This window comes from Nelusetta ayraudi, unplaced genomic scaffold, assembly GCF_046127955.1.
Source record: "Nelusetta ayraudi isolate G7.1 ecotype Tasmania unplaced genomic scaffold, CSIRO-AGI_Nayr_v1 ptg000094l, whole genome shotgun sequence".
Classification (NCBI taxonomy): Eukaryota; Metazoa; Chordata; class Actinopteri; order Tetraodontiformes; family Monacanthidae; genus Nelusetta; species Nelusetta ayraudi.
Window position 1 is genome coordinate 3226887 of NW_027466144.1, and position 70972 is coordinate 3297858.

At 48.6% G+C, this 70972-nt stretch overlaps 1 protein-coding gene and 1 long non-coding RNA gene across 3 annotated transcripts in view; both read left to right on the forward strand.

The window, feature by feature from the left end:
* LOC142902410 (uncharacterized) overlaps nt 1-5323 on the forward strand; it is a 12113-nt gene extending 6790 nt beyond the window's left edge. The window contains exon 3 of the long non-coding RNA XR_012929082.1: nt 5156-5323. This is a non-coding gene — a long non-coding RNA (uncharacterized LOC142902410). The remainder of the gene's footprint in view (nt 1-5155) is intronic.
* Nucleotides 5324-11643: 6320 nt separating this feature from the next.
* Nucleotides 11644-46509, forward strand: dipk2ab (divergent protein kinase domain 2Ab). 2 transcript variants are annotated; one of them, XR_012929094.1, is made up of 6 exons: nt 11644-12167; nt 20855-21720; nt 37980-38283; nt 43907-44252; nt 45325-46008; nt 46053-46509. XR_012929094.1 is itself a non-coding variant. In XM_076047516.1 (5 exons), the coding sequence occupies exons 2-5, from the start codon at nt 21067-21069 to the stop codon at nt 45359-45361; spliced, it is 1341 nt and encodes a 446-aa protein (XP_075903631.1). In that variant the 5' UTR covers nt 11644-12167; nt 20855-21066; the 3' UTR covers nt 45362-46509. The 2 variants fall into 2 exon arrangements, 1 of the variants encoding a protein (XP_075903631.1); XM_076047516.1 differs by having other exon boundaries at nt 45325-46509.
* The last annotated feature ends 24463 nt before the right edge of the window (nt 46510-70972 follow it).

A 70972-nucleotide genomic window follows, 5' to 3' on the forward strand; every position in this document is an offset into this window, starting at 1 on the left:
TAGAGGACAAGACTAATGATGAACTCTTTAGCCCAGCACAGTTTAACAAGAATCATCGCCTGGCAGTTGTGTAAATCCGGTTCAGGACTGAGTCTGGCGATTGTGCACCCGTTGAAACATTTGAGAAATTCTGTGCAAAAAAGTCTCAAAATATGTTTTGTTTTTATTATTTTGCCCCATAAACCCGACTTCGATTGCAGTGAGTCAGCACACATTCTTGCAGGGAGGATAAGTTTCGCATCACTATCAATTATTAAACATCGTGAGCTGAATAAATGCCCGGCACTCTCGCTGTGCTTTTTTGAAGCCCTTAAGGAAATCAGACTCTGCATTAGCTCGCAGCCCGCGTCTTGCGCGCAGTTCATCAGCGCCTCTTTCCCCGCTGCTGGAAAACAAACAGGCAAACAAACTTACTTACTCGCTCGCTTGTGTACACAGCACGCGTCGCTGCTCCGCCGAGGGTGCGTTTGCTGAACGCACCGATGGTTGCTGAGCGCTGCTAGTGACGCCCCCCTCGTGATGATGATAGAGACGAGATAGCATCGCACTGAGCACAGATCAGATCCCTGGAATCGAGATTGGAGGCCATTAGGTCTTTCAATAATGGATGCGACAATTTCGTGTGACAGCAACCAGCAACCAGCACGCACGCACGCACGCACACTCAGCGGTCACTTTATCGGACAACACGCTCATTAGCCAATCACGTGGCAGCAACTCAATGTTCAAAATTCAAAGTTCAAAACGAGCATCAGAATGAAGAAGGAAGTGGATCTAATCAATGAGGTGAACGTGGTTCTTGGCACCAGACGGGCTGCTGGGAACTGCCTCGTCGAGGTCTGGGGTCAGAGGTCCGCCCGCTTTTGGAGGCCATAAAATGGCAACAGTTGCGCTAAGAACCACCATCCAATGAAACAGATAACGTTTGGAAGTAAATAAATCTCCACCACCTGCAGCAAACTTCAGGTCAGCGACTGTTTGGCGAGATCCTGCTGAGGGGCGGCGAATAGAGCGGCAGCCAGGGAAGTGAGTGCCTCAGGACTTGTTTTGACACGTCTGCCTTTTCAGCTCTTGACAAGTCCGAGGCTCCTTCTGGATGAGTTTGGAAAAAAAAGAAGAAGAAAAAGAAGAAGAAGAAAAACTCACTCTGAACCGACTGAGTGAGGCTCCATCACCACCGCTGCTTACCCATCATGCCCGGCTGATGACAGAGTGTCGTGCAGGTGTCAAAGCGCCAGAGCGGTTAAGAATGAGAAATGTAAAAAAAAATAATAATAATTTGTGCATCCGCCAGGCACACACACACACACACACAGAAGCACTCGCTCACACAAGTGCCGATCGGTCCTGTTGTCATGGCAACCCCGTCCCACAGCTGTCAAGTGCTCATCAGTTTCCACAGCAACACAAGAAGGTGGGGACAATTACTTCAGACATAATGCAGCTGAGAGGGCAGAACGGACGTCTGATGGGGTCAGACGACGGTGACGACGTGCCGCGGCGTCCGTGCTGGCGGAGCAGCAGCGAGGGCAGGCGGCGCCCGGGATTTAGCACGCTAAATTCCCCAAATTAGGCCGACATTCACGATGAAAGCGGCGAGCGCCGAGAGGGAAATTACTGCAATCTCCCCGGCCGCAAACAGAAAGTGACTTAATGCTTTTAGGCAGGGGTCAAGGCTGTGGCGGCAAAGTCCGAAAATAAGTTTTTCCTATTTTATTATTTTCGCCAACTTTGAACCTCTCGGGGTTTCGTGGTCACTTTAAAATGACAATTCTGAAAAACCAATAAAATCCGCCTAAAAAACATTTTACAGCCCTTTGAAAAAAAGTACAATTGCTGGCTGCGCATCATGATTTTAATTTTCTGATCGCTGGTGTTCGTTAATTAGTTCTTCCTTTTCCTGCTTTTTCCATTTCCGAACGCGCATCAGTCGAAAAGTCACGCCGGCCCGCTGTAAGTTTTTCATCGCGATTATCGTCATCAGACCCGAAAATAAATGAAGAACGAAATTTCAAACTGTGGCATCACTCCAGCTCCAACACACGGAGGGAAATGTGCGTGCAGGTTCAAGGAAACCTTGAAAAACTGAAAACTGAATTAATAACTACGAGCGAGGAGATGAAAGCGCTGCTGCCTCCCCTCCGCAACAACAACAAAATGTCTGTCTTTCCTCCTGAGGAAGTTGACTGCGGCTTTCACCGACCCGTCCCTGAGGCAGGTGGGATGTGGCCCAGCAGGGCTTCCCGTCTGTCGCCTGCTGAACCACGTATCAGATCCGGAGGCCGAGAGGAACCAGTACAATAGCCGCAGAGCCTCGGAGACCAACGACGCACTGTTACTTACCTATGTGTATTTCAGATGCAGAAAAAAAGAAAAGAATTTCAATGATAATGTTATTTAAAAATGATGATATCACAGTGATATAATTCATGAATTTGGGATTGGTGTGAATAAATATTGCATCATCCCGGATCATTTTTCACTTCAAGAGAGAAAAGCACCGCTAATATTTATGCCCATCTATTTTGCATCATGGATTAAAGCAACAAAACAAAACACTGCTTTGAGAAATAAGAAATAATTATTTTTTTAAAGAAAAAGAGGTGCGACTCAAAATCGGTTAAAAGAGGAAGAAGAATGCAAAAAAGGAAAAACAAACTGAAAATTGCTTGTCACAGGAAAATGACACTATTTGAAGTTAGCTGCAGAAAATCACAAGAATAAGCTTGAATAAATCTAATCTAACCAATCAATCAATCAAACTTTATTTATCCAGCACTTTTTACACAAAAGAAAATGCAACACTCAGTGCTGGGCAAAAATAAAATTAAATGCCGCAGATAATAAAAACCCACCCACTCCTCTGAAACTCTCCAACCCACACACCCGCGCACCCACCCATCCATCCACCCGCACACACACGCACGCACACACTGCAGATACAGTCGGTATAGAAAAAATGGCAGTGTACTGAGGAACCGTAATGGGAAACAATCACCTATGGGGGAATCATCCACACTGGGAGGGCTCTCCAAGTGGTAGACCAGGCACATCAACCAGTGTGGAGGCCCCTCACAACACTGGAGCTAAGAATAAAAAAAAAAAAAAAATCTAAATCTAAATGAGGAAAGCAAAACATGCAAAACTGAAACAGAACTGAACAGAAAATATCATCATCATCATCATCATCATCATCATGAGACTGACACCAGTGGTGATAGGGGACGGATGGATGGATGGATGGATGGATGGATGGATGGATGGGTGAAAACCAGACGAATTGAAGCGATCAAGTGTATATTTTTTCCTCCTACTGCAAGACAAGTGGAGAGGCAGTTCCACTCAGAATATGCGCACGCTGCCCTGCAGACAGAAGGAGCTGCGGGGATTCGACGCTTCCGGGCGCGTATAGGGGTCCGTCCGTGCGTGGCAGCCGGATTCTAATCAAAGTGATGAGGCCGCCAGGGGGATGGAGTCGTGGTGGTGGTGGAGGTGGAGGGGGATGGTGGGTGGAGGTGGAGGGGGATGGTGGTGGTGGAGGGGGATGGTGGCGGCGGCGACGAGCGAGGGGAAGTAAACGCTCGTCAGAGTGGCAGCTGCGCCGTGATTTACAGCGCCTCTTTGACACTCGCCGAGATCAACCACTTATTGGCATACATAATTCATAACCCAATGAAGACATTAACATAGCCGGCGCCGAAGAAAGGCCGCACGCCGCCGTCTACTTGACTGCTCTTGAGGAACACAGATTATATTGTGGCTCCACTCGGGGTAAAAAGTGCGCTGAATGCTGATCGGCCGCCGGGAGGACGCTGTGACTTTCTGAATGGAGACGCAGGTAGTGTGTCACGCACGCGTTCCTGGCCTTTTGTTGCCATTTCAAAGGAAACTGCCAAAGAGAAGTGGAACGAGCTTCTTTGGCTTCTGCCTTTCAAAAAAAGCCTGTGAAAGTGTTTTCTGTCATGTCACAAAGGGCACTGACGGAGGTGTTTCTGCCACCACCTCCTTGTCGCCGCCTTCCCAGCATGTGGAAGGAACGTCCAACCGTCAGTGTAAGCAGGAAGCGAAAACCTGCCATAAGCTATGTTTCCATTACAGTTTTTTGCAAAATAGAACGCAGCTACAGTTGCAGCTGAGGGCCTAAATGGGGAGTTTTTTTTATTATCCATTTTTGGTAATGATGTGGGGTTGCTACCTGGGTTAATAAATAAATATCTATGAATGCATGTGTGACGGAGCAGACAATGCAAGTGACCAAAAACGATGGAACTCGGTCAGCAGACACCGCGGATCAGTGAATGAGTCCTGTGCGGAGGAAATCTCCATCTGCTACCAGCACAACCATCCGTGTGTTCGAGCCAAGAGAGGAGGGCCTGGGGATTGAGGACGAGTAGGCCGTCTGCTGAGGTCATCAGGGGGCAGCGGGGGCCTTGTCACTCATCCCTCGAACCACAGCTGCTTAGCACAGGTGGACACACGACTGTGACCTCTGTCGCATTCGTCCACAAGGACAAGTCCCAGTGCTGCACACCGTCGCTCCTGATCAATACCCCTGCTAGCCCGCTCGGCTCGGCATCCGCTCGGCTTTGCGATCTCCAGCTGCCCCCAGAATGCACCGCTGCACGCTGGGCATTAAGAAAAATAAGGTGCACTCTGAGCTGCAACTTGATAAACGTCTCCCCGCGGTGCTAGAAAGCTGCAGTCCAGCGATACTAGGTGGAGAGTTGAGCTCTAATCCTTTTACTGTGAGGCATCCCATAACAATCTGTTTGCCAGCGCGTCCCCTGGGGAACTCCTCCTGTCCCCTTGACACAACTATGTCACCATGGTGATGACACACGCCCCGCGCCCAGAGCTCTGGGTTTGAGATACTTCCCCCTAGGTGGAGCAACTAAAGCCCTCTGATGCATGCATCCTCCAGGTGGACTTTTGGAGGTTATGGAAATGATTTGAAGTGTGTTTATCTATGTGTGTGTGTGTGTGTGTGTGTGCGTGAGTGAGAGAGAGAGTGATCGAGAGAGAGAGAGAGGGAGAGAGAGAGAGACACGGGGACAAACAGAGACGAGAGCCAACAACTGGATTTATTCTGTTGGTGAAGTCAGAGAGGTTCCTTCACACCCATCATATCTCCCTTCTCTCCTCTCCCCACCTGCAGGACACTGCAGACCCCCTTACCAGCAACAAGAAGACTGGTCCAGTCTGGTCCCTTCCCGTCAAAGAATGTGCACGTGACTCAACATGTCAGACCGCGCCTTGTTCCACAAGGCAATTGGGGAAGGGGAGGGGGAAAAAAAAATTGGAGTATTGAGAAGGAAGGTAAGGATAGAGGAGACGACGTGATTTAACGTATAGATATGCTGTATAATATAGATGCATACATAATAGAATATCAGGCATGCTGGCAAGTCAAAAAGAAAGTCTTTGCAAAGAATTTAGAAATATTTGACCTATAATAAATAGTTTCCAAAAACAAATGTAGTCACTTATCTAAAATCTAATCCAATTTCCCCCATGTTTCATCATCTTATATTCATCTAGTGTCCACTGAGCTTTACACTGTGTGACTGTGGCCAAGAGTGTATTTTCAATAATGCTAATAACATAAACAAGCAATATTTAGTTTTTGGCTGCAGTCATTGGCTCTGCATGAGTCGGCGTGCAGAGAGGGTTGAGTGTTGTTGTTTTTTTTTGTTTTGTTTTGAGAAAGTAGAGACTGCCATCTAGTGGTATAGCTTAAGAACACCAAGTATGGCAATGCAACAACTGAGAAGCATTTCTTTGCTGCGTCGAAACAATCAGCAGGCTGCGATTTTTCTATCTAGCCTTAAAATACATTGTTATTTGGTCTTTTTTGATTTTTAAAAAAATATTTATTTCAACGTCAAGGTCTCTGGATATGTGAGAGTCGATGAAGGAAACGCAGAATGAAAGGCCCTTTGTCACAAAATAGGAGCAGAGAAGCGGTTTACAAAATGTATTCACAGATGTATTTCAACATAACCGGCGACAGACCGACGATAAAATAAACCCTGTAAATGTGTGTCATACCCGCCTGTGATGACCTAAACGTTGGCGAACTGTGAAGATTAATGACAGAAATAGTACAGTTCCAGGGTCTTGCTGCTGGAAAGAGACCGTGCCCAGCAGTCAAAGAGAAATACCTTTGAACAAATAAATAGAACACAGAGCAGCCACAGTCCCTGAGAAGCCCTTGGATTCCATCCCTCCTGCCTGCTTTGAGCAGGGCGATAGGCCCGTCGCCACATCCAACCGGCCGCACCCACACACAAATCAGCCTGGCGTGGAGTCGGTGTGGGCGAGCAGCGGTGGCAGAAGACTGGGGACCACACAGGAGGAAGAAAGGGCGCAGGAGGCGGCGGCAGTCGAGGGAGGAAAGTGAGCCTTTTGGCCTGCGAGATTACAGATATCTAGTCTGGCGTGGGATGTGGCTGGGACTGGAAAATAACATGTCTCTCTCTGCAAGTCACCTCACTGCATTTACCTGTTAAATGTTTTTTTTTTTTTTTTTTTTTTTTCTTAGAGAGAGGAAATTTCCTGCAGGTCTGAGCAAACTGCTGATCCACTGGGATATTTACTCAGCTTCATTGCTAAGGTTCAGAGGGTCTGGGCCCAAAAGGAGAAAATATCCAGTGAGCATCAGTTGTGTTGATGTCAGAGGTCAGGGGTCATTATTGGCAGACTGGTTGAAGAAGAAAACAGTAAGGCAAAAATAGCAGTTTAACATATTCACTGGACATTTTATGAGGCACCTGGTCCACACAATGTTACATCAGCATCTGACCAACTCATCATCTCACCGAGCTCACCAGCTAACCAGCTCAGTGGGCTAAAGGTAGAGTGTCCGCCCTGAGACTGGTAGGTTGTGGGTTCGATCCCCGGCCGGGTCACACCAATGACTGTAAAAATGCTGCGCCGCTGCTGCCCGCCTCTCCCACAGGGGGTGATGGGTCAAATGCAGAGGATGAATTTTGCATCCTTTGGGATGTGACAATCAGTGGGACTTTAACTTTAACTGCGTGAAGGAAAAACATAACGCTGTGGCTCGCACCTGGGAGGACGAAGCCTTTGATGCCGTCTCTCTTCTCTCCGTCCCCTTCGGCGACCTCACCTGATTAAAGGTGCGAGCTGCGGCGTGCATGACGGCTGGCGGGAGGCGGGGAGGAGAGAGGAGGGCCCCACCGAGATCAAAGGCGTCCTGTGAAACGGGGATGGGCTCGGGGCCGGTGACTGACGGGCCTCTGCAGGCTGGCTGAGCCGCTCCTCGCATCACTTACCCCCGCTGGCTGGCGTTTTGGCAGGTGGACACGGGTGCCGTGTGATAAAGGTGTCAGGGACAAAGGGAGCGGCTTGTAACGTCAGAAATGGAACATTGTGAGCGTTTGTCCTGAAGAGAATGTTAATTTTTTGAAATGAATAAGTTGTGAAAATGGCGCAATTTCCATAATAAGAGGACTTTTCCCCTTACAAATGAAAAAATGTCCCTCTTTTTGAGAAAAAAAAGAAGCTTTTTCCGACAGAGAAGTGGTGATAATTAGACATTATGATGGTTATCTGCAGCTGAATAGAGCACATTAAGAAGTATTGCTTGCGGATGGTTATAATTAGAAAACTAATCAGCGTTAATGTTGATCTCACTGCGATTGTGGCTGATTAATGTAAAGCCTCCACAGTGTGAGGCCTCACTTCATCACTGAGGAAGAAGTGGAACAAGTGTTCTCCTACATGTGTTGACTCAACAGCGAGGTGCTGCCTCTAACACAAACAGAAAAGTGGCTCGTATTTTTTTTTCCCCCTATTCGCTTTCTTCTTCTTCTTAGCACACTGTGCACGTTCGCTGTCTGTTTCTCATCTCTTCTGACATGATGCAACAGCGGCTGCTCGCAGAGGTAGCCTTTCATGTGCTTCATCCTTGAGTTTCTTTTCATTCCTATTGTGTCGGCTATATTCTGAGGGATTAAACCGCAGAGATACCCAGTGCCGATCAAAAATAGTTCACTCCCGATCCATACTACGCCCAGGCAAGAAATGTGAATCTGAAATGAACTTATTTCTTGCCGGCAAAGAGCTAACCAGCCATTCACATTGCAGCAAGTCAACGCATTTGGACCTGTGAAAACAAAGAAAATCCAAAGTGTGCGTCCGAATGTGGTAGAAAGGAGATTCAAGTGACTTTGAGTTTGTCAGAAACTGCTGACCCACTGGGATTTTTCATGCACGACCATCTGCAGGGTTCACAGAGAGCAACATCTTTTTTTTTAGCAAGGTGTCTTTTAATAATTTTTTTAATAACATTTTGCTGATTTGCCAAGGGGCTGTGTCACTCTGGGTGTCACAGACAGAGCGTAAAACGGCAGCAGCTAGATTCTTTTCCGTTATTGTCTGTCTGTGTTGGCTGAGTCTTGACTGGTCTTGATCAGAAATCCAGAGTCCGTCCAGTCTGAGACGAGACAAGACCGAGTAAAAATGCCTCAGAGTCCGGTCTCGAGACCAAGACCAATCTCGAGTACTACAACACGAGAGGAAACTGCCCTGTTTGTGTCAGGGGTCAGAGTTGGGACTGCTTGGATAACGCAGGCAGACAACAGGACCTCAGGCAACCGCCGGTTACGAGCGAGGTCCGCAGAATAGCGTCTCTGAAAGCAAAACACGTCACAACCATGAAACGCAGGCCATTTCATTAGGTCCCCGGTACGAGCGTGGCGCTGCATTGAATAAAGTGTCCGGTGGGTGAAGCACTATAAGAGCAGCGCCACTCCAATATTTGGGCTCGCGACGGTTGCCAGAGCCACAAATCATTTCCATCTCCGTAATGCGACGACGCGGACGACTACAAATGGCTCTCCGTGCTGCCTGGCAATTACCCGCGGTGCACAACAATACGCGTGCATGTTCTTCCTCTGAGCCGCCTGTGCATGACAAACACGGGGCCTGCGTAACAGAGACGAGTGCAGACACTGTAATCAATAAATTATGCATATGCCGGCAGTTTTATTCAGGGCCACCTGCACCACGCGGCCAAGAATGGAGGTGTGCTGTGTACACTAATTGCCTCTTCAGCTGAACAGCACTAAATTTAATCAGACCACAAACTTTAATGCCCAACTCCCCGGTGGAACATAATGGACTCGGTAATGCAATGAATTCGGCTTCCCTCCCTCGCTCGCTCCCTCCCTCCCTTCCTCCCTGCTCCCCACTTTCCCTCCTCCTGCAAAGGCCTCCCCATATGTATCAGGCTTAATGGCGTGAAGGCTGCAACAGAGCGGGCCGGCTCATGTAATGGCCTCTGCGGTAGCCTCGGCTGGTTTCTAATGAGAACCCAGCATATAGAGGTGGGGGGGGGGGGGATAAATAGTTGAAGGCATCAGTGAACAGCTTGGCCTTGTCGGTTTTGGCGAGGTTCAAGGTTCACTTCATTCATTGTTGGGGGATTAAACGGACAACACGCTGGATGGGGCTCATTTCGAGACGTCTGGCGCTCGTGGGTTCATCGTCGGACTAAATACCCGGCGTGCGCGTTGGTTTCTTTGATATGACAAATCTCCCTGATTGCCTCAGAATTGTGAGGGCAATTCCCCCCAAAATGATGTTAATGGAAACCAGAGGCCAGTCTCGGGGCTTAGGCTCGCTCTTTTTAGCAGTCGCTACAGTGCAGACTTGGGCTAATTTGTTTTCATGCATTAGCATTTACTGGCACTGGAAACCGGCGCCTTAAAGTTGATCTTTTACCGCAGTTTGCACTTTGATTTCGAATGTCGGATTTGAATGGTCGTTTATGTCACAATAACAGTAAGAACGTTTGCAACGAATACGTCTTCTGAGCTTCTCAGTCATCCGGCAACTTTCAAGATTAGCAGCAAATGAAAGCCTTTCACTCACTTGACATTTGCACACAAGAAAAACACTGCTTGGTGTTTTGATTTCAGCTTCCTCGTGTTGTTCATTCATCCAGAGTCTTTTTTTTTCTGTTTGTTCGCTGCGCTCAGTTGTCGTCTAATTTCCCCTCTTCTACACAGCACACCTGAAAATGTAATCTCCTCCATCTCTTCCACTAATAAATCATCAATATACGCGAAATTGCTCTCTTCCTCAGTCCCTCTCTGCTGCACCGCTCTCTTGTTTTACCATTTGAAAAGTCTACGCGAGTAATTCAGGGCTGGGGAACCAATAACAGAGCCATTAGAGGAGAGTGTGGCTGTAAATGTTCAGTGTGCGTCAGGGGTAAAATAGAGATGTGGCCAAAGAGAGGACGCGGAAGGAAAGGAGTTTTAATTCAAACAAACATTCTATTTTCGGAGAGAGAGAGAGTAAAAAAGAATAAACGACAATTTCTCCTTGTGTTTGTTTTCTTAACTGCAGTTTTATTGTGATGGCACACTATTGCCTGGCATTTGCAACTGGATGGTTCATATTTCAATTCCGAAATCCACCTTACTATGCCAACATAGACAGTTAGTTTTAGTGTTGAGTGACCAATCAGCATGCCCTCACGGCAAAAAGGTGACTCCTGTAAGCTGTCCTCAAAAAAACACAGAGAAAGATGAAAATGAAGAAATACAGAAAGTGACAGGCCCTAATGCTAATGCTAATGTGTGCATGCTGCAATAAGGGTTTGGCCATTTTAATATATAAAAAAAACGTTTACATTCATATTAGTTTATTCATTCAATATTTATCATTTGTCACTATGAAACACAGTTTGTCTCTTACAGTTGCTCTCTGTGTCCCACAAACTGTTGACAAAGCAGGACTTCACTTAGTTTACGTTCTGCTTCCCGTTCAGGAAGTGACCCAGCGTTGAGTGAGAGCTGTGTGTACTGAGGCCGGCGGTAAACAAGCTGTGAATGAGTCAGTTCTGCTTGCCACGGCGCAGTACACCACAAGTTGAGTTTTTCAAACGCCAGATGTGCTATTTAAGTTCCGAAGACGAGGCTTCATTCACAGTCATGGGAAGCAAAAGGCAACAAGAAAGATGCAACAGGATGCTTGACCAACTGGACTTTTTTTTTTTTTTTTTTTTAAGAAATAATAAAATTATTTTGCATGATACTTTGCAACATCAATATCTCCCATATTTTGTTAACTTCACATGTGCGCACAGATGTCATATTTGTGAAATTACTTGTGGGACCATAATGAATACAGTTAGCCCATAGATACATTGTCCCGAGTCTCTTTTTCCAGCAGAGGGCGTCAAATCCAAACGAATACGAATGTGACCATCTCATGGCGACTTGCGATAGGCGTCGGAATGCACGCAGTGGTTGATTCTGTGCTATTAATGTGCATTTCTCCAACCAAATAACACCCTGGTACTGTTAAATTAGGCTTACTTGCAACCGCACTGTTGCCACTGCGCGAATATGTCCAAAGTAATAATAATAGAAAATAGAATACGTTGTCTGATAACGTAAGCACACAAATATTCCCCTTTATTTTTTAATATTTTATTTAAATACATTTTTGAAATAAAAATATATCGATTTATGTTCACGACATGAAGACGAGGTGTAGGATTTTTTTCTTTTTCTTTAAAGATACTAACTTTATTGTGGAGGTGGGCGGAGCTTCAAAGGCAACGACAACGTTGGGGAGCACGCGGCTTAGCAACGGCGGTCGCAAACGGGAGGCGGGTGTCGTAAAGCGTAAATGAGGCTGGTGTTGAAAAGAGTCGAAACAGAGCCCATTGTGGAGCTGAAGCGGAGTGAGCGGCTTTGCCAGAGAGCAGGAGGAGAAGCCCGGAGCCAGTCCATTGACCACAGCGGGGACTCCCCGATGCACGGACGTACGTGGAGCTCGAAGCGCGGCGAGGACGCCGTTTTCACCCGGAGAGAGGAGCCCGTCGTCCGACCAGAAATGGCCGATGTGTAAAAGAGTTAAGACACGATATCCCAACTGTTTGTGTGTTGGGGGGGCTGCTGCTGCTAGCAGGCTAGCACGCTATTTACCTGGGAGCTAGACATGGGGAGCTCTTGCGAGTTCCCCCGATAAGGGACGCCTGTGCGTCGAGCTCCGGGGAGAAAGGCTGCAAGAGGACGACCGTCGCCCCGTCAAGTGGCCCGCAACTTTGAAGAATGACAACTCCGAGTCCCGCCGAGCGCTAGGAAATACGTTCACCCGCCGTGGAGCCGCAGAGGAAAGTCACACAGGTCTGTCTCGCACAGTTGTTTCGACTTCTCCGTCAGGGGCTCCGCTTCCCAACCGGGGGCTCGGTCTCGTATTTCTCTTTTCCCGGCTAAAACATTCCCACAACGTCAATGAAAAGAGTCGTTTCCCCCCTCTTCTCTTCTCTTACTCGAACCCTCGACCTGGTCGGGCGAATTAAAAAACCCCATTGGGCTGCAATTTGAGCCCCAAAGCGAGGGTGATATTTGACACTCCAAGGAGTAACCGTGCGTTCCGCGCCGTTGAGATGTACATGCAAAATAGCAAAAGTTCTGTGTTTATTGTTAAACAACCCGTGTTATCAGATGCCCTCATTCGCTGCTCGATGACAGGAAGTTTATAGTTGGTCAATGAGTTCCTGGTGTTGTCATTTCTGTAAACAGACTGCTCTTCTTCTTCTTCTTCTTCTTCTTCTTCTTCTTCTTCTTCTTCTTAATCTTATTATTATTATATTGGAAAATGCATTTGTGTCTGTCATTCATCTCAACTTGATGTCAGAACAATATCATCCGCAGTAAAAATGCCCTCATGCTGTCCTCAAAGCCTTGTTCATAAATGTATTTTTTTGGGGGGGACTGTTTAGTCCTTTTAAATTCTAGTTGCACTTATTATTTGTGAAACCCAAATCATACAGGCAAAGCTGTTAATTTCCCCCAGGCACCTCCTGACATTTTAGATTTGTTGATCACGGTTAATGTGCTTTTAGCTCTGCTGATCCTGTTCACCAGACGCTGCAGTTCCTGTCTGTTCGAATGCGAGCACCTCAACAGGTTCCCCACTTGGCAAGTGCAATTTGTTTTGCGTTTGTCGAGAGCTTGTGCGAGGACGCAAGTGGAATGCTGAGCCTGACTCTTCTTAAGAGCGCCAGGGAAAATTAGTCATTTGTAACGGCAGATAAAATAAAAAAAAATGCTTTCTTTTCCTGCGCAAAAATGTTTGTCCTTGATTTTTGCCAAGGGAGAAATAGATTAGCGCTATCAGTTCATACAGTGTGGATCGAACAAGGCTTAGATTTAAGTCCGTAGGAATTGTAGAGCGTGATGAAGAGAATGAGCTGCGTGGAACACATTTCTTCTTCTGCTTCTTCATATCAGGAGACTAATTTTGGGTCCTTTTTTTTTTTTTTTTTTTTTTTTTTTTTTACAAGGTTAGTTGGAAAGGGAATAGTGAGGCAAAACTGATGCACTAAAGAGCGGCTGGTGGTGGTTGGTTTAAATGTTTCTCAGCGCTCAGCGGGGATATATTATAATTGTGGCCTAAGAGCCCCCACAGGGGTTGTATACGTTTAGTGTCAGCCTTAAAACGGGAAATAAATTTCAAGAAATGCGATTTTTGCAAAGTGAAGATGGCAAAAAAGGCTGAAATAAGCGCCTTTGTCTATTGCTCACCTGAACTCGGCTTCACCGCAATGACACTTTTGTTTTGAAACTAAAGTGTAGCCTGTCATCGAGGTGACTTTTCTTGGGCAGAGCTGTGCTGACGCGCGAAGGCTGTGCGCCACGTTCAGTGAAACAAAGCAAATATCTTCCGCTGAATCCGGAGCAGCTCCTTCCCGCTTTGATTTCATCCCTTTCCGAAGAACTGTGACAGACCACAGTGAGGCAGATCCCGTTGATATTCTCATTAAAAATGCCCGAACATGATTTGAACAAGAGCAGAGTGGACTAATGTGCTTGTGGGGGCACCGCACTAATTGCCACTCGCATTCCGAGGACTCAATTTCCCATTCGACATGCAAATGTGGCCGTCATTCCCATCTATCCATCACTGTCGGCGTGTTTGCAGTACTAAGGCCGTCCAGCTGTGGCTGAATGTTTTTGTGATCAAACATTATTGACTCTCCCCCCCCCCGGCCAGCCGCCACCGTGGATAACCTTGGCAACAGCAGCTCCTCTCTCAGGCCAGACCCGCCCGTTGAAATAGTCAGTGGGTTTGAGGGTCCGAGCCGGCCCTATTCTGAGATTTGAGCCGAGCTGGCTGTCTCCAGGGGGACGCTGGCGGGGTTCAGGGAGACTCTCCTCCCCATTCATTTCCATCACAAGAGCAATGATTCGATGCCACTGCTGTCCATTAGCTGTGCATCATTCATATCTCCGCCCGCCTCGGTCTGATTTCCATCCCTGCGGCGCCGCCTGCCTCGGTCTCGGGTGCAGTCGAGGAAGTAAGTTTCGCCTGAGACTGTGCGATTAATCGATTTTGAATCGAAATTGGATTTATTAGTCAAGACAATGTGTAAAAAAAAAAAAAGGGAAAATCTTATAATCGACTTTCCTCTCACATGGTTGCGGGTTGTGCGTCTCTGTTTTACAAAAAGTGAAAGTTTTGCACTTTGTTCATTCATCGTTGTCCAAGATGATTATTGATGATGATGATTATAATTATTTTGAAAGTGATGTTTGGAGAAAGACAGTTGAGGTTCTCACTTTACCCACAGGGGGATTCATTTGTGTTTAAAGTTTTCACTTTATTCCCAAATAAGGGAACTTCATCTTTGTTTATGAGGAACCTGTTTCTTCTTCAGTGATGTTTGGTGAAAGTGAGGTTCTCACTTCATTAATCCCAATGGAGTCCTCTTTGTTTGGTCAAGGAGACTGTAAATGTTGTCACTTTACTGAACACAATTGGGATTTTATTTTTGTCCAAAATCACCCAGCTCCCTACCCAAGAGCTGCCTCGTCCTCCAGCGGCGGAGTGCCACAGTGCCGGACCAGTTGGCACGCAGCTGCTCGCCGGTGAGATTTATTCACGGGTGACATTTCGCCCACAGCCTCCTCCCCCTTATCTGAATTATTCGGCCCCAAATCTCGCTTTAATAAAAGCTGAAATATTGGGATGTTACGGTGTCACCTCCCCCCGCCACGACCTTTGTCATTCCCTTTTAAGCCAACGCTCACGTTATTGCTTCGCCTCGGCTCTTTTTCCGTGCCGGTAATGAGCCATTTTGTGGCTGTTAACATCTGCCAAACTTGGAGCATTTTGAATGCGAGACTCATCTCCCATGCATGAGGAGTCGGGCATCCTTTGATTTGGCCTCTTTTCTTTGCCTCTCCTTCGGAAAGGGGCGGTGGAGGGGGGTGGAAGAAAAAAGGGAAGGAAAAAAAAAAGCGCTCACCGCAGTTGCTTTGTGTAGACGAGCAAACTTTTCCTACCCCAGTGTTGGCAGCGGCGGCCGCATGGCGATGAGATGTAATTCGCCTCGCTTATTAGAACCAGGGCTCTGCTCTCTGCGTCGTGCATCCGTCCCACTTTTATTTTTTTTTTCCAGCGGGACGCAGGGGCCGCAGAGTGGGACGAAAACACATCAAAACATTTTTTTGGGCTACACAATGAGGTTTTGTTCCCGGGAAGAGAAAAACGCGGCATTACAATTCCCATGCATTTCTATTCCAGCGGGGGAAACGTGTCGGAAAAACAAATCATCTGGCTGTAATTCGCTCGACTTGAACCTGAGTGGGCAACCTTGACACGGGGAAGGGGGCGGCGGCGGTGGGGGTGCATACGCTCGTCTCAGACATTGGGGGGTCGTATTCAGGAACGGACGAGGAGGAGAACTAAATACTTGTTTTTGGCTGATATAAAATTTACAAGCAGCACTCCAGCGGGAGTCGTTTCGGGTGAGAAACGTCTCCGTCTTGAGTCTTGAGCCATCCGTCCCACGAGCTGAAGCGCTCGTCTCTCTCTCTCTCTCTCTCTCTCTCTCTCTCTCTCTCTCTCTCTCTCTCTCTCAGCGACGGTGGCGCCAGCCAGGCTATAAAATTCTTATCTATTGCCATTTCACTTTGTTTACTCTCCCGGCTCGTGATAAACAAAGCATCGGATTGCCGCCGCGTCGTTATTGGCTGATAAGTGCGCTGTTTTTTTTTTTTCCTATTTCTTATTCGTTCGTGTATTTGTTTCCATGCCTTGCAAGCGCTGCAAATCTCTCCGTTTTCACAGCCGGTTGCGCCTCCCTCTCACTCCTGCAATTAGCGTGTCCATTGATGTAATCCAGGTAATGCTCCATAGGTAATTGAGGCTTGACGCTTGCTCTCGGGGGGGGGGGGGGGTGTGCGGAGGAGGAGGAGAAAAAACGGCTGCATCCATCAGCGTTTGGCCCCTGCATCCAATTATGCGGCTAGTGTCCAGTCCTTGTTGGGGAGCTTGTAAGCTTGTTGCCCCACCTCCAACCCTCCAAGGTCAGGGGTGTCAAACTCAAGTACATAGTGGGTCAAAATCTAAACCCAACATTGATATTTATTGAATATGGAACAAAGCAAATCTTAATACTATGCAATAAATAACCTGATAAATCAATTTAAAAAAAACAAACAAAAAAAATCCTCAAAATAAATGAAATGTAAATGAAAATCTTATACTTCTTATTTTCTTTGCAGCCTTCTGATTTAAATTTCATCAAATTCATCAAATACATTTCAAAATAAAACAACAACAATGATATCTTTCAATGAATGTCCTGTCCTGATTGACCAATTGTGCCAAAATACCAGCAGAGGATTCTGGGATTTGTAGTATTAGCGGCACATCTACCATATCATAGCTCTATTTGTGATTTAATTTTACCTTGTGGGCCGAATTTGGCCCGCAGGCCAGAGTTTGACACCCATGCCCTAGGTGTTCAGTGGGACAGTCATTCCTCGGCCTGACTAAAGGTGGCCTTTTTTTCACCTGCTTGGAAGGGTCTTGCAGCTACATCTGCGCCGTGACTGTCTTCATTAAACGCCAAACGATGCTTAAAGCCGAGCTCTTCAAAGCAAAGCGGGGGAGGGCCGCGCTCCTTCTAAAAGAGATGGTTCACCCCATGTTTTTCTCCTCGTGCCTTTGTAAACTAGGTGACTTATTCTTTTTTCCAAGGGGAGAGGGAAGACGTCCGCCCACTGCGCTGCACTGGCAGCCGCCGACTACGGTGTAAACTTAAAGAAAACCACCGGAAAATGTCAGCGCGCCGCTTGTTTGCCATCTCGGAGAACGCCACAATGCGATTTGATTCGCAACGCCAACGCTGACGTGTTTTCAGCCGAAATATCCCCCCCAGCCTCGGAGCTATAGCGCGGGAACATGACAGCCGCCTATGTTTCCCAGAAGCTGCTTGAGTAAAGTTATTTCAAACACTACTGTACTCTTTGGAAGGGAGAAAAAAAAAGCGAAGGCGTTGAGGGATTTCATCGCAGGGAGGCAGAGTGCTCGCTGCGTCGCCGTCTGGAAGTGCATGTGTCAGCGGCTCGGCGGCGACGCTGGATATTTCGGCTGAAAACACGGTAATAAAATATCTGCATGCGACACGGACAGTAGCTGCGTTTCCATTGCCGCTGGAATTGCTCAATATCGCAATTAAAAAAAAACTGCGATTCAAACTGGAATCTTGAGCGGACTATTCCGCGTGATCTCTCGCCACACGTCCCATTAATTCCTCCTCTCCCAGTTTAGAGCCAATGTATATTGCATGACGTGAGCGTTTTTCCCCCCCGCAGATGCGAACAAATGGCTGCGCCGCCGTTCTGCTGATTATTGGTGAGCTGATGAGCCGATTGTTCATTCATCGTTCTCATCTCGTCAAGGCGCTCGGCTCGTCAGTCGGACCGTCTCTATCATTAATAAACACGCAGAATGAGATGCTGTTTTATAGAAAAAGGGGGAGGAAAGCATAAAAATTCCTTCATTACGCTTTTGCCTATGAAATATTCCAGGTTATTGTGAGCATTAAGTACAGTGTCCCCTCAATTATTCACGTATTGAGCCTGAAATCGAAACATATTTTCGCTGTGCTTCATTATAATGCCAGAATTAATGGACGCTGCTCTGCATACTGGGCCTATTGTGACGTGCCGCGGTAAAGATTTATGGGGCCTATTTGACTCGGTCTGAGTGATTGAAATTTATCCCTTTTTAAATGATCTAAAGCAGGTCCATCTCATTATCCTTCTCTTATTTATGGCGCTCCGCTCACGGCCGTATCGCAAAACAAGGGAGGATCGGGGTTTGCGCCATCTTTTTTTTTTTTTTTCCCCTCCGAGTAATTAGTGTAGCTCTTTGTTGCTATCGCGCTTGTTTGTTTGTTTTCTTCAAACGTGAATTCATGCATTGCACCTTTTCGAGGCCTGGTGTGCCTCAGGTACATCTGGGCCGCCGAGGTGTGAGGTAAGAACCGGCGCTTTTATGCTTCTTATCTGACGCTCTGCAGCTGCAGGTCTCCCACAGCTCCCAGCTCCGTCTTTCCGGATCCCGACCGCTTCCATCCGAGGGAGGAAAATGCAGAGCGCCCCACCGCACGCACGCACGCACGCATACACACACACACACACACACACACACACACACACACACACACACACACACACACACACACACACACACACACACACACACAACCTGTGTTGCCGTGACAGTTTTTTGTAAAAAAAAAACAAAAAAAACCACGATATTTCTAAAATTTCGACAGAGTACAATTGCGATTTGCAGGTGTTTCCATTGAATGGTGTGAAGCCCGTAAGCCGTAGAAGTCTCGTCAAATCTCGTCCCGCGAGGAGCTTTGGAGGTCCAAAACATTTTGCGATAAATCTCCATTTCGATGTTGTTCGCCGTCAAGAATGGTTGCTATATTTTTTATCTTTGATTACTTGTAAACAGTATTCCATCCCCTCCTCCGTCCAACTACATGTAACGTGATGAACGGGTCATGTGACCCCGTACGTCATGTCCGCTGACGTGTAACTGCCAAAAGTATTTCTATTCATAAATCGCAATTGCACTTTGTCGAAGTTTTAGAAATGACGCTTTTATTTTGCGAAAAACTATTGCGCTACTTTTGCGATGTACCTCTGTATGAAAAACCACCTCATGAGAGCGTCAAAACCTCTCAGCCATATTTGGGAGTTTAGGTGTTTCCATGACCAGTTTTTTTATTGCCATATTTAAGTTTTGGGGTCATGGAAACGCAGCTACAGACAGACAGACAGACAGACAGACAGACACACACAGACACACCCACCCACCCATCACATGAGTGAGCCTGCTCGTCAGCCGTGCCCTCTCAAGTCGGCCGTCCTAATAAGCATGTCCTAATGAGCTCTAATTGAGAATTGCTAATTTGCATGGGCTTAGTCGCCGGCTTTTGTGAGGCGACTTCTAAGACGGGCGCCATTCATTGGGCGAAAAGCTTATTGGGGGGTCCGGCGTGACTTTATCGCGGGCAGAGCATCGAGGGAGAAGCGGGGGGGGGGGGGGGGGGGGGTCTGAGGGCTTTGTTCTCCGCGCTACCGGCCCAGATTGTTGTCTTCTCACTTCCCTGCTTTAGCTCCCTGGCTACCCCCCCCACCCACCCCACACTCCCCGACCACCCCCCAAAGCCTGACGTCTATGTCTAATTGAGGCAGTCACAGATTTTCTTTTTAGCCCCTCAACCGCAGACCTTATTTTAGTGACACCAGCCATTTTCAAAGGAGCGACTTCAAAGGGGCGATTAAAAGGGAGCATGGCGACTCTGATCAAAGGTTAAACTGCGCGCAGCATGGCTCTCTTCACAATGCAATGAGAGTCTGAGAGAATCTGATGCCAAAGGGGTGGTGGTGGTGGTGGTGGTGGGGGGTGCGATCAAGTTGTTTTTTTTTTTTAATCTTCTGACTGCTCAGCCTGCTGCTGCAGAGGCTGCTCCTCTGATGTCATGTGTTAAAAACACGCTAACCTCTTAATTCCATCCCTGTCCCTTAATTTTCACCCCGTTTCTATTTCCCCTTTCTTCCTGTTTCCTTCCCAACACTCCCCAGCACCCCCCCCCTCCCCCAAAAGAGAGAAGTCCCAGGTTTATTGTGTTGGCTGCGGGCCATTTTCATTTCTGCTGAAAAAAAAATTAATAAAGTCCCTCAAATAAGCGCAGCCATTCAAATTTGTGGGAGCCAGCCGGGTTCATAAGCTGGAGAAAGTGCTTCTTTGTTTTATTGCAAGTATCACATGTTGAGCCGGAGGTGATGGAGTTGCAAGCTCTGCAGTGAGAAAAAGAAATGTAGCTGCTCCAATTAAGGTTTTAGCCGATTATAGTCCGGATGAGCTCAACTGCTGATGTTGATCAGCACCATACTGGACAATGAATGTCTGCCACATCTTTTTAATACTGAGATGTTAGAAGCCCAAGGGCTTGTCAAAGAACCTTTTCTATTCATAACATCAATACATTCACACAAGAAAAAAATAAAATAAAATAAATAAAAAAAATAAAATAAAAATGAAGACAAACTATATCAGATCACAGACAAAATGAACAAAATCAGAATCAGATTACATGTTTGATGTGCGGACAAAGAAATAATCCAACGACAAGGAAAAAAAGATGAAAAAAAACCAAAACATGATTTCCACATTAAAGTTGATTAATTAAAAAAAAAAAAAAAAAAAATTCATTTGATTTTTGAAAATGGCCAACAAAGATGGTGCTATAAGAGATGGTGATAGGTTGTTTGAAGGGATGGTCCTCTATAGCACAATAAACCCTCTCATTTTGTGATCAAAACAAGCTAGTTTTTATTTTGTGTTGCATTTCTGTTTTTATTTTGCTGTCAAGCACTCTGAGATGCGTCGATAATGCAGGAAAAGCGCTACACAAATAAAGTTTTGATTGATAGTTCTGTTGAATGGAAATGCTTTAACTCGTACCTTCTCTTTCCCGCTTGCCTCCTGTCAGGTCTGCTGTCTTGAAGAAGGCCACGAGCATGAGTCACAGGCCTCGGCCGGAGACTGGCGTGGGACAGCTGTGCCGACCTCAGCCCCGCCTGCCCCTCTAGAAGCTCCTCCGGCGCGGCGAGATGACGGGGATCTGGCATTAAGCCCCCGGCGGTCGTCTCGGTGCCTCTCTTCCTCCCCTTCCTCCCCCCCGGGCCCCTCCCCCAGCGCACCATGCTGCGATTCCTGCCCCTCAAGCTGGGCCGCCTCTACCGCTGTCTGAAGCTGCTGCTGCTGGTGGGCCTGTTCGTGGTGCTGCTGATGAACACGCACAGCCTCTTCGCCTCCTTCCAGAAGAACGAGCTCACCGACCGGCGCTTCATCAACCTCAACAAGTGCCCCGCCTGCTTCGGCACCAGCTGGTGCCGCAAGTTCATGAACGGCCAGGTGTCCTTCGAGACGTGGGGCCGCCTGCGCTTCCTGGACGTCTTCAACGTCAAGAACGTGTACTTCGCCCAGTACGGCGAGCCGCGCGAGGGCACGCGGCGCGTGGTGCTGAAGCGGCTGGGCTCCAACCAGGAGCTGGCCGACATCGACCAGAAGATCTGCAAGCGGGCCACGGGGCGGCCGCGCTGCGACCTCATCCAGGCCATGTACAAGACGGAGTTCGCCCGCATCAACGGCGACGTGCGGCTGCTCACCCCCGACGTGGTGGAGGGCTGGTCGGACCTGGTGCACTGCCCCTCGCAGAGGCTGCTGGACCGCGTGGTGCGGCGCTACGCCGAGACCAAAGACTCGGGCAGCTTCCTGCTGAAGAACCTGAAGGACACGGAGAGGATGCAGCTCCTCATGACGCTGGCGTTCAACCCGGAGCCGCTCGTGCTGCAGGTACGGCCTCTCGCCGCTATCGTCTGAAAAAAAGTTCTTTGAGTTCCGGGTTTGCTTCTGCATTCTGCGGCCCCATAGCGCAGGGGTCACCAACCTTTTTAAACCTGACAGCTACTTCATGAGTCATATGAAGGGCAACCAGTTTGCTACACTCTCCTGAAATATCACATTTTCTCAGCTAGCCGTTTGTTATAAATTATTATTATTAATGATAATCCGCTCTGTGATGATAATGATCACGTTAATGAGTTCTCAATAATTACCATCAATGACTAAACACGGTTGGATAAAATTGAATTTTAGACGCAGCTCAAAGGCCTGCAAACTACTCGTGTGGTCCTGGGGGGCTGCCTGGTGCCACCATATGGTGACATTGTGCAGTAGTGTCACCTCCCATCATGCCTCTGTAACACACAAGATACATCTGGATGTATCGGCCAATCAGAACCAGCTGAGACGCAGCAGCACGAATGAGGCTGGAAATAAACTCTTCTGGAGATTTTCTGGCCTTTATTATTTTAGGTTATACGTATACTTTACATTTTATGTTTTATATTATTTATGATTATTATTACAGTGTATGGGACAATGCTTTTTGTGCCATATGGAGTTTTTGGCTGACGTACCTCCAGTGGCCACTGGAAAACATTTGCCGCACCGCCATACTTCCGCATACGGGATTTATTTATCAGAGGGTCCAGTCTATAAAAAAGCCTGCAAAGCAAAAGAGGTGAGGCTGGTCCCGTTGCTCCAGGTGTGTCTCACAGCGGTTGTGACTTGAGCTTGGCTGCACAAAGGATTTATGCCTCGGCAGGAACCAAGCCAGGGTGTCGGCCTTTACAACCCCGGCAGAAAATTACAGGGTTTGCTTCCCGCCTTCCCCCCCCCTCCTGTGTCCGAGGATCTGAGGCGAGCCACGAGAGAACCCCACCCCCTCCCACACACACACACACACACACACACACGCACACAAAGCTCCGCGGCTGGGCTTAACATGGAGACGGGTTTTAGAGCCTCCCCAAAGATGAGAGGCTCTGGCTGCCGGCTACGCTTGATATTAAACATTATATGTAGGACAGTTGTGAATTATTCAGGGACGCATCTGTAAATGGTCCAAGTTGTAGCTCCGTCTCCCTCCCTCTCTCTCTCTCTCTCTCTCTCTCTCCATCGCTCGCTCGCTCGCTCACCCTCTTTTTTTTTTTTTTTAGTTAATTTTAATAGATGTATGTGTCCAAAGGATTCACTTCATTTGTGGGATTCGGCAGCGGCGGCATGTGGCGAGATCTGCCGGCACAGCTGCTCGGCGGCATCAGCATAAATATTCTTCATCCCTCATCAGCCCCGGAATGAACAGAGAAAATTAACAGGAGAGGACATTTTTTTTTTTTTTTTTTTTTTTTTTTTTTTTTCAATTTAAGGGTCGTTTTTGATCTAATTTGCTGCCAGAAATTCCAAAGGCCTTCACAGAACAGGAACTGTTTGAATCAAACACAGGAGATGTGTTAATCGTCGATGCAAACATCAACTAACAGTAATAGTAATTAAAAAAAAGTTTTCTGTTGCAACGCTTGGGTTTTGCGCAATTCCATGGCTAATGGAAACGCAGCGAGTGACGTGACATGACATGGATTATTGTCCAGTGATGGAAGGGAACAACCCCCCTCCCCCTCTCTCTCTTCTCCCTCCTGCTGACCTTCAGGAATCTTTTTTTTTACGGGAGACAAAAGGCAAAATCAGCCTTTCGTTGCGGCTCGATCAATAAAAACTAATTAGTCTTGTGCGCCAATTGTTGTCGCCCTTCCTTCCTCTTCTTTCATTCCACCTCGCGTATCTGTGCCACTCCATCCGCCCGCACGCCACCTCCCCCACCTCCCCTGTGCCCCCCACCCCCCCACCCCCTCCCCCGTCCGTTGTGTGTCCGCTCCACAAACTCGGCCGAGATAATTCCATCAGTGGCTTTTAATGCCATTATGTCCCACTTTCACCGAGCTCCTCCTCCTCCCTCTCTATCCCACCACCTCGCCGACGCTGGCGCTATGTGCGTGTTTACAGTCGCTTATGAATTGTTGATTCCCCCCCCGCCGCCTGAACTTGTGACCCCCTTGGGGCGCTCGTGGAAGCCGTGCGCCGTGTCCGCGCAAGGTGCCGCGAGATCAACAGATGGCTGGAGTGATTGTTGTGAGACGGACATCTGAGAGATTAACGGATGGAGGGAGGGGGGGAAAAAAAAACGCTGCAAGCCTCCGGTTCTGAGTTCGCTAAAGATGAGATTCTAGCGAGAGGCAGCCCGCGTGCAAGGTTGGCCGGCGGTAGAGCGTGAAGCATTAATGGCGCCTGTGGAGACGTGGCTGGTAGGCAACGCCTCGGCGTAGTTACAGGCCAGACGTTGGTCGGTGTGTTTACACGGCGAGGGAGGGAAAAAAAAAACCCTATCTAGACCAGGGGTGGGCAAACTTTTTGGGTTCTAAAATCTGACCCAGGAGCAGATGGATGGAGTGTTTTGGTGACCCACCTCATAGGAGAATAAAATCTATCCTGGGAGTATTTACAGTATTTAGCTCTTTATTGAAATAACTCTTAAAGCATTGAAAAAAAAAATGGATGAAGGACAGCTATTCTATTACTTCCTTGCTATTAATATAATTTCTTCAAGTTCGGCGGGCCGGATTAAATCATTTAATGGGCCGCATATGGCCCCGGGGCCGTAGTTTGCCAATGCCTGATCTATACACAACGCGGCCTGACCCAGACTGCCCTACATGTCCTGCACATACGGCTCAGTTTGCTGGCCCAGACTTTGACCTGCATATATTCGCCAGCATAAATGGGGTGATATGTGGGGTTTCCTGAGGACCTAAATTTCACACTGAAAAATGTGTAAGGAACACATTATTCAACCCTTACATAACGTTGAGGGTCCAATGTGACCCATTTCACTTTAGAAAGCAGTAAAAACACCCTAAACATTTATTCTCTGACTGTAAGTTGACTTCTAATGGCTCACATTTCAACTTTTTTTTTATTTTTATTTTTTTATAAAGTTGTTTAAAGGTAACTTGTTCTAGGTATATTATGACCGTCACAGTATCTACAGGTGCGACTAATTTAATTGAATCGTTTAAATTCTTAATCGACAATCGATAATTGATTAATGGTTAACATCCCTACTTGCATATCATGAAAACAAAAGAATGTGATTGTGAATCTTGCCACCCCCTTGATGAACGAGCTCACACCACCGTTATCAAAGTGAACTGGTCCCAGACCAGAGCGCCTGCAGAGAAGGCAAAACCGTAGCCGTAACTTATCAACCGTGGACGTAAATGCACCGTAACTGATTGGGAGCTGCTTTTAAGAGCAAAAAAAAAAGAGAAAAAAAGAAAGGGATTTGGGATTTATGCTTTTGCGACTCGCTCCGGACCCGATGTTTGTCCCCCTCCTCCCCCTCCTGGCGCTCCAGGCCAGGAGTGACGGTTTCGCTCTGCCACTTAAACACCTCTTCATCACGTTGGAGAGGCCGCTATCGCTTGGCTGTGTAATTTAGCTCACTATATTTAGTGTAAATGATTCCCTGCTGTGGTCGCCTGCCAGTGTCCCCCCCACACACCCCCAACCCGTCCCTACACTCACTTCTCTCCGGCTTTATACAGTTGAACGATGCCAATAACATTTCAGCTGTCTGCTCAGCGAGCTGCACTCACTGCCTCTCACAGCGGCTTCTGTTTCCAGTCTTTTTTAAAGCCACAGGCACCAAATCATCCCCCGTTTTTTTTTTTTTTTTTTTTGCTTTTTTTTCCTTTCTGGACTGGGAGAAACCAGAGCTTCTTTGTCGGTGGGAAACAATCTGCTCGCATTGTACGCCGGCTCTGGCCGACAATGCGTTTTTCTGTGTGCTTTCTGCGGCGCACGCTCGTACACAAACACCCCCCCACCCTCAACCCCTCCTCCTCCTCTTCGCGTCGCGGAAAATAATTCATCTTTTGGAGAGAAAAAAAAAACTGTATTTTTGGCAGCCGGAATGATGAGGGCGAAATAATAACGGCGTCTTTCTGTGATGAGAGCAAGGATTCTGCTGTTTATATTTTTGCATTGTTTTCCCTCGTTTTGATGGCTGTTTCTGTTAAATGTGCATCTATGGTCGTTAAAACGGGGAAATTCTAGTATTAAACTGCCAGCGTGAGTAACTGCAAGCTCACCGGTTGCCTTAAGCTAAAACACCCATAAATATTTTTATTGGGGTGTATTATTTGGCGCCGTCTCTAACATCGGCCTCCTGTAATTGATAGCAGCGATTTCAAGCAAAATAATTCTGGTCGATCCGTGATGGAAACATTGCTTTTTGATGCGTCCCCCCCACCTCCCTCCCCCCTTCTTGACAATCATTTCTTTTTCATAATAATACTAATTTGCTCCCACTTTCGCCTCAGGCCGGCCATTCTTGGCTTCCCTCCTGGCTGGATGACTCACTCGTTCATCAGCCAATGGTAGACCTTTGATGGACTGCATCTGGCCCCAACCCTGAAAACGAGTCGGCTTTTGGCCGAAATGACTGTTAAAATGGAAAGAATGGATGAAATAAAAATAAATTTTATTACTTCCTTACGATTAATAGAATTTCTTCAAGTTTGGCCGGCCGAATTGAAAAGCTTAACGGGCCGCATTTGGCCCCTGGACCATAGTTTGCCCATGCCTCATCTATGCACAACCCGGCCAGACCCGGACTGTCCTACATGTCCAGTCCCCAGAGTTTGACCTGCTTACATTCTCCAGTGTGAATAGCTGGGCTGGGCTGGGCTGGGCTGGGCTGGGGTCAAATCAAGACCACGCACTCAAATTTATTTGCGCAATTAAGGTTGTGTGGAAGTCAAGAGAACGGAGCGAGCGATCCTGAGTCGGGAGAAAGGAGTGGAGGAATTCCAGTTGCATATCAGGAAAACAAAAAAAGTAGTGATGTTGAATCTTGCAAAGCACGGGTGCACGTTGATGAACGAGCCCCCACCACCGATATAAAGTGAACTGCAGAGCCCCCCCCCCCCCCCCTTCCACATCAGCAGGCTTGGCCCAGAGCCACGTGACTGCGTTGGAGAGACTTTCTGCTCTCCCCTCCCGCAGTTCCTCGGCCCCTGACGCTACCCAGTGAAGCCGAGAATAAGATGTGACAAGGCTCTGGGGTTAACTCAGTCATCTCCCCGCACACCCAGAGCTGTGCTCACCCGAATGACCCCATCCCTCCTCACCCCTCCGCCCCTCCTCTCCTCTCTCACTTCCTGCCGCTTTGGCCCACCTTCCTTCCGCAGTGTGTGCGTTAGTGTTGTAGTCGAGACCGCACCGACCGAGACCGAGAGAGTATCGAGATCGAGACCAGACCAAGACTTTATATATCAAAGAAAAATAACAACAAAACAGAAAAAAAAAATCACCCGTGTCTTTTTTTTTAAATTCAAGTTTGCTTGAAAAATCCTGAGTCGACCGAGACCAAGACGGAGTAGTCCAACACTAGCGCTTGTTGCACAGCCTCGCCTTCCTGCCAGGCGGCTGGCGCTGGTGGGGAGGAGGCAGATTAGATGGATGACCTCAACTTCACTTCTTGCAGAGAAATCGTGCCGGCGTTTTAGGAGAAATGCAATAGTAAACATTTGCGGCGCTTTGAGCAAACACATTGGTGTGTGTGTGTGTGTGTGTGTGTGTGTGTGTGTGTGTGTGTGTGTGTGTGTGTGTGTGTGTGTGTGTGTGTGTGTGTGTGTGTGTGTGTGTGTGTGTGTGTGTGTGTGTGTGTGTGTGTGTGTGTGTGTGTGTGTGTGTGTGTGTGATATTTCTTTCGTTCTCCAGTGGAGGGCGATGCCTCTTTGGTCGGGTGTTGATTTAATGAGGCCCTGCATAATCTATTACGATGCGCATCCACTTTAGGAAACTGAGCCAAAGTAAAAGAATAAATTCAGTTTGTTTTTTTTCTCCTGTTGTTGTTGTTGTTGTTGTTGCAAAGTGAAACCAGCCGCTTCACCATAATGAGGAACCTGTTGAACCTTGATTGATTTATGGAGGGACCCAAATGCAACGCATCAGTAAACCGATGTATATGCAACCTGCCTGCACCTTTACTCCGGGAGATGAAGTGTCGCGGAGGGTGGGGGGAAGGGGGGGGGGGTACGAACGCTACCTTTGTAGACATTTACAATATCAGCAGAACTGGATTGTTTTTTCGCCGCCGCCGCTGAAGCAGCTTTTTCTCGCCGTCACCGAGTAACAAGGATAAACATCTTTTAAAACGCTGGCGCAGGCCAGGAAAACACAACTCTCGTCCTCATGAAGGTTAATGGCCGAGTGTGTATTTAATTTCTTTGCCTTTGTCCGTCCGCCACGCGGCTGTTTCAGTTTGCATAACCACCAGCTGGTCTCGGCCCGATCAGATAGGAAGTCAAAGGATGATGAGACTGTCTGTTCTGTACAAAATTTCGACATGGTACAATTGCAATTTTTGCAGGCGTTTCCATTGAATGGTGTGAAGTGCATAAGCCATAATTCTCATGACACTTTTGCCTATACCTCTATTTCGATATGTCTGAAAAACCATCTCATGACAGCGTCAAAACCTTTTTTTTTTTCTCGCAGTTTATGCGTTTCCATGGCCAGCTTTTTTTATTGCGATATCTAGGTTTTGCACAATTCTAGGGGGAACGTAAACACAGCGAGTAAAACACTGTTCACAATCTCCTGATCTCGCATTCTGGGTCGCGCCTCTGTGCCAAGAGCGTCACAAAAAAAAGCCTGCTTTTTTTTTTTTTGTTGCCCGTTTTATTTCATTCTTTTCGTTTAATGGCGGGACGGCCGGGGCGCGCTAGCCCGGCTTAGGTGAGAGCCGCGCGTCTTTTTAAGCCTGTTGAGCGGCTGCAGGCCTGCTGCTGCCCTGCTAAATGGCGTTTTAAGTTGCTGGCCTCCGATTAGAGCCTTTTGTTTTCTGCTCTGTCGGGGAGTTGGGTGGGTGGGGGACGGGGGGGTGGTGGTGGTGGTGGTGGTGGTGGTGACGCTCTTAGCACATGAGAGTGGAGGCTGTGTACGGCGCTTAACCCCGCTTCGAGTGGCTTTCCGGACCCCCTCCACCACCACCACCACCGTCGGTTATTCTTCTAGGTCTTTGTGTACAGACGGAATCCTGTTAGGATCAGACGGGGAGTTATCTGGGCCCAGCTCCCCTCGCTGGACCCAGGCCCTGCTGGAGGAGGAGGAGGAGGAGACCAGGAGCAGAGGGCCGTGTGTGTGTGTGTGTGTGTGTGTGTGTGTGTGTGTGTGTGTGTGTGTGTGTGTGTGTGTGTGTGTTACAAGCCCCTGAGCCTTGTGCCGCTGTCACCCCCCCTCCCTCCCACTCCAGTCCCTCCCCTGTCCTCCCCCATCCCAACGACGAGCCAACCTGCTTGTGTTACCATAATCCTTTCTCTCCTCTGCTCTCTTTCTTCTTCGCCCTCCAACACACACACACACACACACACACACACACACACACACACTCTCACTGATGGCAGCTGTGTTTGGTTAGGTAAATTTCTGGAGCTGAGACCCCCCCCCCCCCCCCCCCCCCCCGCACCGCCCCCCCCTCACCCCCCACCAGCTTCCTACTGTTACACCCCCCCGTGCTGCAGCCGCGGCTCCTGCAGACACACACACACACACACACACACACTTCTGAGTCCAGCAGAACTCTCCCTGGGCCCCTTCAGCTAGCCAATATGGATCATTCAAGAGTGGCTCTTTAAAAATTACCCCCCCCCCCCCCACGAGAACCCAAGACCTGTGTTAAAGCAAGACCATGCTTTTCTTCTTAGCCTGCAGTAATAGTCCACTGCATTAAAGTGGCCAGGCGCCTCCGTCCTGCCAGCGAGAGAGGGAGTGAGAGAGGGGGAGAGAGACAGACAGAATATGAGGCTGTGAGCATATCGATGCTTCCTTCCTTCAGTTCAGAGCGCTTACTTCGGCCAAAAAGGGTCGGCGGGTATCAAAAATGGAAGTTTTTCTTTTCCCTCTGAGCGGTGGGCGAACGTTAATCGCTCTTTTCAAAGTTCCGTCCGTCCGCACGCCGGCCCCGACTTCGCCTCCTGACCGCCGAGAACAGTGGCCGCTCTGAGAGGAGCCGCTCTCCCCTGACGCTGGGCCTCAAACCCACAACCCTCAGGTCTGGGGCCAAGCTCCGCTTTGGTTTTCTGCTGCTCCTCCTCCTCCTCCTCCCCCTCCTCCTCCTGCTCCCCGGCCGTGTGGGCGGCAGCACCACCACCACCTAGACCGAGTCAACACTCCTGCCCGTGACTTGATACATTCCTCGTCTGGCGGCGGAGGGGATTTATGAAGCAGCGTGGCCCAGGTCCAGGGATGATGAGGAGGAGGTGGAGAGGGAGGAGGAGGTTTCAGCTCGTTCTCGCGACGACGCTCCTCTGCTCCCATTTCTCATCGCGGCCTCATTCTCTCCGCGCAGACGCGTGAAGGCCTTGCAACTTGTTTTTGTTTTGTTTTTTTTTCACGGCGGCGCTCGCTGAATCATAGAAACACACCACCACCACCCACCCCCGCACAAGCCCAACGCACGTCGTGTTGATGTCGCCCGTCTACCTCTGCACGAGCACATTTTTTCTCCCACGATCGCCGCTTTGCTCTCAAAGTCTTCCGCGAGCAAAAAATAAAAAATAAATAAATGAAGTCATTCCTCTGGGGACTGGAGGCCGGTTCTTTACACACCATGACTCTGCAATCTCCAAACTGCATGTCTGGTTTCCCGAAAAGAAAGAAAGAAGAAAAAAAAAAAAGAATAACGAGGCCTGCTCTAAATTCAGCAGCAACATCTCCTCCTAACTGCCTCTTTCTCCCTCCTAGTTTGTTATTTATTTATTTTTTTTGGGTCCTATCTTCCTTCCAGACTCAAACACGCAGTTTCTCACCGGGCTTTCTGTCTGTGTGACAGACGGCGTCGTTGCCGCCGCATCACAGTGTTTTGGTGGGAGTGTGGTGGGGGGGGTGGAATAAAAAGACGTGTGTGTGTGTGTGTGTGTGTGTGTGTGTGTGTGTGTGTGTGTGTGTGTGTGTGTGTGTGTGTGTGTGTGTGTGTGTGTGTGTGTGTGTGTGTGTGTGTGTGTGTGTGTGTGTGTGTGTGTGTGTGTGTGTGTGTGTGTGTGTGTGTAGCAGCAGCGGGAGGTGAAAGCTTGGGGAGTGGGAGGAAGATGGAGCCGTCTCGTCTCATGTGCGCAGGGATTAGAAGTTGATGCGTCCTCATGGGGCCGGGCTGCTGTTGCTGCTTTTTAAACATAAATGGCCGGTGAAATGCCAGGCGAGGCTCCTCCACACACTGCAGGTCAGCTGTGGGGCAGTGCAGGAAAGCCACATGTCGGTGGCAGCGTCCTGGCTGCAGCGCTCCATGGCAGTTTTTCGCAAAATAAAAGCGACGGTCCTAAAAATGTCTAAAATTAGTACTAAAAAGTACAATTGCGATTTGCAGGTGTTTGCATTGATTGGTGTGAAGCGCAGAAGTCGTAGTTCTTGTCAAATCTCGTCCTGCAAGATTTACGAGAATTATGTTGGCTTTTGTTTGTTTGCGCTGTTACAGACGTGTTTGTCTTCATTCTAAAACCCCAGGACCTGCAGTGCTCATTCTGCTACGTCACCAGTTTCCTCCTCCTCCTCCTCCACCTCTGCTTTTTCTGTCTAAACGCGTCCGTCTGCTTTGCTGCCTCACCTTTTCTTTGTTTTATCTTTTGATCCCCGGGTTCTCCTCTGACGAGTCCTGTCCGAACTCGTCAGAGGCTCCGGAGCCGCCGAGGTTTGTCGAGGAGCAGAAAATGCAGAGAATTCAGCCCCCCCCCCCCCCCCCGCCCCCGCCCCCTCGCCTCCCCGCCCCCTCCCTGCACGTCAAACTCCTCGGAGGCCAACTGCTCATTTTCTTTTTACTCTTTGCGAGTCGCAGAGGACGCAAGGCCCGAACAACACCCGCTTCCCCCCCTCCCAGCCAGCCTCACTTGGACGCCACGGCTCTTGGCGTCGTGTGTGTGTGTGTGTGTGTGTGTGTGTGTGTGTGTGTGTGTGTGTGTGTGTGTGTGTGTGTGTGTGTGTGTGTGTGTGTGACTGACCAGTGTTCTTTTGCAGGCCGGCCAAGGCAATATCTTGGGAGCCACTCGTGTTTACTCGCCGCCTGAAAAGAGGTTGTTATCAGCCCCGGTCACGTTGCCCCCTTCTCATTCACACTCGCTATACAATTTTGCATGGACACACGCACACGCACACGCACACACACACACACACACACACACACAAAGGGCCCCTTTTGAACTCGCGCGCACACACCTACACCCTCCCCTGAGCGGCCCAGTAGAAGGGCATGCCTTTGTCGGCAGATGTCAGGACGCAGGTGTGTGTTCCTGTGCATCTCGCTCGCCTCGTTTCATCTCCTCCTCCAGAGGCTGCCCATTTGTCTGTGGCCCTGTTTTCATTTCAGCGCCGCCCCCCCCCCCCCCCCCCCCCACTCCGGCCCTCCGACACCACCACCACCACCACCCCCACGAGGACACCGACACATCTGTCCTATTTCAGCCCCCCCACCCCTGCCATTGTTCATTGCAAAACATAAAGAAAAATCACATGAAAATGCAGCCTTTTCTCCCCTGGCCCCTCCTGTTACAACATAACAACATAATTCTAATTAAATTTTAGTCTCTCTCGCTCTAAAAAAACAAGTTTTATTGTGATTATTTCTTTTTTTTTTCTTTTTCTTTTTTTTAACTGAAGAGGAATTCTCACAAAAACGGTAACAAGAGCGGCGTCAGTCAGTGAGAGGCCTCGGCAACAAGGTGAGACATTAAAAGGTTCATTGTGTAAAATCATTTTTCAGAAAAGCACAGAATTGAAGGTATTTAGGGGACTGTCAGGGAGGCGTCTGTTAAAAATGGTAGCGTAAGATGGCAGGCAGACCCATATTGCTCTATGTATACTTATCTGTAGCTGCTGTTCCATCACAGTTTTTGTAAAACTTTGACAAAGTACAATTGCGAACCCTTTAGCCATATCTGAGAGGTTTTTCCAAGTTGAGGTGTTTCCATGACCGGCTTTGCTTTTTTTATTGCAATATTTAGGTTTTGCACAATTCTAGGGTTAATGGAAAAGCAGCTTATATGAAAACCGTTCTAAGGATAGGAAAACTAAATGACTTTTATTCTGTGTGATTATACACCCTTATTAATGTATTTATAGGCAGTATGTTAAACTTTTACCAATATAAAAATCATAAATCATGCTGAATTTCACCCACCGGACCGGTAAAGCTTTCTGTCGCCTGACGGGTACAAGGAGTGATAAGACTTTCTCCTTTTCTGAAAGCAATAAAGCAGAACGGATGGGTCACCCTCGCTCAGCTGCTACCTGCGCCGCCACACGGAGCACCTTCCCATTCCCGCTAAAAGAGAAAGCCCGCCGCGTGCAGCATTAGGCTGAGTCCTTCCAATTTATTTCGCCCACACGAACCGCCTCATTGCAGACTTCAGTGACTTCTGCAGAGTAACCGTTTAAGAAGCGCTGGGGGAGAGTGGTCGCTAGGACGGCGGGGGTATTTATCAGCCTCTGCCACGGGCCAATCCAGAGATCAGGTGCCCGCTTTCACGTAGCAGCCGGCTGCTTTTTTCCCCTCTGCCTTTCTTTTTTTTTTTTTCCTCGGCATGCGCTCCACGCCGAGACAGCGGGGACAAGCGGAGCCTCGCGCAAAGCGGCAGCAAATCGGCACAACGTATGTACGCTCCAGAAAAAAAGAGAGGAGGGAGGAGAGCTGAGGTTCGCAGGCTTCGTCGTTGGCAGCCTCTAAAAGTCGCCTCGGGGCATTCTCCCCCATCCCCTCCCCTCCCCCCACCCGCCCCCACCTCCATCTGCTGCCGCCTCCACCGCCGCTCCACTTTTCCTCCCATTCAGGCTGCGACCTGACAACAAAGAGGGAAGATGTGTTTAGCAGGCAGGTCTTTGCCCCGGTTATTCCCTCTGTCCACTGGAGCGAGAGACGTTGTGTTTGTCTCCTTGTGTTTGCCGTCTCCATCGCGCTTCCTCAACCCTAACCCTACCCATCGCCACCACCACCACCCCACCCCCACCCCCACCTTCACGGATGGCGTTTTCTTTTTTTTTTACAAAGCAGGAGTAGCCGTGGGTCCGGACATGAAAGATTGGCGTGATCGGGGTGATTTTTTTTTTTTTTTTTTCGCATCAAAGACTGATCTGATGCGTAAATCTGGGTCAAGGGAAGCGAGCCCAATCAGGATGAACCCAATATCCAATAGTCCGGGCTTCAGCCTGATCCATTCTCTTTTCTAAACGTATAAGCCAATCCTGTTCGGCCCCGAATCTGTAGATGGGATCAGCTGATTATATGTGTGGAAAGGTCCTCACACACCAAGCAAGAGGCGAAGTGATGCGAACAAACGGCGTGAAAATGCGTATAATTAAAAAAAAAAGCGAATATATAAAGTTCGCTAATCAAATAACGTTTTGCGCTCTTTCTTTCACGCCGAAGGGAAAACAACGCAGTTGACCACATCCTCAAGTGATGATGTACCGGTGATGGTTAAATGAAAAAAGAAAAAGAATAGATGTATTTGGGTTCACCCAATATTGTTCTTGAGAGAGGAGGTGGGTGAGTTCAAAATTTCAATACCCGGTGAAATTTTGCCAGGACTTTAGAACGTCCGTCGGACAATTTGAAGGACTTGCTCTGTCAACTGGCTCCACGTTTGCAGAGGGAGAGAACAAATTACCGAGAGTCGATTGTTTAGGAACAGCGGCTGGCTACATGTCTGAGGTAAGGCATTAATATGAGGATTGGTCGGAGGTCCAGCTATTCTCGCTCAGCCGGTGTGTAAGGACCTTTGTGGGCGTTATTTTCTCAGCATTCGTTCAATGATGATCTTCTCTTCCTGTCGCCTCACCTGACCAGTCACAGAATGTCGAGTTGAGCAATCAGGCCCAGACTGACGGGCTCCTGTGCAGACAGGAGGTCGACTGCTCGAAGGCAGCGGTGTCGTCTGGGCCGCCATTGATCAGGTGACCTCGGGGAAATCAACCCAACCTGCTGCGAGACGGCATCACTTGCCCCTCGTCTCTCACTCTCTCTCTCTCTCTCTATTTCTCTCTCTCACTCTCTCTCTCTCCCGGTCTCTCTCTCACTCTCTATTTGTCTCTCACTCTCTATTTCTCTCTCTCACTTTCTCTCTCTCTTTTTCTCTCTCTCTCTCTCTCTCTCTCTCTCCAACACTCTCTTTCTCAGTCTCTCTTTCTCTCTCTCTCTCTCTTATCACTTGCAACCCCGTGGAAAGACAAGATGTGCTAAGAGGTACAGACCGGCCAACACACAAAGAAGAAGGCTAAGGAGAAGAGCGAGCCTCTCCACTCTTTGAAAATCGCTCTCCAATTCTCCGTAACAAGCGGTAGAGCGGCTGGCGCAACGCCGCGCATTTGTTTGCCAGTCAAGGCCGGTTTGTGAAATGTCCTTTACGACGCTGTTTGTCGCACCGTTTCTTTTTTTTCCACCCTCCCTCCCGCCGATCTGCTCCGGCTACGCTTTGGCCTTCAATTCAGAATAACCGGTGGAAAAATCTAAAGAGATGCTCGAGATGGGAAGAAAAAAAAATAGAGGTGTCAAACTTGGTTGTATTTCTAGTTTAGGCAGGTGCGGCCTGGCGGCGCGCTGCCTTCCAATCGCCTCCACTTGCTGCAAAGCAGACGAAGCTCCATTTGTCACGTGTCGGCGGAGGAGGCTAACAGGATGCTCTGCCCCCCTGGTAGCCAATTAACTCGGCGCTACATGACTCTGCTTCTAATTTTTTTTTCCTTCCTCCTCCTCCTTATTTTTCTACCGTCCCAAGTCGAGGGTTTGAGTCAACCTCGACGAGGTGGAGGCGTCGGTGTGGCGATAATAAGCGTTTGCGGGTTCCAGTGTGGTGTTTGGTGCACTGCGGTCGTCAAGTTGGAAGCCTTGTTTCGCAGCCCTGCGCATTGCCCTGTAATTTATTTATTTTTTTTTTTACAGCAAGGTACCGGAAATGTCTGTCACTCTGCGGCATTTCGGTCGACGGGAGCACTTTTTCCGACGAGGCTATATTCGCGCAAGCTGATTTTTCGAGTCTGTGCTTTTCACATTTGTTTGACTCTGGATTTTTATGTAGATTTTTTTTTTTTTTTTTTTAAACAAATTTGCTGATCTTTTGTACTCGATCATCGTCTCGGGTGGTGAGAGTGACTCAGAATGCGGCTGGTGAGTCAGAGATTGAGTTTCGATCGCAGGCTGTTGCACCTGCACAATGCCGTCAGATTGAAACGTCTTCTTTACATTCACTGATCTGATAAAAAAAAAAAAAAGGTCCATTTATTTGAATTGATTCCAGCGCCGGCTGCATCCTAATCCATTCGCGGAGCTGCTGGTTTTATCCGCCGGTAGGGCGGCGACGGCGCTCCCTCCTTGTTAATATGTCACGATGTCTCCTATTGTACCATTTGTATTTTATTAAAGTTTAACGCCGCTCTCGACTGCCATGCAAATTTAAAGTTGCCCCCGCAACGGCGCGCCGATCTGCTCGAATAGCAAATGAGCCGCGGCGGAACATGAAACGCCGACGCGCCGCGCACTTGTTGAAGACCTCTGTCGGAGCGGAGCGTCTCCTATGTTGAAACACGAGCCCTCTTGAGTGCCTCGCTCTGCCTGCGCCGCCAGACGAGCCTGGCCAGGCCAGCCAGGGCCAGAGACGGGCAGAACTCAAAACAAGTTCAGATTGTAAAAAAAAAGAAATAAAAAAATTTCCCACCCTGTTATTTTCCATCAACTTGTCCGGCTGTGTAATATAGCCTGATGCGGTACAAAGAAACTAAAGGAGGGTGATTAATGGAAAGCGTGAGACGACGAGACGGGATGCGGAACGCAGAGAGTCCTCGGCAGCCGGGAAACGGCTGCCAAATGCATCCGACGCTCCGTTTCCATTCCGCTATTGTCTCAGTTTGCGCGCGTGGGAGGGAGTTTACCTGAGCAGACTGAGGATGTGTCGAAGCTAAACGCCGTGGTGGCTGCACACGCTAACTTGTGTTTATTAAGGAACCGCTCTCTCGGTGCGTCGGGGAATGAGGTTTTACAGCTCATGGGCTCACTCTGCTGGGACGCTGCCACATTCTGACGCCAGTAGTAACTATTTTTCTGAAGCTACAGCAGCAATAGGAAATATTAAATATTTCTCCTCCAATTCTTTACAGATGGCTAGAAAAGGTCAGATCAGTCGACTGCCGATCGTTAGCGGGCGATTGTCGGTGTTTGGCTGCCGGTGTCAAACAAAGCTGATCAGAAGGTCGGATCGGATTAAAAACACAAAAAAAAAACAAAACACACAAAACAAACTAAGCTCTTGCGTTTCACGAAACCCGGGGCTTTATCGAGGCTGATTTTTGGTTTTTAACTCCAGGGCCGGCCTGCGTTCATGCATAACCGGCGCTTCAACCAAAGGCAGCCACAAGGATCTTTGCATTTGTTGTCTGACGCTGAAACTCGCTGCATCTTGGAAATCCAGATGGTGGCGTTTTCTTGTGCCAGGGGTCATTTCCGCCTGCAGTGCCACGCATGGCCTCTAGGGAATTTTCGGGAACAAGGCCAACAGCAGTCACATAAATAGGCTGTTTCCTGTCTTATCATCACTAAACTGAAGCATTTTTTTAAGCCAGTTTTGCTGCAGCAATAGCACAGTTTTCTGCTGGTTGTCATATTGATTCTGATTAATCAGTTTTACTGCTCCCCTTATATCCCGACAGCTCCGCAACACCGTCCAAGCCCTGCGCTGCCTGCAGATCCACTGCAGGGCGTCAACACAAACTGACTTTCTTTCTTTCTTTCTTTCTTTTCCTCCGATTACATTTAATCCGTCGTTCCCGCGGCTGGCTCCCCCTCCTGTGATCTCTTGGCAGAGATTCAGCTATTGTGCTTGGAAGTGTGAGGAAAAGGGAAAAACCACCCAAGGATGCACCCGGCAACTTTTGTTTGCTATCGGGGGGGTTTTGTCGACTACCAAGCGCGTCCTCTTTAAAATTTTCCTTTTTTTTTTCGTGCTAGTTTTAAGATATTTTCTGGCAGTATTTTTTTAAATCCCGTAGGGGGATTTTTTTTTTCTCCCCGTCTCCCCACTGATTCAACTTTTGCCTTAAAAAAAAAAAAAAAAAAAAAAAACGCATCGTCTCTTATCTTTAACAAACACAACGTTTGTCTCTTCCCCCTCCAGAGCTTCCCGTCGGACGAAGGCTGGCCGTTCGCCAAGTACCTGGGGGCGTGCGGCCGCATGGTGGCCGTCAACTACGTGGGCGAGGAGCTGTGGAGCTACTACAACGCGCCGTGGGAGAAGCGCGTGGACCTGGCGCGGCAGCTGATGGACATCGCCGAGCAGCTCACCAACAACGACTTTGAGTTCGCCCTCTACCTGCTGGACGTCAGCTTCGACAACTTCGCCGTGGGCCCGCGCGACGGCAAGGTCATCGTGGTGGACGCCGAGAACGTCCTGGTGGCCGACAAGCGGCTCATCAAGCAGAGTGAGTGTGTGCTGCGTGAGGGCAGGCGGTGCATAATTCACTGCATATCCATTGCTTGCATGTCAGAGCGGGTTTTTTGCTCGCGCAGGTGCAGCTTGTGTGAGCAAAAACCAAAAGAAAGGGAAGAAAAGTTATTTTTTATTTTTTATAGAATTCAGCAAGTGTGTCTGTGTTCTACTGCTTCACCATCCAATTAAGAGCCAATATCAGAGTTCTCACAAGTGGCTTCAACTATTAATATGGTTCAAATTTGTCCTGCGGGTACATTTCCTCCTTTCAGTTCCTTTTTTTTTTTTTTTTTAACAATACGATAAACTTTATTGTCCCGCTTGGGGAAATTTCTCACGGACTCAGCAACTGCGCCCATAAATGCCTTGACAGCCACAGTGCTTCAGCAGCCGCACCATCCCAACAACATTTACCTAACAGTACTGCACATGGCCCATGGCATTACACAGAAAACTTTCATGCACAACGCACACACGCTGAAAGATAAACTCTTAACAATACAACAATACACCCTAAAAAGTATTGCACAATCTTTGGCCTCGAGCGGCATTGCTGAAGAATTTTCTGGAGCGATCTCCGGTATTGCAACACCAGAGTTCACAGTTAGGAACTGCGCGCGCGTACCTCCGCTAACATACCTCAGACCCACTTTAAAAAGCAGAGCACGACTACAACGCAAAGTGCGGCACGAGTCCTCTGGCACATAAATAAAGTAAATAAATAAATAAAGTGTCGGCTGACGGCACTGCGGGACAACTTGAGCTGGTGGGACGGTGGTGGAGGTTGGTGGGAACGGATCCCCCGGGGAAGGTGGTGACAGCTGCGGGCGGAACCTGCGCGCACGCTCCCGAGCATCTGCTGCTCCTCCTGACAACGCACTCCTGCCGTCGACGCGGCCCATCAAAGAAGAAGAGATCCTCTGGATAACGAGCCGCCTCCGCTGGCCTAGTTCCACCTCCACCCGCCCCTCCATCTTCTCTCCGTAGCTGTGGTTCCATTACGCCCAGAATTGCGCAAAACCTAAACATCGCAATAAGAAAACTGGTAATGGAAATACCTGAGCTCAGAATAACCTCTCAAATATCGCAAAAAGGAGTTTCGACTTTATTTACGTTGACTTTTATCAGAAATTTCGCCCTTTTCTCAAAATTTCCACTTTAATCACAAAATTCTGACTTTATTCTCCGAAATAATCCCGAAATTTCAACTTCATTCTTGAAATGAAAACTTGAAAAAAATCTTCTCGTCCAGCATCTCCGTGTAAACGGAAAAAAATTATAAGACGGCTTCGTGTAAACACGTTTTTTTCAAGAGCATTTTCGAAAATTGTCGGTTTCAAAAAATGCAGTCTGTGTGTAAATGGGGCCTCAGACTAAACCCTATAACGAGGACAGAGAAAGAGAGAGAGTTGTATATCACGCTCCCTGGCCTGGCTGGCAGGTTCCCGCCCTCCTCTCCTCCGCCCCTCTTCCCGCAGAGGCTCCGACCACCCAGACAGCCTCATAGATTGGTCCCCTCCTGCAGGAGATCCTATTAAAGTGATAAACTGTTGTCTTGCTGGGTCTGCTAGGCCATGTGGAGGAGGGAGGAGGGGGAGGGGGGTTCGCAAGGATGCAAACGGGTGTAGAAGAAACTCTCTGGTCGGAAACTGCATCTCCCACAATGCATCAGTGAATATATACTGACGATAATTGTAGTTGGAAAGAAAATTGAGGTTTTCATTGACTGTATTTTGTGTCAAAGTCAATATAATAACTGATGTGTGACTTGGTGGTGATGATAGTTTGTCTTTGTCCCTTGAAAGTTTTAATCTTTGATCCACTGAGCCTTGTGGGTTTCTTGACCCGATTCACACGCATGCAAATGCAACACTGGCAACTCGCAGAATTACATGCATTACATGCATTGCGTGCGCCAACCATAAGGCTGCTGTGGCCCTCCGTCCAAATGAGTTTGGCTCCGCTGAGTCTCTACCCAGTGTGCATTTATTTAAAGTGCACCCTGCGTGCGCCCGGCTTCGCCTCGGCGCCGCTCGCTCCAATTTTCCGCCCCTCGCAAAATCCTGGAGCGCAATCCAGGTTGAGAGCGGCCTTCAGCCTGGCTGACACACTTTGGAGCCGCACGACTCAAGCTGCTTACCGGCGGCCACTCGCAGTCTAAGCCTCTGTAATGTTTGCCCCCCTCCTCTTCCTCCTTAACCACCTCCCCCTCCTTCTCCTTCCTCTTCCCCCTCTTCTTCCACCTTCCCTTCCTCCTCTCCTCTTCCTCTTCCTCCCCTTCTTTCTCCTTCTTCCTCCTTTTTCTTCCTCTTCCTCCCCTTCCTTCTCCTTCTTCCCCCTTCTCTTCCTCCTCCTCTTCCTCCTACTTTCCCTCATCCTTTGTCCCTACCTCTTTCGTTTTCCTCCTCTTCCCCCCCCCCCACCCCCCCAACCAGCCTGCCTGCTTGCGTGCCAAGCGGCTTGAGTTAGCGAGGAAAGACGAAGGATGACGGCGGTAATGAGAATTAGGAGGTCGCAGTCATGTGTCAGGGACGGAGGGAGGTGGGGAGGAGGTGTGGCGGGCCTCCTGTGGCTCCACCGCCAGGACGCAATTAGAGCGAGTTAGATTGTCGGGCCGGCGCCGATCTCATCAGCATGGAGAGGGAGGGAAATAACCAGCAGCAGCAGCAGCAGCAGCAGCCGGGACGATTGATTCACAAATCAGACGACAGCCGCACTCTCGTTAGCCGCATCCATGTTGATGCTCGAGCTTGTTTTTTGTGTTGTTTTTTTTGGTCGAGACAGACGCTGTGTTGCGCGTTGCTCGGTCCAGCGGTGCGAAAGGAGATGTTCCCTCATCATCATCAGCAGCAGCAGCAGCAGAGCGGGATGTTGATGGCGTTTGTGGAAACTAGCGCTGTATAATGTAACAGCCACTTCACTCGCTCATCCACTCGCACACACACACACACACACACACACACACACACACACACACACACAAGCTCGGCCTCTCCGGTTCTCTCCGACTTTCAATAATGCAATATAACGGAGCCATGAATTGTAAAAACAACAACAACAACACCAAAAAGCAAACAGAAAGCAACGCGCCAGCATTCCCAACTGCCACTCCACACAACAAGGCGGCGCTAACGAGAGGAGCGGCCCTCCGTCCCTTCCCTCCCATCCCTTCCTTTCCCTCCCTGGGAGAGCCGAGGCTGTGAGATGAATGTATACAAGTCCGGCTCTGAAACTCTTTAAGATGGAAACTAGCAGGAAAGAGGCGAGAGGAGCACGCTCATTTGAATTGGAAATGATTCCGTTTGCTTTTCGGGGGAAAAAAATAAAGGGGGGCTGCTGCTGCTGCTGCTGCTGCTGCTGCTGCTGCTGCTGCAGGGGCCGGCAGCCCAGCAGCAGCAGCAGCAGCACGGGGCGGAACAAAGCAGAGCGAGCAGGTGAGCGGAGCAGTAAGAATATTTCTTTTTCATTTTTTTTTCCCGCCAGCAGCGTTTGTCCAAGAATCTGTTTTGATTGTTTGGGCTTTTTTTTCCCCCTCAAGTTGCTGCTGCTGCAACTGCTGTTGTTGTTGTTGTTGTTGTTGTTGTTGTTGCCAGGATGAAGCTTGTCCTTGAGTGCCAGCTTCCCCTTTTCACTTGCACAACTTAACACACCTTTTCACCATGTGTGTGTGAGAGAGAGAGAGAGAGAGAGAGAGAGAGAGAGACTCTCCTGATGCCACCTGTCAATCAGTGCTGAGGTGTTGATGCATGGCCGGCCCCCCGAAAAAAAAACATTAATTGCTTTCACCTCAGTTGCGCTCGGTGTGTGTGTGTGTGTGTGTGTGTGTGTGTGTGTGTGTGTGTGTGTGTGTGTGTGTGTGTGTGTGTGTGTGTGTGTGTGTGTGTGTGTGTGTGTGTGTGTGTGTGTGTGTGTGTGTGTGTCAGCCAGATCTATCTTCATCACCCGCGCTGATTGAGGTTGATGTGCCCCTCCCCTCCCCCGGCGGACCCCCCCTGCCCACCCACCCACCCCCACTCCCATGTTAACTGGGGGGCGTCGGCGGCTGTTTGATTGAGTTGTGCTGATGAGGCGGTGCAGGAGGAGTGCATTACCACACTGATGCACTGATTATGTGTGCGCGTCCGCTGGGGGCCGTCCCCAACCTTTACACACACACACACACACACACACACACACACACACACACAGCGTCATCGATCCGCTTTTGAATGCACAAACCCGTCATTGCGGGTTGTTTTCTCAGCAAGCTCTCCCTCTATAAGATGATATAGAAGAGTGTATATCCATCTCTCCATCCCTCCCTCCATCCAACTGTTCCTCCATCCCTCCGTCCCTGCAATTAGTCTTGTAGTGCTCCAGTTTGGTCCTGGTCTCCAGGCCACTTCTTAAGGGCCCGGTCTCGGACTCTGAGGCATTATAACTCGGTCTCGTCTCGCTCTCGGACTGGACTTAATCAAGACTCGGTCCAGACTCGGCCAACACTGCAATGACGCGATAATGACAGAACAGAATCCAACTGCTGCCTTATTTCACTCTGTTTGTGACACCCAGAGCGACACTCTCCTTATTTCGAGTTCATTTGTTTTTTTCATTTCATGAAGCAAAGTTTTTTTTTTTTTTTTTTTTAATGGTTCAAAATAAGCTGGCAAAATGGCAGCAAAAATGTTGGAGAAGAAGCAAACTTGAGTTGAAAAGAAAAGATACTGCACCGCAGCAGATCTATGAACAGGGGGGGAATGGTTGAATAGGTAGATAGGTAATTAAATAATAATAATGATAGAAAAGATCACACGTACATGTAGACATCAGGGTAATTAACCTCCCTTAACCTTTTCCTTAAATTTACATCCCGGTTTTACTTTTTTACTCATTTATTTTTTTTTATTCACTGTGTTTTCTGTCTGATAATTATTGTATTTCTTATTATATATTATATATATTAATACAAAAAGAATAATAAAATTCTTACGCGTGTTCAATTGGCATCGTGTCACCGCGTCAAAGTCGCACTCAGACTCTGTGAAGTTGGCCGCTGCAATTATTATTAATCTTGGTTTTTTACATTCACCCTCGCTTTATAAGCGATCGTCCTCTGCCTGTTTGGATCTAATGAGTCCAAAACCGATAAATAACTTCCGCATTTACACCATCGTCCGTCGTAACGAAATGCTTATGACTCAATAAATGGCTTTTATATGTTTCCCCGAGATGGGTGTCGCGAACCAGCGCCGTCCATCGATATCCTTCTTTTTTTCTTTTTTTTTTTTTTACGATCGTTCTTTTACGACGGCCCCGCGTCTCTGGCCGTCTAACCCAGACATGGGCAAGCTACGGCCCGGGGGCCATATGCGGCCCGTGAAGCTTTTTAATCTGGCCCACCGAACTTGAAGCTGTATTAATAAACCTTATTAATGTCTTAGTTTTCCTGCGGTCTTCTCACATTTTCTGCCACGATGATGATGATGATGATGATGATGATATTATCCTGAAGATTAACACAACTCTAAATTACTTTTAAATAGCATAACAATAACTGTTAGTACTAGAAAAAAAAAGCATTTGAATGCATTTCATTGCACTGAACTCTCTCTCTCTCTCTCCCCCCCCCCTCCCAGACAAGCCGGAGAGCTACGACGTGTGGTACGAGAGCCGCTTCGAGGAGTGCGACCGGGAGGCCTGCCTCTCCTTCTCCAAGGACTCACTGTGCTCGCGCGTCACCGTCGACCACAACTACTACGCCGTGTGCCAGAACCTGCTGTCGCGCTACGCCACGTGGCGCGGCGCCACCGGCGGCCTGCTGCACGACCCGCCGCCGCGCGTGGTCGCCGACGGCCGGCTCGTCGCCCTGCTGGACGAGTGCACGCGGCCGCGCCGCCGCTACGGCCGCTTCCAGGCGGCGCGCGAGCTGCGCGAGTACCTGACGCAGCTGGCCGCCGCCTCCTCCTCGCTGCCCGCCGCCAGGTAATGAACGGGGTGGCGGGGTGGCGCCGGCCAGCGCGGGTGATGGTGACGACGGTGGTGGTGGTGGTGATGGGGTGGGTTCTCCTCGCAAAGCGCGGACTGGTGGAGATCCTCCTCCTCCTCCTCCTCCTCCTCCTTCTTTTCTACACGATGTCATTCGCTCCCAGATTGGAAAGGTCCCGCACCAGGAAGTGCGAGGATCCCAAATCCACACAGATTTTCGTGAAAGCTTTTCATTTTCTTTTTGTCCTCCTCGGGCTTTGACGTGACTTTGTCCCCCTGCGTCGGACGCGGAGCAGAGTGAGGCGCCACAGAGATTCTGAAAGAGGGGGGAGGAGGAGGAGGAGGAGGGAGAGAGAGAGTGAGAGTGTGAACTCCCAGAGAGGCGAGCTGCTCTCCCTCCACATCCTGCGACGGCTGGAGGAGGACGGCGGTGGCAGGAAGGATAATAAAGGGCTCTGGTTCTCGCACCCCTCCCCCACCCATCACCTGGACACCTGCTGGGCCACCACACACCAGAGCATCCATGCAGCAGCAGCAGCAGCAGCAGCAGCAGCAGCAGCAGCAGCGTCGTGCCGTCCCGTCCACGTCCCTCATCTGCTGCAACTGACGCGTTGCACCGTTTCTTTCTGATCCAATATGTGTTTTTTTTGTTCATCTTTTTCCTCTACTTCGGGCCTGAGTTTAGCGAGATGCATTTTTTAATTTTATTTTTTTAATTATTTCCAAGCCCCACAACACACAGACACAGACACACACGTAGAGTGGCCGCAGCGATGACACCGCTGCTTGAATCCTCTTGCAGTCGCGCAGCTGGATACACACACACACGCACGCACACACACACACACACACACACACACACACACACACACACACACACACACACACACACACACACACACACACACACACGCACTGCAGGTTTAGGCCTTTGCTTTCGTGCAAGCCACAGTGACCCCTGTCACTTCCATCAACTCATCCGATTCTCATGCTTGGGGTGACAGTCACTTTCCCTCCCTCCTTTCTTTCTTTTTCTTTTTCTCTCCTTCCATCGGTTCCACTTTGACAGGAAGAGAGGCGGACGGCTGCGCAGGAGGGAAAAGTGAAACATGAATTGGTCGGCGGCGCAGGTTCCCCTGGTGCAGATGTGCCTATACCAAAGAGGCTGTATGTATTATTAAGACCCCCAAACCCCCGCCCCTTTTCCTCCTGTTGCTCCCCCTGGTGGAGCCTCCACGTCCGCACGGAATCGTTGTGCGTAATTCTTTCCCAAAAAAATGAAATATTGAAAAAAAAAAAAAGAGAATCCGGGCAGCGCGGCTGTTTATCCCCAAATTCCCTCATAATGGAGAAATAAAGCTCCACCAGCATCGAGAGAAGTTCTCCAAATTACTGGAACTTATCCGACCTGCACTTTTCAATGTTCGTAGCCCAGTTGAATATTTTAAAAAGCCGCTCGGAGGTTGGCATTGATTTCTTGTTTCTTGGCCCCCGCCCCCCCAATCTTCAACCCCCATCTCTTTGTGAACGCACCTGATGGAGCAACGAGTTGAAGCGCAGCCACAGGGCTCCCCTTTGCCTTCGCCCGTCACCTTCTTGCAAAAAAACGAATGAATAAATGTCTAGAAAAAGAAGAAGAGAGAAGGCAAACCTTTGGCTCCGTCTGTTTGTGGGTCGTCTGTCTTCATAATGTTGCGACTGGGACGCAGGGAGAGAAATAAACAGGCAAATACGAGCCGCCGGCGCCGCAGTCGTGAGAGCTGCGGGAGGCCGAGCGGCGCAGCGGCGGCTTTATAGCCGTCTGCAAAAACCAGGGGGCGCCGACGTGACCCTTGTCACTCATGAAAAGCAATAAAGGAGAAGGTCGGCAAATGGGATGTTTTTTTTTTTGTTTTTTTTTAGTTGCGTTTTTTTTTTTTTTTTTAAGCCCCTCCTTCCTCTCCCCCACTCTCTGTTCTCTCTAGTTGTGTCGGTTCTGTTTCTGTTTCCCCGTCTGGAGGATTGAGTGTCATCCCGGACACGAGGGACTCGTACGTGTTACTAACTGTTCACTATTTTGTACTGTATTTTATTTTCTTTTTTGCTCTCTCTCTCTCTCTCTTTTACTCTCTCTCTTTCTCTCTCTGAATATTATATCAGCATCGTCTGATTTTTTTCCTGTGCCTTTCATTCAAAAGTTGTAATTTGCAACTTTTAGTGGGTATAAATATTGAAATAAAAGAAAGTCTATATATAGAGAGATATATTCACTTCAGCTCCGTGTTGACTCTTCTTGACTCTGCCGCCACTGACTTTATTTTAATACTTGTATTTATGGCGCCGTTTCATGTCGCTCTCAAGATCCACAGTGCCGCAGCCGGCTGGGTTGCCAGTTCCTGTTCCCCCCCCCCTTTTTTTCAGATTTCTTTGGCATCGTCGTCGTCGTCCTCCCACTCATTTGGCTCTCGGCCCAAAGACGACTTTCCCCGCCGCTTTGTGCACTTCAGCCGGGATTGGAGCCGCTCACCATCGGTGACATTCTACGCTTTGACGGTTTAACCGAGGAGATGTGAAGCCATTCGCTTCCATTCAGAGGAGGGATGTTTACAATTGATCTATCGATTAAGTGTCGATTAAGAATTTAATCGATTAAATTAAATTAGTCGCAATTAATTGGGCATTTTTTTTACACTGGTGGTTAATATCATTATCATATCAACAGTGTTGTGGCAGGAAAGAGCAACTCACCTGTAGATACTTTGATTGTCATAATAAACCTAGACCAAGTTACTTTTTAACAGGTTTTTTTTCAAAGAAAAGTTGAAATGTGAGCCATTAGAAGTCAACTTAAAGTCAGAGGATAAATATTTAGGGTGTTTTTACTGTTCTCTAATGTAAAAATGGGTCACATTGGACCCTCAACATTATTTAAGAGTTAAATAATGAGTTCCTTACACATTTTTCATTGTGAAATTTAGGTTGCCGGGGTCAATTGATCGTTAATCGATCGATAAGGTCAGTCAACTAATGATTAAAAAATGAATTGATCATTTGCATCCCTAATTCAGAGGTTCTCAAGTAAAACCTGGTGCCCCCCCCCCCCTCCTGAGCCCGGGCCAAAGCTGGAAAAGCCCCCCCCCCCCCCACACACACACACACACACACAATGTTCAGACTTCATTCTCATTAATGGGATCTTCTTCCAGTTTTTTTTTTTTTTTTTTCTTTGCTTTTCTTTGTGTTTCCTCCCAGCATTGAAGAAGAAAAAACAAGTCCGCACTGGAACAAAGTCGTAGCCGCAACCAAATTTAGAAGCCATCCCCCCTCCCCCCCTCCATTTCCTCTCCCCCTTCATTTCTCAACCTTCTTCCTCCTGCTCTGTAATTGTGCCTTTCTTTGACACGCCCGCCGCTTTTTGCTTTTTTCTTTTGCTTTTTTGCGCGGACGGCCGACATGGCGTCTCATTGCGGTTCGGGGCTGTTAGGCCGCCTCCATTCCCTTCCCTTCCTTTTCCTTCCGGGTGTGGGGGAGGGGGGGGTCGACCCCGGCCTGTGAGGAAAAACCCCACCAGGGAAGGAGGGCGGAGGAAGGAAAGAAAGAAAAAAAAAAAACAACGAGTGGGGCAACCGGTTCTGTGCCGCCATCTTAGTTTAAATAAACATGAGGCAATTTCGAGCAAAGGGGTGGTGGTGGTGGTGGTGGTGGTGGTGGTGGTGGGTTGGTTAGCCACAGGGGACCTAACGCATTGGAAATGGAGAGAAGGAAGGTGGAAAAGATAAAGAAACAGCACCAAAAAAAGCAAAGGAAAGCGGAGCAGGAGGAGCATCGGGGGAAAATGTAAAACTCGAGCAAATAGCAAATATTTTAAACACGTCTTTTCCCCGAGAGAGCGCTCGCTCACTCCCACCAGTTGCTGGCTTAAGTGCCCAAAGCTGCAATTTCTTCTTCTTCCTCCTCTTATCCTTCCTTCTTCTTCTTCTTCTCTTCCCCCCCCAACCCTCCTAATGGTGCTCATTTCTCGCACGCCGCTGTGCGACCTTTACCTTCACCTCGCCGCCGCCAGTGAAGGAAATGGGGCTGAATTAGCATCAGGTGGGAGGCCATTTCCCGTCTGTTTAGGTGTCGCGCCGCCGCCGTCGTATCAGCGGGCGTTTTCGCAAATGGAAAAAGGTTGATTTGAAAAGAAAAAGGAAAAAAAAAAAAGAGAAAAACTCCCCTCCGAAATCGCTGCTGTTGCTCAGCGGTGCGGGGGAAGTAGCGTAGTGTGAGAGGCAGAGGTGGAAATGCATTGTAAAGTGCTCGGCAATCATATTATCGGAACTCTCGACGCGACTTTTTGCCTTTTTTTTTTTTTTTTGCTGGTGTCGTGTTGCGAAAGCTGCCAACCGGCCGATCTCTTATTCAGGTCATAAACCTGAAGAGTGAAGAGAAAACGTGAGGCAGGGAGGCGGCATGTGTTAGATTAGGCGTGGGCAAACTAAGTAAGTCATAAAGTTGCTGTATTTCATCCAATTCTTCAGCGTTTTATGAGTAATTTCACACTGTGTAGCTTCAAATGCACAGATTGTGTTGTAACTTTGCTTTTGTTCATTTTCAATAGACATTACAGCACGTGTTGTCTACATATCCCGTGATATGTACATTTTTTTTCTTCCTATGAGGTGGCTCACCAAAACACTCCATCCATCTGCTGCTGCTCCAGCTCCTCGGTCAAATTTAAGGACCCACCGTGGCCCCACCAGCCAAAGGTTTGCCCACCCCTGGGTTATATTATGGCGACGAAGGGTGGGAGGATGGAAGGGGGGAAGAGGTGAGGGATGAGTGACAAGCGTGGGGGTAAAAAGAAACAAGGGCGGGATGGCGGGGGGGGGGGTTGGTGGTTGTGTTGCTTGGCCGACGTGATGTAAAGTCTATTTCATGCTCTGGCAAGCCTGCGGGAGAGGCAGCCATTTTTAGAACCAAAATGACCTATATATATTTTTTTAAGCACTCGGGCGGAGGGATGGAAGAAGGGAGGGAAAGAGGGAGAGCAGATTTGGCCAGTTTTCTTTTCTTTTCAGGGTGGGTGAAGAAACATGTGGAGCGCCCGGCTTCCAACCCACATGGCCTCTTGTTTGTGTGTGTGTGTGTTTGTGTGTGTGTGTGTGTGTGTGTGTTTGTGTGTGTGGTGGGGGGGCTTTTCCGGCTTTGGCCCGGGCTCAGGAGAACACTTTGAAGAGCCTATGCGAGCGCCCTGGTGGAGAATCATCACTAATGCAACACAGGAGTTGCTAGAAGCGATGTTCCTGTCAGGCTGCTTACATCCCTTCAACATGGTTATGTCACTCTCACATCTATTATGCCTCATTTAGACTGCACTCGGCTTCTGAGGCGGCTCTCTTTTTTTCCCTCCCTTCTTCTTATTTCCCCCCCACCCCCCCACTCTTTAAAGCTGTCACACTCTGTAAGGGCCTCGTATGAAGATGAATAAATAAACAAATAAAGAGGGAGAAGATCTGGAGCTGCAGCTGCTCATTGTAAGCTAGCGGGGAGCTAATGGGCCCGCGAGCGAGTGCAACGCCAGCCGGATTGTCCACGTCGAACTTTGTTTTTCGATGAAGATGGATTGTTGAATGAAGAGTGTAGGCACGCTGCAGCTCGCATTGCAATTTATATCACATGATGAAAAGTGATAGAATGTCTGTGTATCTCCAGGAAGCAATGTATTTTAGCCAGAGTGAGAAATATCCGTCAATATACGCTACAAGTGGAAGGGCTGGACACACCTTCTCATGCAATCCTTTTTAAATCTTCACAACTTTCTGCACTGCAGATAGATACTGAGGACATCGAATATATGAGCAAGATATGTGTAATTATGCAGCAAAGAAAAACAAACACGTTAAATAACTAAAAATGCTTTTATGAAAGGTGGCAATTTTGAGGAATTTCAATATAAAAACAAGTTATTTTACACTTTTATTGATTCCTACATAGCGCCTTCCTTTCCTCGGACAGAGATTTTGGCTGGATCGTTAACGTCGAAGCTCAGGAAAGAAAAGTGGATGAATGTGCAGCTTGCACGGGCGACACGGCTCCCCTCCGCGACCTTCCCTTGCTTACCAGACGCGTATCGCTCATCTGCGCCGCGTGTCCTCATGCAAACGGGACGGGGAGCCCAAGGACGTGCAAATGTATGTGCAAAAATAATGAATAATAATTACGATGGAAAAAAAAAAAAAAAAAAACCCAGCTGAAACAGTCCATATGTCATAAGAAGATCAGCCGGGAGAGAGCAAGACCATCCTCAAGCCGTCACAGCGTTTGAAATATTCCGAAAAATATTGCGCATCACATTCAATGGAAAAAAGCAACAAAGAAGCCCCGACTTAATATAGCACAACCAGACCCCCCACCCCTCCCCCCTCTCCTCTCTTACCTCCTCCTGGCCTTGTGTGACCTTCACTCTGCCGCGCTGGCTTCATGCATGATGCATGCCAGATAAACGCACACGTACGCCGAAGCGGGGGGGCCCTGGCTGGAGACTCGCCGCCTGGCTGGAGACTCAGCACCTGCAATTCCATTATACCACCCCACCACACCCCCGACCCCACCCCTGTTACACCAGCTGACACCCAGCTCCGTGATTATCGGCATCACTTATCCAGCTAGTCGCTTGTGTACCGCGCCGTGAATCAAACGCCGGGCGTCTGCTCCGACGTCGAGGTTTGATTCCAAACGCTTTTGTCAGAGCGAGGCCCCCAGACAGCCTGATTGTGTTTTGTTGTTTTTTCCCCTCCAATCTTATCGTTTGCCATATGGTAACAGCGGCGCCGACGCTCTCGACAACACGTAATTTGTATTTAGCCAGCTCGGGATGATGCTAGGTGACATTTGCGCTGATTGCGCGGAGCGGCTGGGCCCGGGCTCGCTTCCTTCGCGGACCGGCTGCCGTCGTGGGATTGGTCGAGGCAAATTGCACGTGAAAAAGCCTGACATTCCGTGATTGGAAAAGAAAATCCTCAAGTTCTTCTCCGGCGCCGGCCCAGCAGCTCGTGTTGCAGAAGCCTCGCCGCCGTTCCCTCAGCCCGGAGGTGTTGAACTCCTTCCCGGGGCTAAATTTACCTCTCCGTGACCTCGTGTAGCATTTCCACTATGCGACCCTCCCCCACCACCACCACCACCACCACCCTTCTCTCTTCCCACTACCTCGATCCCCACCGTGTAAAGAGGCGCTAAAATCCTGGGGTGTTTTTCGCGGCGTCCGGCGGTGCCGTGTGTCACTTATTGACACTCGAGTGGGCAGGAGTGAATATTTTCGTCCGATGCGCCGCGACCGGTTGCACAGACAAACAGCCGAGATCACGACGGGGCGGTGGGGGGTGGGAGGGAGTGAAAGCTGGGCTCTGTTTAGGTGGTGCAGTCAAAATGCTGAAGAAAATCACCAGAAAATATTGTATCAGCACTATTTGCTGCCAAGTGTGACCTTGATTAAAGCTACTTACAGGAATTAAACCAAAGGCTTGACGACATGTTTCATTTGTGTATCTCAGATCTGAAGTAACTTTTTGTGTTGTAGCCGTTTCCCTTAATTATTTGGACGACAGCAGAGCAGACAAACAAAGATTAATTCTCATACAAGCAAGAAAATACTCTTGCTGGAAAACAGCCCATTCAGCGCTTTGCTAACAGTCTCCTGCAATAAATGAATAAATGTAGCCTTTCTGCTAAAAATCATATTTTGCTGTTTTTCCCACGTTGGGGGAGATTGTCTCAAGATTTTACCGTGCAGCCAGACCTGTTGACTCAGAAAACGGAAGAAGAACCCCCCCCCCCAACAAGGTGGGAAGAAATAACAGCGGCGAGAAGCGTAATTGTCTAAAACGCCGCTAAAAATAGACACAATAACAGAGCAGCTCGCAGCTGCGCGGCGTCAAACAGCAGGTTCCAGACCTCTAAATGATGTGAAGTGCTCGGGAGGGGACGGCAGTCACAGCCTGTGCTTTTTCTGCTCCAGCTTGAGGGGGGGAAAAAAAAAGAAGACGAGAGAAGAAAAAAAAAAAAAAAAAACCCCAAGCGCGTGATGATATTAGAAAATCTCTCATTCAGAAGCTGTTTTCTCCATCTGCCGGGTTCTGACCCGCAGCCACAACGCCTCGGCCCGCTTCTTCCAATCCATCCCACGGCTCATCTGGCCGCCAGCTCCAGTCTGACACCCCGCCGAGGGGCCGCGGCGCGGCACAGATGCGCTCCGGCTCCGCTGCTGCTTTTCCAGTTGGCCGGGAAGGGGATTCAACATGCAGCGCACACTTTTGAATGCGTCTTCCACCAGCTTGCAGGTGGAGACCAGAGGTGAAAAAACAAAGTACAAATGATTTGTCACTCTACTGAAGTAGATTGTTCAGATATGTGTACTTCTGTAGTAAGGTAGTCATGAAGTAGCAAGACTTTCCTTTTATGGTGACTTTACTTTCACTCCCTACTTTCTCCTCCTTTCATTGGAAAAACCTGTGCGTTATTTTTGTGTTTAAAAGATCCAAATTCTATTAAAAGCAACTCCTGTACCATAAAATTATAGTTGTTGTTTCTTGAAGTTGAGCTAATTGAGTTCAACTCTGTTCTAAAAATGGATCATATTTTAGATTCTGCAGTTGAAAAAGAAAAGATAAAACTACAACATTAAGAGTCGCAAAACCGTGAGAATTGCTAATCAAGACCTGACCTGAACTGATGAGTTCACTTCAGTCCAGATTATTCTGTCAGTACTTTTTCATTACTTTTTTCATCATTGCAGCAATAATTGCATTGTTTCATTGATAGAATAAAAAAAAAAAAAAACATTTTTGCTTTTCAGTTTACATTTCAGATGCTGCACTTTCTTCATTTTAGTTGACCACAGTAGTTGAATCCGCACTTTTACCAAACTATCTGTACTTTTTTCACACAGTGTGGATACTTTTGCCACCTCTGGTCAACTCTGTGAAAGTGCGTCACGAGCCACTCAAAGCCGTCGTCCGAATGCAGAGTCGGTGTGGATGCAGCAGGCCCCCACTGCAGCACTTTGGTGACAAGATGTGTGTCTTTTGCCAAGTTTGGAGCCGGCTGCGTCCCCTGCGGGAGCAGATGTGCGTGAGAGTGCATTCGCATGTTGAGACAAAAACACACAGGCGCACACTGCTTGATATATTCCTTTTTACGGCTTCCTCCTGCCTTTGAAAAACATCCTGCGGATTTGAAGAACTTTTCATCTGCGTCCAGCTCGTCTTGGCTGCTGGTAAAAGGGCCTCGATATTTTCCCTTCTTCCTCTTCCTCCTCTCAGGAAAACTCATCTGCACAACAACATTTTTTTTTTTTTTTTTTTTTTTTGTTGTTCCTCCTCCTCGCTGTTTATCTGTGGGAGAAAAAAAAAAAAACGTCTCCCCGTGGAGCGCGGCCCTCAAGTCGTTGCCAAAAAGCGGCGCGATAGTGTAATTATTTCACAGGAAGATGACTGCGGGGGTGCCAACTCACTTCAGACCTCGTCGGTTTAACCCGGAAAATTATATGATCACACTCTGCCGTGGTTGAAACGGCACGAGGGGATTCAGTTTTGTCTATAGGATGGGATCAGACTTTTTTTCAATTTGCGGCGTGATTAAAAGCTGAGATTTGTTCTGCGTGCCGAACCGACGAGAGGGTCGCGGGTTCGACTCCCAGTCCTGGTTTCTCTCAGTGTGGGGTTTACCGGTTCCCCCTGCATCTGCGTGACTTGTCTTGATCGTCTTCAGGCTCGAGTGTGGACGCTTGTCCAGCCTGTCGCCCCAAAGGCTGCTGGGATTGACTCCAGAGACCTCCAGTGCAGGACAAACGGTGGTAAAAGATGGATGGATGGATGAATGGATGGAAGGATTGGGCGCGGAACTTGAAACAGCAGTCCCATGCTCAATTATGCAAGCCTGGCGGAGGCTCATTAGCATTTACACAATGGTGTCTAACCAGGAAACCCACATCAACAGCCTGTAATCGTGAGTCATGATGGGTTCGACAATCCGACCGCATGTTTACACAGACAGCAGCGGCTCTGCTGAATTAGCTCGTGCTGATTTACACTGATCTGAAGTCGTTTCGTCTCCCACGAGAGTAAAACAAAACTCAGTGCGGCTGTTGAACGTGCAATGACAGCTCCGGCTTCCGCTAAGGGCTCGATCCGTCGGCCGCATTCTAAATTTAAACCAGACAAACCACTCGGAGAATGAGGGACGAACCTGCTTGAAATCGAACTCTCCCCGTCCCTAATGTGTTGGAAGTCACACAAACGGCCGCTGGTGTCGTGGTGCTCGGCTCTTTTCAAACCACAGGGATCTTTGGTCTTTGGCTCAGCTTCTGCCTGCTGCAGTTGAGGTTTCGAAACTCAGACTGTGGAGCTTTCGCTTCCTCATTAAGAGCTGCAGAAGAAGAATCGAAAGGAGACAGAGGAAGGGTGTTGGTGTTGGTTGTTGTGCAGAGTGTGAAGACATGCTGAACTTCTGTATTTTAGATTGCTTGTGTGTGTGTGGGTGTTTGTGTAGGTGCGTGGTCCTTGCGATGGTTTTAAAGGTGCTCATGTTGCGTGAACTGTTTCCCCACAAAGACGATCTCAGAATTAGTGCAACAGCTTTCTCTCTTCTGTATGAGCGTATAGTGCCTGTTCATGTATAATAGATGCAGAAAGCTTTATTTATTTATAAAGACAACAATGCTGGGCTAGTTGATGCGGAGGCTCCAAATGACCCAAGGGACTCCAACCATCCTGTGTTTGTGTCTGTGTCTGCGTGCACTGGTCATGTGTGTATATGCGGCTCATTCTCTCTGTAGTATCATGGCTTTTGACCCGACACTGGGAATTTGAGAACCCAGTCCAGGGTCAAACGAGGGGAAACCAGACGCCTCTCTCCATGTTTCAGTTCCCAAACATGCCCTTTTCCCTGAGTTAAAAAAGAAAAAGAAAAATCAATATGTCACACTGTATTAACCGTTGCATCGAGCCGATCAATCAATGCACGTTGGTTATTGTTGCGTGGCTGATTCGTCCTGGCGTGTTGTCTGGGAATCCAATTTGGAAAAAAAAAGCAGGCAACCACCCAAACAAAACAAGCAAACAGGAACTGCTGCAGATTTAGTCTGGAGGTCCAGATCTAGTCTGGAGGTCCAGATCTAGTCTGCAGGTCCAGGGCTAGTCTGCAGGTCCAGGCCTAGTCTGCAGGTCCAGGCCTAGTCTGGAGGTCCAGATCTAGCCTAGATGTCCATGTCTAGTTCGCCAGACCAGGCCTAGTCTGCAGGTCCTGGTCTAGTCTGGAGGTCCAGATCTAGCCTAGACGTCCATGTCTAGTCTGCCAGTCCAGATCTAGTCTGCAGGTCCTGGTCTAGTCAGGAGGTCCAGGTCTAGTCTGCTGGTCCAGGTCTAGTCTGCAGGTCCATGCCTAGTCTGGAGGTCCAGATCTAGCCTAGACGTCCATGTGTCGTCTGCCAGTCCAGGCCTAGTCTGCAGGTCCAGGTGTAGTCTGTTAGTCAAGGTCTAGTGCGGAGGTCCACGTCTCATCTGAAGGTCCAGGTTTACTCCGTAGGTCCAAGTCTAGTCTGGAGGTCCAGATCTAGCCTAGACGTCCATGTCTAGTTCGCCAGACCAGGCCTAGTCTGCAGGTCCTGGTCTAGTCTACCGGTCCAGGTCTAGTCTGCAGGTCCAGGCCTAGTCTGGAGGTCCAGATCTAGTCTGTTAATCAAGGTCTAGTGCGGAGGTCCACGTCTCATCTGAAGGTCCAGGTTTACTCCGTAGGTCCAAGTCTAGTCTGGAGGTCCAGGTTCAGTCTGGAGGTCCAGGTCTAGTCTGGAGGCCCAGGTCAGTTTCACGGCGTTGGTGTGATGATGATGTGGGCTCACAGCGTTCTGCGCTGAAGGCAGCGATGAGGAGAATCTGAGGGAGAGACGAACCAACAGCAGAATAGAAGAGGGGGGGTGAAGCAAAGAAGTGGAGGGGGGCTTTTAATGCACATCCATAACTAACTGATGAGGGTGAGGGCTGTCGGAGGGTGAAGGGTGCCGGCCGGGGAATACGCTCGGACGAGATGAAATCGGACGGGGAAATAAAGCAGCGGCGAGGATTAGACGCGGGTTACGCACACGCACAGAGATCGCAGGAACAAAAGGCTTAGCCAGAGTGCAGGATGTAGGTCACACCCGGCAGATAGTGAAACCGGGCCCGGCCCGGCCCGCCCCGAGGCCCTGCTCTAATCCAGGGTCGTGTGCCGACAGGTTCCAGCACTTTAACATCTGTGGGACCAGACAAGAGAGAGCGAGAGAGAGGGGAAAATCTCTCTCTCTATATAAGAGCCGCCGCTGACCTCCAGGACGAGAGTCTTTCTTGCTCTCGGCTCTCTGTTGGCAGCCCCGGTGCGTCCGCTTCCTGGACGGTGACCTTTGACCCCTGGATCCTGCTGTGGGATAAGTCACGATGAGGACGGTCGGGGCCAGACTGGCAGCCCCTGAGGATTACGCCGCTAAGCTCCTTGTTAACCCCTGTTGGCACGAAACAGATCTAACCGTCGCAGAGATGATTAGAGGGGAGGGAGGGAGGGGAACGGGGGGGGGATGGGAGTGAGGGGGGGGGGGGGGCGCCCGTGGGATTTCCTTGCACTTGAACATAGATAAATAAATAGATAAATATTATAGCTAAATGCTCTGCATGCATATACGGGCAACATCCGACGCTTTTCATCGCCTTGTTTTCCTCCCCTACTTATTACTTACTTTTAAAAATTCCCGCAATTAAATCCCACCGCAGAACCAAAGGCAGCCGCCGCAGGAGCGCGACTCGAGCCGCCTTTCCGAGGACAAGTAGGCTGGAGATGGTATCGCGGCGCGGTAATTACCCCTGACACGCCCCCCCCCCCTTTTTTTTTTTTTCCGAGGCGGTCTCGGAAGGGCGCAGGAAGTAATATGGGTTGGGGGTGGGGGGGCGAAGGTGGGGGCGCTCGGAGATCAGATAGGGGCGTCGTTGGCGGGAAGCAGCACTTTGGAAGCGGCCTCCTCCTGCTTATCAGCCGGGATCAATGAGGGAAGAGCGGCAAAGGCGGAGAGCTACATCTGCTCCAGACAGACGCTCCTGCCTTCCCCTCCTCACCCTGGGCCGTCGGGAGGGGAAAAAAATAAGGGCACCAATTGCGCTGATAGAGCGCAGCTCCCTCTGCCTCTCTCTCTCTCTCTCTCTCTCTCTCCTCAGGTTGGAAATTACATCACGCCGTCCGTCGTAGGTGCAGCTGCAAATGCGTTTTTTTGTCCCGCGGAGCGTTTTAATCAGATGTTGCCATCTGCGGCGGCGGCGGCATAATTAGAACGATGCACGGTGGTATGTGGTTAGGGACAGGAGGAGGAGGAGGAGGAGGAGGAGGTGGAGGAAGAGATGATGATTGTTTATATTGAGTCGTCTCGAGCAGGACGGGTGTGTTGAGCCGTGTGTCCCGAGAGCGCGAGGTCAGGGAATAAGGAAGGCGGATTATGATCTGGGAGGCAAGCAGATTAGACGGCGCTGCGCTGAGCCTCGACTCCTTCCTTCGTTTGGAAGCCGTCGCTACAAAAAGGCTGATTACAAAGAGGGCCACGTCTCCCGGTCCGGTCCGGGGGAGGCGGCGCGTGTAAGCATATACGTCTTGGCGGTGCGTACGTGTCAATCATCAGCGACAATCAAAGAGAAGCGGCCGCTCGAACGGGAACAATCAGCCGATGCAGCGGCGACTCGGCCGGCCTGATTGTGCCATAATGATCACGCAATAAACGGTTATAAATAGAGATCGGTTCCTTTACCGCAATTTGCCCAGTTCTAAAAATAATCACCGGGCTCGTCAGAAGAGGGGGCGGGGGTGGTCTCGCATCGCGGAGCGTCATCTCTAGAGGGGGAGGAGGAGAAAAAAAAAAGAAAATTAAAATAAAATGTGAGTCGGTGGAGGGAGGGAAAAAGGAAAAAAAAAAAAAGACCCCAAAGGATTCTCTCTCCGGGTTTTATTTTGTGTGTTCTCCCGCTCAATCACTCGACGTGAAAGATGAGTAAAAGGAGGTTTTGGCAGGCGAAACTCAAAACCCCTGAGCTTCATCTAAGTGCGAGTGGGCAGTAAAAAATGACAGCGTGCAGGCACCAGTGCCCCCGCTCGCTTCTTTTTAAATGTTAAAAAATAAAAAATAAGTGAAAAATTAAATTTTTCTGCTCCTCTTCCTGCTCCCTCCATCCCACCTCCAAAACAAACTAAATGCCAGATAGTTCGCAGAGGGCAGGAGGAAGTCGATGCATCTGAAATGAGGTGGCGGATCTGGAGCCTCTCTCACAGGACGTGAGAATCAACACCGACGGTGACATTTTCTGCTTTGGATCGCGTACAAAAAAAAAAAGCAGAAAAAAGCAGAGAGAGAAAATGCCGGCTGAGCTGATGGGAAGGGCTCGTCTTTCAGCTCGGCAATTTAACAGGCTATGATGAAATGGCAGCGTGGCCCGTGGGCATTCGATAATATAAGGCATGCATAAACAGAGCGGAACCGTATGCCTGGAGGCTGATAATGAGGTGTAATAATAAGATGTGAGACTAAGGACTAAACAAGCCTCCCGCCCCCTCAGAACGATGTCCCCTCAGGTCATCCCTGAAGAGAACAAAAAAAAAAAAAATCACTTCCTGGTTGGAAACGCCACCCGCTAATGGGTTCCGTTCAGCTGTCGTCCAGCACGCCGCGCTCTCCAAGTGCTGAGTTGGATGCCGATCGGACTTCATCCTTGGAGAAACTCTGAGAAGTCTTTTGGAGAGGAAGATGAAGATGAAGATGAAGAAGATGAAGATGAAGAAGAAGAAGTCAGGGCCGCCTTCCGGCCCGGCACTTGAGGAACCGTCTCCAGCGAGGTAAACTGAGCCGAGCCGACGTCGCGCCGGCGAACCCGCATCTCCTCGAATTTCACACTCTGAGATCTCAGCCCGCGCACCTCCCCAACCTTTGCGGCGGCTTTTCAGGATTGCGTTGGATTTCGTAACTAATCAGATTCCTCCTGAGTTGTGACGAAAACCCGCAGCAAGCTGTCGGGCTGCACACGAGGAGCGAGCGACGGCGCGCTTCTGGAGCAGCAGCAGCTTCGTGAGCGGTGGATTTATTTTTTTTTTTTGTTAGGCTTTCTTTTCTTTTCAGGCAGCAAGTTCAGCACCGTGGACAGCGACGTGCAGGTGACCTTCTCGAATGCGAGACACCCTTCTCAAAAGAGAACTCGCAGTGCTGCAAGGGTGCCGAACCCCGAAATAACGGCGATCCGTTGGAAAAACCTCCCGTCTGAGTTTGGCGGAGGAAACAAATTGCAAGTGGGATTAAGCCGTGACTGAAAAACAGGATGTTGCTGCTGCTCGTGGGCGTCAAGGTCGCGGCGCGTTGAGCTTCCCGTCAGGTCGCCTAACTGGCTTCGACAAGAGTTAAACACAGATGGCGTTCGGGGCATCAGGTGTTACTCTTTGCACCTGAAGGAAGCGTCGGCCTTTTAGCACTTAACTATCCTGGGATTAGCGGGATCTGGGTGAAAAAAAAAAAAGAAAAGAAATTAAAGGTCACCTTATTAAAAAAAAAAAACATGGCTGCGGGGCTCATTCCCAGCCGGAGCTCTGACATTCATAATACTTCATTTGTTCAAACATATTTGTTTTCTAATCACTTAGGTGGAAATTAAACGGTCGGGCCGTCCGCCGAGAGGCGAGCGTGGGTCCACGGCCAACACTTGAACACACACTCGAGCGACTCCTTATCTGAGCGCGCTGAGAGCGGGAGAGTTCATCTTATTAGACTTTCAGAAATAGACTGGAGTGAATCTCTCCGCTCTCGTATGAGAGAGAGAGAGAGAGTGAGAGAGAGAGAGAGAGAGAGAGAGAGATTGGCAGCGCGAGTCAGGGAAGTGATTTCAGCGCTGCATAGAATCAAATTGCTTGGGGGGGGGGGGGCGAGGTTGGTTAAGCAAGGGGTTTAATTTGCTTGGAGTATGTATTCTCATACCGATGTGCCAGACGTAATTGGAGTCTGTACAAGAGCCGGCCGTTTTCATTTGAGATTTGAGGGTGTTCATTTGCGGTTCGAGAATTCTCTCTCTCTCTCTCTCTCTCTCTCTCTCTCTCTCTCACTCTCTCTCTCTCTCTCTCTCTCTCGCTCTTTCTCCCTCCCTCCCTCTCTCACTCTGTGTCTGTCTAAACAGCCGTCGCCTCGCCCCGTCCCATATTAGATCAGCCGCGCGCGCGCCCCTGCTTGAGAAATCCGTGAAATGTAAACTCGTCTGCGGGGGTTTGCTTCGGAGATACGATCTCGTCCCGCGATAAGATGAATGTGAGACAGCTTGTGAAACAAACACCCGCATTCCCAGCCTCCCGATTGGTCCGGGGATGCGCGGAGAAGAGGAGACGGGTAAACACAGGCGCATCCACTGAGTCATGGCCGCTTCCCACACACACACACACACACACACACACACACACACACACACACACACACACACACACACACACACACACACACACACACACTCACTCTCCCTGTGTGGTTCCCGTGTAATGAGCTGGGGAGTCTGGACGGCCGTCTGCTTGCGACTTGCAGCGCCGCAGGGTTTGCAGGCCGGAGTAACAGGCTCAGCTGGGTAACACAATTAACAGGCGCAGCCTTCTGGATTTGGTGACATACGACAAGTTTTGCAGGTTGGGCAGCACTGGGAGAGGCCCGAGATCCCGGCGCTCCTGACGGAGGCAGTGCGGTTCGACTTGGAAGTTTGAAGGTTGATTTCATTTTTAGGGTTTTGTTGGCGGGCGACACGGCGGCGCAGTGGTTAGCACTGTGGATTCCCAGCCTGGGACCTTTCTGGGTGGAGTTTGCATGTTCTCCCAGTGTGTCTGCAATGGGTTCTGTCCAGGTTCTCCGGCTTCTCTCAGTCCTAAAACGTGCATGTGAGGTGAATTGGGAACTCTTAAGTTGTCCATAGGTGTGCATGAGTCTGAATGGCTGTTTGTCTCTATGTGGCCCTGCAATGAACTGGCAACTTGCCTTCACCCTGTGAAGAGCTGGGATGGGCTCCAGCAGACTCCCGTGACCCTGAGTTCAGGAAGAAGCCGCTATTGAAAATGGATGGATGGACGGCCTCCTTGATAATCACTGCTACTGTTTGTGAGCTCAGCAGAGAAAGCCTTCAAGTTGCTGGCAATCCCATTAAAAAAAAAAAGCTTCATCAAGCAAATAAAGACAAAAGCTGAGTGTGACCGCACAGGAGCTCCGACCAGCAACACGGACGCGTCGGCAAATCCCATCATTCCATATGAGCAAACAGAGAGGGAATTCCTGGGCTTCGCCGAGGCGGAAACATGAAAAAAAAAAACGGCGCCGGCTCCCAGCGCCGTTATGAATATTTTAGACGCGTCGTCGCGATGAAACGGAAGGAATTAAAAACTATGAAACAAAAACCAAAACAAAGAAAAACACACAGAGAGAAAGAGTTGATCTTTCTGTGAGGCCGACGCCCCTGAAGACCTTCGCTGAGCTTTAAAGCCGAGTCTTCCTGGAACTGCCTGTTGCGAGCTCAATCAAACGGAGGCACATCAAACCGCTGGCTCAAAAGTAGGCCACTCCTGCTGCGTTGTTGCTCCGCTTTTATTTTTTTGTGCGCCGGCCTCACACACACACACACACACGCACGCACGCACGCACGCACGCACGCACACACGCGCACACGCACACCCACACACGCATTGGTGAACCTGTGGGATGGCAGAGGCGGAGATGGTTGGACTGATGTGCTTCCACTCGGCCGCTGAATGCCAAGTGTGACCGCTGATAACTTGGCAGCGCCGCCCCGAGGCGGGCGGGAAGCGTTCCCCCCCCGAAAAAATGGGATTGAGTGACACACGGCCTCATCCCTTCCTTCCTTCCTCCCTTCTTTCTGACTTCTCTCGCGTCAACTCCAGCACGCGTCAACCATCAGGAGCTCAGGCAGAGTCGGGAGGTGAGGCTTTTGGCTAAGAGGCTTATCGGGAATACCGACCTACAATCTCAGGAGAAAGGGAGCAGGAACCGGGGGAGATAAAGAAGAAGGTTTCGGGGGGGAGCGGAGGCGGGTGATGGAGGAGGGGGAGAGAAGAGAGAGAAAAAAAACAACAAACCCTCGAGGGCTCTGAAATCCAAAAATGAGTCTCAGAGACACTCAATCTGACAAGATGCATTAAAGCAACGGAAGAAAGGGAAGGAGGCAAAGCCAGATAAGAGCGCTGGAGCTTCCAGGAAAAGGAGGGAGATGGGAGAGAGCGATGGGATGATGAGCTGCAGATGTGACAAAGGAGATTGTGCTGGAAACCAGCCATCAACAGATCCAGCAGACAATGCTAGCAGCCGCGGGCCGTCGCTGGGATTAACGCCGGCGTGACACACTTTCACTCGGCGGGGAGGAACCTGGGGAGAAGACGTTTGGTGTCTTCGCTCTCGCCGTCCCGAAGCTCCCTTTCAAGTCCTTCAAACCACGCCTCTTTACCTCCGGGACGGAGCGGCGTTGATTGTGGCGCCGTAAAATGAAAAGACACTGACCTGCGACGTGCACAGCTCGTTCCCGTGAATTTTCCAACCCTGGCTAGTAAAAAGTAAAATGCATTGCTGTTTCAACATAGACAGTCTGCAGTACTGGTAAGCCGGGCAAGGGCAAACTACGGCCCGTTAAGCTTTTTAATCCTGTCCGCCGAACTTGAAGAAGGCATATCAATACTAAGTAAGCCATGAAAATAGCTGTTTTTCATCCATTTTTTCAGTGTTTTAAGAGGCATTTCAATAAAGAGCTAAATACCATCGGCCTTCAAAGACACAGATTTCTTTTCTGCGTATCCCAAAATATATTTTTCTCCTATGAGATGGGCCACCAAAACACTCATCCATCTGCTGCTACTCCAGCCCCCTCTGTCTTTAGAACCCACTGTGGCCCCAGCAGTCAGAAAGTTTGCCCACCCCTGTGGTAAGCTAACACAGCCCATTTTTCCCATTTCCCAATGTTTCCCAGTTCCCAATGTTTCCCAGTTCCGGCAGATTAGTTCAAGCATCCGTCTGGGGAAAAAGGGAGCGCAGAGAAAACATATGGGAAAGGGGGGGGGCTTCCATGGCTCAGCAAAGAGTAAATAAACCACTTCCCCGCTTCTTTTTATGTGCAAATGCCACCTAGGCTTTTTTGTTCTTGTTGTTTCCTGCTTTTTGTCACAGTTAAAAGGCTGCTGATCCTCGGGTGCGACGGCAGACTAGGAATGCTTCATATAACCTAGGTGCAGGATTCCAGGCTCTTGACATTCCAAATGCACAGCAAAGAGGCGCTGGAGGTGGAGGGAAAAGCACGGAAACCAACGCATGTTTTTTTTTTTCTCTCTCTCTCTCTCTTATCGGAAATAAAACAGAATGAAAGAAGAGCGTACGAGTTCAACAACAAACAAACCCACGCAGGAGTTTAGTGAAACGGAGGGCGAACTCGAATAAGCTCGGCTTCTCGCTCCGCTAAGACGGTTTATTTGAGCTGCCCACACGGTCGCACTTGTCGCTGATTTAAGTGGGAGTGTAAGGATTCCGAGTCCCACAGATGACAGCCGAGGCTCGTCTGTTTATTCCCGATAAATCTCCCACACCCGCGGGCATTATTTTATATTAATTTGAAATGGTGATTATTGTGTGTGTGTGTGTGTGTGTGTGTGTGTGTGTGTGTGTGTGTGTGTGTGTGTGCCTGCATTTTGCCTTTTTTTAAACCCTTGCACGGAAAGAGTTGAAAGCGAATGTTGAGATTAAACCGCTGAATGGTTAATGTGCCGCCGTTATTGGACGTTCAGATTCACGGCGCAATTATTTGATACGAGGACTTTTTTTTTTTTTTAGTCCTTTTAAGTTGCAGCTGTTTCATTTCAGTACAGCGCAGCACTCATCTATTCATCAGGCCCTCTGCTAGCGTCACGTAACATTAGCAAGTCCGGTCGAGCTACTTGACATTTGGACTGAAGGTCTCTCCAAGGGGGGAAATAAATAAATATATATATTTTTTTAAACACTGACCAAGCGAGTCCTTGTTTGTACGAGGGATTTCATTTTCTGTCATTTTTTTAATATAATAATACTTTTCTATATGACGACGATGAACTCTGCGACAGGAAAATGAGCCATCCGCTGAAATGAGGACAGACAACGTGAGAAGGCAGAAACTGTTTGGGGCGAATGCGCAACTCACACAACGCACACAACGTCGAGCCCCCACCTCACACCCCCCCGTACAGCACAGCATTGTTGTTAACGCTGATCTGGCCGTCGGTGACTTGCAGTGCGCGTTTTGCATTTATTCATCCCTACATGGATCGGTGTCAAAAAGCCTCGGAGGCTCCCTTTTTCCTCTTTTTTAACATTAAAATAGGCCGAGTTTCCCATAAATTACAATGGTGCACTTGCATAATTACATAAACAGCTTGGATGGCGCCGACGGCTCAGAATCCTCCTCTGCTTGGGTAAAAATATGTGTGAACTCTGACTTTACTTGGAGGGCGTTGGGCCGCTTCTTTTTTCCCGAGGACCACAGGCTTTTGCACGCAGTCACATTAATGAGGCCGGAATGGATCGACGGATGAACATCAGCGGGGAATTAAGTCATCATTTACATTTTAACATCACCAACTTTGCCTGAAAAATCTCTCTCTCTCCTCAACAGTAAAAGAGACTCAATAATAACAATATAATAGACCCCCGTCAGGTGTTCTGGGCCTAACAGATTTATTCCAAACAGCGCTTTTCCATTAAATCCTCCAAATGAAGTATAGGTTTATGGGTTTCCCCATTTAATATTCCCAATCTGCAGCAGTGTGTGTATGAAATTCTGCATTGCTCTCACCTCTCCCTGAGCAGCCCGCCAAACAGGCAATGCAAATTGAGCCTGGACAGAATTGTCTGTAATTACTTGCACATCCAGAGAGCGATGCAGCGCGCCATAAGTTTGTAGATGCATTGATCTAATTTGCCATTAAGGTCTTAATGGATGATTTATTTTTTCTCTTTTTAATGACTCTTAAAAGAGACACCTGCTAGTGCACATTTTAGATGATGATGATGATGAGACTATACACATACACATATACACATATATATGTGTATACAGTGTGTCTGTGTCTATCGCCTATGTAAGGTATAAGATATGGCCCGCACAACACTTTATGCTTGAGTAAGCTGGTCTGCTGTGCATTTAACAAAAATAATAAAAAAATAATTAAAAAATGAAGGCAACACTGACACACAGGCCAATTTCGCTCTGCCCAGCATTTCAAGCACTCTATTTATACCCATCAAGCTAATTAGTGTGCACTAGATCCAAATACTGAAGGGTTCTTACAGTGTTTGGACAATTATAAATACATAAAGCACCATCTGCTTAACACTGCCAGGCTACCAGTGGCAGCTTGGATGAAGCAAAAGTAAAAAAAAAAAAAAAAAAAAAGGGAAAAGAAGAAAATTGCCAACTACCCACTTAGAAATGACTTATCGGCATATAAATTTATAGGCCTCTTGCAAAATACGGTGATTCATGTCAACTCAACCTTGTGAGCTACTGCCTCCAGATAGCTGGAATCAGTCACAGATATTTCTGCTTGATTCCTTCTACATTAATTTAACACTTTGCTGTGTACCCCACAGCTACCCTCTTCATCAAACCACATGAAAGTATTGTAAGCACACAATGGGGGCTCTCTTTGTGAATATTGATAATAATGCTTTCTCTCATAAATAATAAATGCCCTTGTTAGAGAGCAGCGTCCTATTTAGCTATCAAGTTATGGTGTAATTGTTAATGTTTTTAACCCCTTTTAGTCCCTCGTCATTAGGGCTTCACGCTACCTCGGTTACCACAAATCAATACAGCAACAAAAAAAGGGGAAAACTTTTGTTTATATTTAATAACAATGATGTTAATTTAAAAAATACTTTTTTGTAAAAAGGGGGGAAAACCCTACCGAGGACACTCAGAATTTACAGGTCAGAAAATGTGTAAGGTCGCTGAAGTTGACGTGATTTTGGCCCCAATCAGCAGGGGGCAGCAGAGAGCACCCAGTTCCGGCGCAGCGGCGGTGACGTAATCCTCAATCGAGTGGGGACGTGCTCCTCCCGGGGTAGTCGGGGGTAATTTGCCGCTCACCTGTCAAACAAATAAACACGGTTGTCTGGCCCTGTCATGAGAACACAAGACAGCTGACGAACTTCACCAGTGGTAGATAAACTCTCCAAACAATAGGTAAATAAATCCGCTGAATGCACATTATAAAGAGCTAGTCTGACGGTTACGGAAGTTAAACTATAACTCACGCCGAAATGGCGGGGGGAGGGGAAGCTAATGTTAAAAAAAGAGAGAAGAAGACGTATTTAAAAATTAACAATAACGTAAATAAAAACAGCGCTAAAATGGACTTTTCTTTCGTATTTATTTTTCTTTTTTGTTTTAGCACGAAGACGGAAGGAAGAAAGGAAAAAGAAGAACTGCAAATAGTAAGTGCAAGCCTGTGTTGCATTAAGATGATGATGATGTGTTGTTTGGCCACCGTGCAATGCTAGTGGCACGCACGCGCACACCTCTACGTGCGCGCGTCGTGCTCCTCCCGCAGAACGACGTCATAGCTGTTTATATTAGCGTTTATATTAGTATTAAATTGTGTTCAATTATGTTAAACTTGGTTGGGGCACAGCCATGGCTCTTTATATTTTATATTTTATTTTGTTTTGTGTTTTATTTTGAAGTTAGCGCTTTGCATTCTGGGCGATCCTCAGTGTAGAGGAAGCCCATGAAGCAGGTGAGATACATACAATAAGTTGAGCTATGCCTCATGTAACTGTGTTTGAGTGGTTAAATGTGTGCTGGTGTCTTTCATTTAATTATTATTATTATTATTATTATTATTATTATTATTATTTTTAGCAAGGTTCGTTTTTATTTTTATTACTATTAAAAACGATTAGCATGCTAGCATGTCCATTAGTAGCACACAGCACAGCTCTCATACGGAGCATGTTGTCTCTGCAAGAGGTGACCAAGTTTCACGGAGAAAGTTATGGTTGTGTCCCATTCTGTCTCAGGTATGTGTGTGTAACTTGAAGAATGTTACAGTGTATAAAAATGGAGCTTTGGAGAGTGAATGTTATGTAGCTATTATTTAAATTGCTGAATGTAATTTTTTTCATATTTTGTTTTAAAGAAAAACGAAAAAGCTCTCAGCCCTGTTTCCTAAAGACTTTTATGAGACACAAATGTTGTTATGTGTTATGTTTAAAATATTAAAGCTGTAAAGCTGCATTTCAGAAAGGCCATTGTGCTGCTATGTTGCCATCGCTCTGTCCTTGTTCTGTCCTCCATCGTGGTCGTGAAGCTGTTTGGAGCTTGCCGTGATTTCAACAGCTGCGTTCTTTTCTCTTGTGTGTGTGTGTGTGTGTGTGTGTGTGTGTGTGTGTGTGTGTGTGTGTGTGTGTGTGTGTGTGTGTGTGTGTGTGCGTGCGTGCACGCGCGCGTTATGGATTTTCATGAGTGCACCTGACAGAAATCCTCATTCAGTCCTTAGCTTTGATTCGCCAGACTTGCGTTTCTTCTTTGCCCAATAAACCAGAGAAGTAGGCGCTTGCGTAAGACTCGGGAGCGCTTGATGTTTCAGAGGAGTCAGACAGCGGCGGGTGTTCAAACTTTAGTTGTTTCTTCTTGTGGAAGACATTTTTTATTTTATTTTTTTTGAGTGGGGCCAAATTTGTATAAAAGCAGAAAAACAGAGCCCTTGACACTTTGCACCAGTAGTGGAAAACTCTGTGATGAAAGCAGCGTTTCTATTTGTTTGTTGCAAAATGCAACTCAGTAGTGTGCATTGTGTTCCGCCGCTCGCATCTCCACGGGTGGCGGCGGCGGCGTAGTGCAGCGAGCCTCCGTCTGATTGGTGCACAGAGCGACAGTGCAGTTTCTGATGGTTGCCCTGCCTTCCGTGCAGGATATTCTGTGTGCGCATGTTGATGTCGTTGCATGTATTACGCGGTCCTGTTTTCGCACGGACCAAGCAAATGGAATTGAGCTGCGCGGGTTATGTGAGACGGACGGTGGAGCCATGCAAATTTGAGATGTCATGCATATGCAATGAGACGTCGCTCTTGGTACTCCAACACAAGACTTTACAACATGTCAGAATCGCAGTTGATTTAATTGAACGTGTTGTTTCTGGTGAAGTCGGAGGAGAAGGATTTCTCTTCTCCTTTTTTTTTTCTTTTTTCTTTTTTCTTTTCCCCCCAGCGATGTTCTCCATGACGACGGTGTGGGGTTGAGTGAAGCAGGTGCAAATGGCTGGGGATGTTTTACGAGCAGATGTCAATCAAGCAGACACCTGGCAGTTCATTAGTCCGGGTCTCTTTCACACTGCTTACATTTGCATATGACTTCTCTCTCGCGCTCTCTCTCTCTCTCTCTCTCCCCGCTTCCCCCTTGCAAATGTTTTACAGTCACCTTTGCACCAGCCTTTGCGACATAAGTACATTGTCCCAGCTCAAATAAATCAGGGTCGTAACTTCACTGCACGTCATTTTGCTGCTGGACTGCGCAAATGTGATTCCATTTCCTCAAATTAAACCTCTTAAACCGTGTCGGACCCGGTGGCGGCAGCTGCGGCGGCGGTGTAGTGGGAGGGGGAGTGAGGGGAGGGGAGGGAGGCGGCATCATTAAAATGCGAGGCGCTCGTGCAAACGCTGTTCATAACCCCGCGGACGTCGGTTTTTACATTTTAGTCATGACACGGAGGGCTTCCAAGTACGCCCAGCATGTCAGGGCGCATCGCGGGGAAGAGGGTTAGAAGAAACAAAGCCATGCAGAAGCGAGGATGTGGGTTGAAATGTGTCGTTTAATGTGAGTGTCACGTCAGCCGAGACGAAGAACAGATTCGGGAAAAACAAACCAGTGCAATTGAAATCATATGAAAAAGCTTCTTTGTTATCTCAGCCTGCATCGTGCAGGCCGTGCTTGTAAAACACATGAGTCCTCTGAACGACGCGGCAAAATAAAATCTCAAATCCAACTTGAGCCGCTCGTTAATAATGTTTGGACCCAAGCTTGTGCGTGCGCACGTCGCCGCCACCGCCGTGTTTGTTTGTTTCCCGGTTTGTTGCGCTCGAAACCGTGCAAGTCGTACATTTGTACTTGCAGCAGCCCAATGTGTGATCCCTTGTATGTCCCCAGATGGCAGGCGAGCGACTCAAAGGCTCTCAGCTTTTGAAATTAGAAGCCCAAGGCTGTGCAACATGGAGCCCTGAGGAGCATGTAGATCCCACACTCCAAAGTGAAGGTAAAAACAATTAGATATAAGCTCGACATCATCTGACCAAATAGAATGGATGGAAGGAGATATTTGGAGAGTTAAACATCAGATTAGCAATTTATTTCACAGCTTACGAAGTCGGCCTTTATTTTACCTTCTCCCCAGTGGAAATTCACCATCTCAAATATCAACGCGATCCTAAACGAGCGCATTCACAACGTTTTACACCATTTTTCCCCGATATGATTAGAAAAATGAAAGATTGAAGTATTGTTTTGCAACAGCGTTGTCCCGCAGAGCGCCGAGGATTATGGCACAAACGTGATGATTGCCTACTTGATGAGCTGGCGGGACGTGAATATTTACCTGGCTGGCTCTAAGGTTTGCAGAGGTAATGAGCGATGATGTGTCTTATTAACGGCGTAATCCTCGGGGGCGGGGGGCGGCCACCCATCTGAAAACTTTCATTTAGCAGTTAACTTGTTTACTTTAAGTGCAGGCAGGCAGGCGGGTGTGCGTGTGCATGTGTGTGCGTGTGTGTGTTTCGCAATTGTCTGAGAAATGAATCCCTTCCAATTTTTTTAGTTTTTTTAGTTTTTTTTGCATTTTCCTCCTACATATTTTATCCAGTGTGAGCTTAGCCAAGACTGACAGATGCTCTGCTGAAGCAGAGAGCTGCCAGCGCTCCGTACAGCATCTGGGTCAAGTCCCTCTGACATCCGTGACGAGGCCGCGCCTCTGTCCCCGCTGGCGCTGCGACTTGCCCGCGTGCGTGTCACCTGTGCCACCCCCCCCCCCCACCCACCCACCCACCCCCCACTAGTGTTGTAGCACTGGAGATTGGTCTTGGTCTCGAGACCACTTTTTAAGGGTCTCGGAATCTGAGGCATTTTTACTCTGTCTTGTCTCGGTCTCGGACAGGCCGGACTCGACCGACAGACCCGTCAAGACTCAGCCAACACTGACAATGACGGATAATAACAGAAAAGAATGCAGCTGTTTTACGCTCTGTGTGTGACAGCCAGAGTGACACGCCGCCTTCCTTTGTTTTTTTTTTATTTTACAAAGCAAAGTGTTTTTTTTGAAAATGGTTCAAAGTGGTTGGCAAAGGCAGCAAAACGTTATAGGAAATTATTAAAAGATACCTTGCTGAAAAGAGATGTTGCTGTTCAATTTAAAAGCCAACTTGAATTATAAAAAGATACTGGTCCTTTTTTTCTGTTTTGTTGTAATTTTTCTTTGATATGTAATGGTTGGTCTTCTCTTGGTCTCCAACTCCAAATGTCTCGGTCCTGTCTCGATCTCGACGCTCTCTCGTCTTGACAATGTCTTGGTCTCGGTTGGTGCGGTCTTGACTGCAACGCTGCCCTTCAGAGGCCTCAGCCGGGACCTCAGCCCCACTCGGGGATCTCTGAGTGCCTGGGATTGGGCTG

Bases quoted from the DNA above. Each gene is read 5' to 3' on its own strand.
- dipk2ab (XM_076047516.1), top strand. From the start codon at position 21,067: ATGCTGCGATTCCTGCCCCTCAAGCTGGGCCGCCTCTACCGCTGTCTG. The intron at 38,284-43,906 runs GTGAGTGTGTGC...CCCCCCTCCCAG, and splicing joins CAAGCGGCTCATCAAGCAGA to ACAAGCCGGAGAGCTACGAC. The intron at 44,253-45,324 runs GTAATGAACGGG...CCACTTTGACAG, and splicing joins TCCTCGCTGCCCGCCGCCAG to GAAGAGAGGCGGACGGCTGC.